Raw genomic sequence first — 70079 nt, forward strand, 5'->3', positions numbered from 1 at the left:
TCCAGTCAGACATTTCTTAACTGGGGCGACAACCTGAGTGGTTTAAAATACCAGTCAGACTTCATACATCACTGAATATTTTTTCATGATTATCAGCTTTCTCATTAGCCTAAAAACAAGAATAGAACACTACAACTCATCTGAAAAGTGGTATAAGGTAGAAAACTCCATATAAATGATATAAAGATGGGAGAGGATGCATTGATGTCCAAAGAGGGAATATATCACACTTTCATCAAATAAAGTACCTCGGACATGTATAGTATTAGCTCAAATCATTTTCAAAATTATGTTTTAGAAAGTGACAGCTACGCAGTGGTTAGCGTAGCTACCCTGCAGGGCTGGGCCCTGGGTTCAGTTTATGGGGTCTTGTCTGTGGTCAGTTCTTCCGGTGCAAATAGGAGTTTCCTCTCCTTGCTTCGCTTTCCACCCGCAGTTCAAAAACATATGATCTGCGATGGACTGGCATCCTGTCCGTGATGTACCTCATCTTTCGCCCATTTCTTGCCAGGATAGGCTCTGGCTTCCCTGTGATCCTGAACTGGAAGAATTGATGAAGAAGATGGATGAACAGAAGTTGTGAAACGAGCATGTGACATGTGAACTTGTGAAAAGAGCATGTGACATGTGACATGCAGACATGTCTGCTGTGGCTCAGCTCTCCAGAAAAGTGGGTTCTCAGGTGGTCCTGGGGATTGGGACAGGGAAGTATGTCCATTGGCAGGTTTGCAACACAGTTCTCACAGTATGAAAAAACTGACCATACTGTATGTTTTTGTGAAACAAAATCTCCTTTCATTTTCTAATTAATCGTCCCAAATAAGAAAAAAATGTTGTAAAAATTGTCATGCTCTTGGGGGTTTGCGGGATTTATAGGTGTCACTGTATTCCAAGGAGAATAGACTTACACTGACATGGTATCTCTCTCCTCACAAAGCTCTGGCTCAGAGAGCTAAAGGAACTCTTCACCATTCTCTCACACAAGCATCCACATGCTGTAGTACTACCAAGCCAACACTGGATAATTGTGGTGGTTCGAGCTGCAGTACTGTGTGACCTGTGAGACAGGAGACACATGGCTCACCTCACACTTCACAAGATTCACAGTTTCACCCAAAGTATCACTTTTGATGATCAACGACATCAACTGTAGGTCACACAGGAAGGATGACTAATCCTGTGCATGAAATGCTGAGGATGCTCTCTGAAGCAGTTATAAGGGTAACACATTCCTAGCCAAGGTGCTCGCTCAGAGTGCAGATTGAAGTCCTAGGTAACAGGATGTCACCTCTGTGATTGCCTATGCAGCAGTGCATGACTGGCAGACGGCTGTCAGGGTAAGGTAGACCTTAGTTGGCCAGGACCCAGCGAAACAAAAGTTCTAGTGTTTTACCAGGCACCTGCAGACTTGCAGGAACATCAGTGAGAAACAGGCATTCACTGTAAACCATACTAATGGAAAATGTGAATTTTGCTGACATGTGGACAAGTCAGAGGAGTACTGTATGTCTGCAGGTCCTGACAGCCCATGTGCAATAAAACAATTGTAGCCAGTAAGCCAGCTTTTTAAAAAATGTCAGTTAAGGAGGTATAAGTACAAAGTATAATATGTCCGACTAAGTGACCTGACTATTAATTCAAAGTTAAAAGTAGGATTTTTAATCCCAGTGTTTTGGCCTGCAAAGTTTTTCACATTAGGTCTTGCACAGTTTGACTCCTTAAAACTCCTTAATTCAGTTATTAAATATCTCACTTCACTCTTCCCTCTTGATCAGCACATTCAAACCATTGTCCCAGTATCATTACTAGAGACACTTTGCTGCAGGAGGTGCTGACCTTTGGATGAGATGTTAAAACAAGATCCTGACTACTTGTCATGTAAAATCCCATGGCACTTTTTCAAAACATTTGGGGTGTCCTGTTGAAAGTCCACACAAAGTTAGTACGACCTGGCTTATCGTAATATAATGGGTTTAGTTCACTACAAGTAGCTTAATTCAACTTCTTACTTCTCTGTCTGGTCTCTTGCTGGTGCGCAGTGCCTGCCATCAGCACCCAATCTAGGTGCTGCAGTTCAGTAGAGATGATGCAGATTCCCTACTGAAATTAAAGTATGTCAGATGAAAAATATGTTATTTGTTTACTTATTACTCATCTTACTATTGCGAATCAATAAATAAATTAGTAATAACCAATCCTGATCTTGTATAACTGAACCATTATATATAGATAATTTCAAGGTTAGAGACTTGGAAACAGGGGTAACTTGGGATCACTTTAGATATCTAACCAATTCTAACAAAAGCCAAAGTGTCCTTTGTCACTCAAGATGTGTCTACCAGTGAAATAAACAATAGTATTTCTGCACCCAGGCTAGGATAATATTTTTCAAAAATTTTGAAAATACTGTAAAAAGGACATGAAGCAGCTTTTCCATCAGTAGTGTTTACCCTGTTTGGCGTGTTCCGAGATTGACAAACCACAGAAATGTTCCTCTTTTTTCCTTATCTAGCATAAGAAGCTACTGAGTAATTTTCCCTCCTCATCTTTGGTTAATGAGTGTTCAAGCAATGAGGGGGTGTGAGAGAGCACGACCCATAGCGTGGTAGGAAAATGACGCAGAAAGTGGAGGCAGAAGATTAAAAAAATAAAAATAAAAAGCATGTTCCTTTATTTGCATTAATCCAATCTCCAAACTATAAAAGGGGTCGCAATCATGTCATGAATACTCATAAACAACCAGATATTACAGACACAGATCATTCTAATCAGCGAGACAGAGTTAAATTCAAGTTCTAGGCCTCGAGTTTGTCCCAATTTCTATTAGAGCTCAACAAGACTGGATGGGAAACCAGCTCACCTTGCCATTGCTGATACCGATCCGTACAGGATACCTAGTTACAGGACATAACAATAGTATCTGAAGGGAGGAAATGAACTTGAAAACGTATGGTTACGGATTCAAGCCTTTAACAGGTCATGTTTTCTCTATTTCAGGCATTTTTCACAGACAATTAGCAGAAAAGCTGTATAACATATTTTTAATTCCTTCAAATATGTGTGTCTGACTACAAAAAAGTAACCTGGTATATGTGAAGAAACGTCAAACAATAGAACATGATATTTTTCAAAGAAGGGGGTGGGGGTGTGCAGAATCTATAGTATCTGGCCTTCAAGGCATTGCTATCAGAGCTCTGCATGCCTTGTATATTATGACAAAGAAGCAACTCAAAACACTGGAGGCCAAACGTAGTGTGGTTAGACAAAAAGGGAATCATAACTATTCGTTATTTGTTAGCTGGCATGTCCAACAACAACAACGTCTGCTATTGCAATGTTCTAATCTATTGGAAAATTCCAGAATATGAGTCCAATTATACCAATGTCAGATGAGTCAATCTTTCAGGACCAAAAGATTTATTTCCAGGAAAGAATAAAAGCATTCCCAAAATGTACATCTCTGATGGAGAATGGGCAGGAAATTTCAAAGATCAGGGGGCAGAGAAGCAAGGAGAGAGTGTTGCAAAATAGAGTAGGTGTAAAAATGCCACCCCCTTTAAAAGACAGACACTTGTGCAAGCGTCTCTGTACTTTACTGAGAAATGTTTTCAGCTAGCTGCCTAGCGTTTGACAATGATTGCTTGGTGACTAAGTGGAATGGCAGCTGTCTGTTCATCCAGACCAGGCAGAGTGTTGCTACTTCATCAGTCCCCACAGCCTTTTCCTGTTTTAAAGGTTATTTCTTGAGAATGTGGCAATAAAAGTGAACTGCTTTCTCCCGATCAGGTATTGCACTTCAAAAAGCACACAGATTCTAACATTCAGCCTGCATCTCTGCAGCATGCATTCCTTCATTGTGTTTGTTTTTTCCTGATTTGCTGCTCGCTCACAGAACTACAGTTGACATACTGGGAGATCTCTATTTCAGCGAAGTGCTTGGAGCTCAAATGTGATATAGCTTCATAAGTGTCTGAACAAGAGGGTTTGTGATCATGTAATTAGCTGTAATTAATGAACAGAAAGTGAGGACTCGTTTGCACTTTAAATTATCCCATTAACTCTTGTCACCCTCTATATACACAAAACAGCATGAATTCAATTAGTTTTGTTGTGTTTTTTTTGCAAAAGCTATTATTTATGTTACCTGATGTTGCTCTCTTGTGGCAAGACCTTTTAGTATCCTGCTTGTTTTTACACTGCTGAGCTTTTTTAAGACACCGCACCAAGAACCGGTTTGGGCTTCTCCAGCTTCCTCCAGACTTATTTCAAAGTGGCCCCTACATGCATTTTATGATAGTGGAAAGATATTTAAATTGTTGTAATGCAGAAGATCCTAATGTACATCTTCTCATCTGCTAATTATGTAGAGTTGTAATAGGACTATGATATAATATTTGAGTAGAATATTTATATAATTATATGTAATTTTATTTTACATTGGGCTTGCTAAAACAGCCATATATACAAATTTCTTCTAAGTGCTTTAACAATCTCCTGCTGACATTTTATTCCAGTGTATGTGTGTTAGATCTTGTGCTTCTCCATTCCACTACTTTTTTCTCTTAAATTGAGTTTTATTGTTTAAAGCTGTGCATGTAATCAGTTTGAACAATGTAGATCTACATTTAGTAGGACGGCATCTGCGTAAACAGAAAGGTGTGAAAAGCTAATGTCATCGGAAAATCATAGCTGTGTAAATTGGTACTGAGCGGATACCTAGAGACAACCTTTTTTTTTCCTTTTTGCAGTCTTCCAGAATTCATACATACCTTATTTCAGTCCAAAAAGGAAAATATACATGATAAAAAACAATAAGCTCCAGGAGAATATGTTCAATAGGGAACATGGTTCAAGTTAATTATTGCTATCCTTTCCAAACAAAACAAATTTGCCCGTTATAGTTTAAGGGTATATTACACTCTTTTGCATTCTTCTTACATCCTATGCTTCAGCCATTGCAATATATTTAATACCTAAGGCTGGTTTTGCCAGTAATCACAAAGTAAACGCAAGATTGTATTATTGCTACAGTAAAATAGGAATTGCACCGTTAGACAAAATAATCCTATTTACATCATGATAAGTAACTTCTGGCAGGCTGTTTCTTTTAATTACTTTTCTATTTTATTTTATAATTCCTTTTAGAACTAATAAGAAAATATCATGTAGGATGCAGTGTATGTATCATACTGACTGACAAAGAAAATATAAAAAAGCATACATTTTCCTTATTAATGGTTCAAATGTCTTAATACTCTTATTAAAGGTATTTGCTATTATTATGCACAATAATAAGGTGATCTTAGCAGTCCTGGGTTCTATTCTTTAACAAATGGTCTTTGCTTTTAGGCAAATCTATGTAAAACAGAAGACCTTGTTTTTAATAAAATAGACTATTTCCCCCCTGAAGACTATTTAAGCTAAAACGCTTAAGAGACAAAAGTCGAAATGATAAAAAAGCACATTTTTCATTGCCCTCTGTGATATAAATTTGCATTCATACTCTCTGAGGGAATTAGAAGAGATTGCAGAGCAATATAGCAAACAGGCACTCTACGTGGATATCACAGGCTAGCTGCTATCAAAATTTAGCTTTGCTTTCTGGTGACTCATTAAAGCAATCTTTATGTTATTTAAAATAGGACAGTCCCAATAATGGTTTTTGAGTGCTGTATGAGCTTTAGATTTTCGAATTTTCAGATAACCCGGAATTTTCCAGCTGGATTGATAGTTGCAATGAATTGCTCTTACATTTTTAGGTTTATTGCCAAACATGCCATTAGGTTTTTCACACACACAGCATTGATTTCCACTTTGTAACCTAGAGTTGCTGAGCTAGTTTATTTTAGGAACTTGTTGTATTTGGATTTGATGGTCTGGGACTCTTTGGTCTCATTGTAATGATCGAGCTTCTAGAGAGAAGAAAGAGGTGCACTCACCCCTCTCGTGTTCTGTATTTCCCTCATTAAGAGTTAAAAGCACATATTTGCTATTTGTCCAGAAACCCATCCCACACCACAAGGAGGTGTATGCTTATCAGATTTGGTTTAAGGTGACTAAGCAATCCAACGCATTCCAAGTGAATGGCTGATTAAATGCTTATATATACAGTATATGACAGGTGGTTATGAACCATTGTATTCAACTCCAGGTTGAATATCCTTATAAATACGCATACAATTTAAGTTGTACAATACTGTAAAATTAAAGATGCACTATACGGCAAGACAGAATAAAAATAAACACTTGTATCCTGTAGTAATAGAAGGGTAACAGAACACCACATGGTAACCTACTTCCAAAAGCAATGAATGGGTAAGAGATGGCACAATGATCTGCAGCTGGTAAAGCTGTTTAAACAGAAACAATTAGTAAGGGAAATCTAGGGAAGTCGTAAGTCATACAACATGATATTAGATCACTGACAAGGCTGAAAAAATTTGATACCTTACAGGGTCACTGAGGCTTGCGAAAATCAACTCAGAGGTTAGGAAGATGTTGAGACTTGGGATTGGTTGAGCTTGTGGTTGGGTCCTATTGTGCTACTGTCAAAGTCAGATGGGACTTTCAGATTCTGTAGTGATTGTAACTCAAGAGCATCTCCACATTTGATGTTTGCTCTGTGTTTAAGACAGGTGAACTGCCAAGCTGACCGTTACCTATAGCACTACCCAAGGCTTAACAAAAGGGTTTAGGCAGGTTTCTCTAGGTCAAAAGAGAAGGCATTTTGTGCTACACCACAAAGGACAACACATTTCTTCTGGCAAAGTTAGAAAAGGCAAAGTTTAAGAACTTTTAAAAACCTTTATTTTAAATAATGCATAAAAGTGTTTCATTTTAGATTACTTCAGGATTGGAGTTAATTCAGAAAATACAATAAAAGTCATAAACTGTGAATAAAATGAAGATCGACATTTCACTCAGAAGCCTTGACCATCTCTGCGGTTATAAGTGTAATTAATCTGGGCGATAAAGCATTTTAAAGGCGATGTAATTAACAGTTAAGAATTTAACGCATTTTAAATTTTGTCATTTTATTATATACGTGAGCAATTAAGTGGTTATATAGGGGTAGCTGCCTACGTGCTTAAGCAAAAGTCTTCAACCAATGTGTGCTACCTGTTCTGAAAAACAGATGTGAAACTAGGACCTTGCATAATTAAAGAACTTAAAAAAAACCAAAAGCATGGAAGAAAATTTGCATAAAACACAACAAAGAAATTAACAGATTGGGTTACAAGTCTTCTTATAATTCACAAATAAGTGTATTCTTATGCGAATTTAAAAAGGCAAAGGGGAAGACAAAATACTGGAGCAGATGGCAAGAGACAAGACAGAACCACAAGAAGGTTCATTGAAGACTATTGGAGAGATCTTCAGTCAGCACTAAGCTGATACAGACTGATGATGATAGATACAAAGACGGATCACTTACACTCACCTTAACATCTAAATAATCTAGTCTAAAGATGATATCATTAAATACAAAAATGGATCAGAAATCTCTACAATTACACACAGCCGCTGTAACAGGATTTAGCCTCAGACTTCTGAAGCACAATATGGAGCGTGCCACCAACCAACAATATTGCCATACCTCTTTTATGCTTATATCCAACCCTTGTCCAGGGCTTTGATCTAATATAAAAACGAGGAAAAGAAAGACTTTTAATGAATCCAAAACCCCAATTCAGTCTAATCAAGCAAGCATTGAGATGAGTCATGCTTCAGTGATCTCTCTGACCACTGATGAATGTCAGGAGGAGAGGCTGAGGATGGAAAAAAGTGATGCAGTACAGTATAAATTCTAATTATTTTCCATGTAGGGGTCTGTGAAATTGGCAGTCCTTTCCATTGGCAGTCAATAGAGCCATTTAAGGAAGTAATGGTCGCAGTCACATCCACCCTGTAGCTGGAAGAAAAGAGAGATATATTCTATGGTTTATGAGATTCTTACAGAGGAGAGGATGAGATGTCGGGGGGGAAGGTGAGCACAAAATCTGAGAAATGATTTTATTAAGGTAATGCAGACGTAATTAATGAATCCTTGCAGTAATTGGGAAGGTGTGGGATGTTGTAATATCGTAATGATAGTCATCCTTTCCCCACACCCCTCCTGGCCGCCAAACCATCCCTCATCATCCCCCCTGATCTCAGGTGCTTAACCATGCAAATCCTCATGACAGCCTTCTATGTCTCTGTCTGCTTAATTGGGCAGTATAGAGTTGTTTATAGATATTGCAGACATTTAGGCCTCAGTCGGGGGCTGCTCAAAAATCATTAGCAAAGGCCTCAAAAACAGGGCTGTCAAGTGTCTTCCCGAATGTCGGGCGGGATAAAAAAATGTTGCTTCATCGTGTGCTGTATTCTTTTTGGCATCTGGACTAGAGAAGCTTCCTGTTAATAATCAAAATAATTATTTATTAAAAAAGGAGGGAGGGGAGAAAAGGGGTGGGAATGAGCCTGAGTAGAAGGAGATGAAGTATTCTTACTGGTAAGGGACTGCGATTGGTTTTATTCCATCTACTATCTGAAGGCAAAGAACGTAGCACTGAGGACCGATTACGCTGTTCAGAATCTGCTTATCCGATTCCTGCCCCCTCCACTTTTTTTTACCACAAGAAAATAAAATTTACCAGGATTTTCTTTAACTATTCTCATGTGTTCTTGACAGGGAAAACCCCAAATTCAGCCACTCTGAGTACTGTAAGGACCAAAAGCTATACTGTATAAGTATCTTTTTAGCTTTTAAATTCTCTGTATGCGTGAGTCCTGCTCATAGTTAACCTATAATGGAGCTCACGGAGAATCCTGCAGGATTCTGCCTCTCTAAACAGCGAAGGGCTCATAATCTGTGATTTAATGATGTTTCTCTCTCTCATGCTGAGCACCGTCCTTTGATTTTCGTTTTTGTAGACTAAGAAACAAAGCACAGCTTAGGTGTTTGAAATTCAAGGATTCTGAGATTACTGTGCAGGAAGAAACCTTCAGGACAGCCATAAACAGCACTGTGGGGTGCATGAGGCATCTCCATACCCCACTAGGAGCAAGAGGTTTTTTCAAATCCATGTTTCTAAGGCCCTCTCATCACATCTTCCAACATTCTGGGGGCTGAGACGTGAATGAAAGCTGCAGCAGATACTGCATTTGTGAGATTAATATTTTTATTAGTCTCCAGTTCATTAACCCCAAGGACTTTTTTTTCTGAAGGAAAGTTACACAAAGACAGTCAATTACCCTGGAGTCTAGATGTTACTGCTACTTCAAAAAACCTACTAGAAAATATTTAGAAGCTTTCATGAAAAAAAAAACAGTTTCCAATATGTTCTTACAGATAAAGTCTGTCGTTTTCTTCAGAGTCTCTCAAGTTAGTCTCAAACTGTGGAGATTGTATTGCATGCAAAATATTTTAATTTGCAACGTCATGCATAGAGGCTGCTGTCTCTGTGCCTTTTGACCTATAGACTTAAGCATTTTTATCACTCTCCTTTGAATAACACCATTAGATTGCAGACAAGGCAACTTTCTCTATTGCCCCAAGGACTTTGGAAAACATTCCCAAAACCCATTAGAAAGTACTTGGTTTCCTTAAAATTCATTTTAAAATACACTATAATGTTACCCTTCTACTTCTATTTTCTCTCATTCTGCCAGGTTTTGAAATGGCTTTAGTTGTTATTTGCCCTTCATTTAAATAATTTATTTTTCTCATCTCTCACGCTTAGTCTTTTATGAATGTCCCAGTATATTTAATTCCCCTTTTCTTAAGGAATTCAATTCTAGTACTCTGTATTCTACTATTAGTATTCTAGTATTATTATTAATTAGTACCAACATATTTGGTTGACAGTTTTATCCAAGGCAATTTACATTTGTACTCATTTATAAGGCTACATGTTTTACTGAAGCGATCAGAGTAGAGAGCCTTGCTCAAGGGTATAACAGCAGTGTTGCAGCTGAGATTGGAACCCACATTCTTATTCATGCATCGATTTTCTAAAAGCATTATCCAATTCATAACGGGGGGGGAGCCTGAGCCTATCTGGGCAAGCAGCAAGTGTAAGAGAAGGTACACCGTACATGGGACGCCAGTCCATCACAGGGCACACAGACAGACTGAAACGCAGACATGCACACATTCACACTGTAACGATGTGTTGGTCAGGACCCTATGCAGACGGTATAATCCAGAAGTAAGTGAAACGAACACGGGGAGGAGACGACGAGGAACTGGGCAGGTTGACAAACTGGGGGGCTTGACAACTGTGCACCGGTGCTCGGGGGGGGGGGCGGGGGCGTGGCCAGGGCGAACAAGTCCAGAGGAGTCCAGGGGGTAATCCAGGGAGAAGTGCAAAAGTCCAGAGCCGGGTGATCCATCCAAGACAAAGACAAGATTTTAAACACCATAACGGGATCCAGTGCAGGGACGGGGAATAAAAGTGGGTTAACGAGGCCAGGCGCTCCCAGCCCCGGACCCAGATGGTCAGGACGCCGTGGTGAAGCGGATGCCGTCGGGTCTCTCCTGGACCCGCTGGTAGCCGAGCTTCCGGGCGTCCATCTTCCAATGCTGAGCCAGGAATAGTAAGAGCGTCTGGCTTAAATAAGGAGGGGCAGGATAGGAGGCAGGTGCACATAATCAACTAAAATGTGAAAGAGCCGGAGCGCCCTTAAGACGAGGGATTACGATCATGGCACACACCAGGACCAATTTTCACAGAAGCCAATTAACCCACCACTATACCTTTGGAATGTGGGAGGAAATTGGAGCACCTAGAGGATTCCCATGCAAACAAGGGAGAACATACTAACTCCAACCAGCTAGGATTCCAATGAATCCAGGACACCAGCTCTGTGAGGCATCAGTACTAACCTCCATGCCATCCATTTTGCTATAAATATTGTATGACATCATTAAACAAGTTGGAGTACTTTTACTGTGATCCACAAAAAGACACATCAACAGAGTGCTTTGAGATGCTCAGGGTGAAGTTACTACAGAATGTCTAAGTCAGCGAACAGAGCCCAGTTGCACAAAACACTTTACTGTGTTCCCTGAAGCATTTCTTGGGTTTAAGATTGCTGCACAAATCAGTCAAACTTGAGGGTAGTAGCCGAGTTTAAAAAAATCTCAGATATTAGTATTAGTATTAGATTTAATATTAAGTATGTAATAACATTTCATACTAGTTAAAACAGATTTTATTCATGTTTATTTAGATTTTATAACATTCAACACTTTTAAGATACTCTATCCTCCTTGGGCTGTTTTTTTTATTTTCAAACTAGATGTCAGTCAAATTTTTGCCTGTATCTTCTCTTCTCGGTTGTCCACATTCTGCAGTGTCATTGCTCAATGAAAAAGCAGATGGGTGTACTCTGAGAATTTAGCTTTCGAAGCAATGCAACATCTACTTACCAGGGTTGGTTCACCCATCAGTAATCAATAGACTCCATACACTGCCTACTAAAATAAAGCACCAGTAGTTGAAACCTGTCCCTGTAAACTCCAGATAAAGAACCAATGACAGAATCACTGAATTCTGAGAAGCCAACTGGGGAATTGCTCAAGTATAGCTACAGCTATGGCTGCTGTTATAATTAGCATCATGATAGATCAATAGAAAAAAAACAATTACAGCCATCAGGTGCAGTATGTACATTATCAAGGATGATTACCCCTTGGATATTGGCAAAATGTGATGTTATCAGATGAGCCCTGTTCTGTGGCTCATTTGTCAAAACCAAAGCATATTATTTTTACAGAAGAAACCACACAAGGTTTAGTGAGGTTGAACTATAGGAATACCATTACTTTGGCTGCAGTAGGATAATGTTGAAGTGGCAGGAATTAATGTAGAGTCTGCTTCTTGTTTCCAGTTGTAAACTCACAGTACAGTGTTAAACTGACCAAATTTTGAGACCTGTGATCCACCTGTTGCTACAGCAACACCACTGTTAATGTAATGTCTTAATCATATACAGTATGAATAATGCTTTTTCACACACAAGAAAGGTCACCCAAGATTTTGTGCATCAATCTGGAATCAAGATTCACTCACTGGTTCATGGTATCATCAAGATTTTAACCCATTCAAACACTTCTGAGATGAACAGCAAAATAACTTGTCCTTTAAAATATACTACACACATGAGCAGAGATGTTATCTTAGTGTGAAAGCAGCTCAATGTGTCCTACTTTTCTATACAGCTGCAGAGGCTAGTGCTGGCCAATAAATCAATTTGTGGGGCTTGATGAGCACAATTACTTTTTTCTTGTCATTTTTTTTAGTTAAGGTTTGGAAATAATACTGCGTAAAAATGAGGATGATATAAATGTATTTTCCTAAAACATAGATATCTTTGTATGTCTTAACATCCAAATATCTGATCTTTAAAAATGTGTGACACCTTGATGAGGATGAGGAAATTGTCTCCAAAATTTGATGGAGAGCTGATATTGTCCTCTTTATCACAGCAATAAGTAGGCAGTGTTGTTGTGTGCTGGTTGATAAATCAAGCGAGAGCACTTATTTGAAACATAGCTCAGATATGAGAAAATAATAATAATAATAATAATAATAATAATAATAATAATAATAATTGCTTACACTTATATAGCGCTTTTCTGGACACTCCACTCAAAGCGCTTTACAGGTAATGGGGACTCCCCTCCACCACCACCAATGTGTAGCATCCACCTGGATGATGCAACGGCAGCCATAGTGCGCCAGATCGCTCACAGGTATAAGTATAAGTCTTAAAATGTCAATTTTAAGACTTATACATTAAAGAAAAGAAACAGACTGACCAGACAGTCAACATACTTAAAATGTAAATCACAAGGTGCTATACCAGGCAAGTCACACCTCCTCTCTTGTTATTCAGCTTTCCTAGCTAAACAAGTACTGGGTTTCCAACACACCTAGATATCAAAATCTATGGTACAATGCAAGAAATTAGACAATTATTTCCTGTTCAGGAAGACAGATATTAGTGAATGCTGTACACAGGGTTTAGAAAAATTTGAATGGAGCTGTACAGCATATGCAAGCAACAGAGAATAAAGTAAAATGAATCATTCACCAGACAGACTTCACAGGAAGGGATGTGTGCTGTATTTTTCATCATAGTCCTCATAGTCCACACGCCTCTGCCTCTGCTCACAAAGTGAAGGGCTGTATGATGATGTCTAGTCCAATAGCCTTTCCTGCCCCATCACCTGGGCGTCATTGTCAGTCCTGAAATTTCAAACATAAAGAGCTTCCTCTGCTGCTTGGCTGCTAGTGCAGGACATCTTCCTGCAGCCTGTCAATGTGTGACCACAAAACGAGGTCATCCATCGTTGGTGGACCTATCATTGGATGGACCATTGGATCCATCCATGTTGTGCTACAGATTGGTGGTGGTGGTGGGGAGTCTCCATTATCCGTAAAGCGCTTTGAGTGGAGAGTACAGAAAAGTGCTAGATACTGTAACTGTAAGGAATTATTATTATTATTATTATTATTATTATTATTATTATTATTATTATTATTATTATTATTATTATTATTATTAAGATGTCACTGTTTGCCCCACAGTCTGGATTGCGTATTGACATGATTTAAACTATTGGGCCCAATGAAGGACAGTGAGCATACTGAGTTATTTATGGAGTTTTAAAATTGTGGCTCTATTTTTGTCAGACAATACAAATACATGTGTATCATGTACTGTAAACTGCACACTATGCATTTGTATGTTCAGGAAAAACCCTTTTTAATCAGCAAACATCTGACTAAGAAAAAGCTAAGCATTTGACAAGTTATTTGATTTTTTTTTCTGTCAAAGTCAAATTAAAGACCACAAACTCCTATTGTCTGCTCTCTCATAAAAACACAGGTCTCATTACTGAAATGTTTCTTTCCATCAGTTCTTTCACATATCACTTTCCGAGTGACATTGAACTTCTCATGCCCTGGCCACAGACACACATCTCTGAACTTGCGCAATTACTCTTCATCCTCGCTAACAATTTAGTAATGAAGTATTGATTTCCAGATTCGTTCTTATGGACGATATTAGATTTTGTTTGATAAACTGTGCTGAGTGTCTAATCTCCACTGTCCCTTTTGCGCTGTCGGTAAAACAAAGTGCCACTGGAGAGATAATGACCAGGGAACATCGATGAACTCATTTCATCAATTTGTAACACTTGACAATGAAAAACAGGCACAATTTTTCAAGTGGTAATGTCCAAGTTTATTGCGCAGGGTACGGACTTATTGGAAGGCAAGCGTCCTGTGCAGCATTCATCTCTAATTTATAGCCCCCCAGTGCCAGTAAGTTTTAAAGGAAATGTTTGTATCCAGTGAAGATATTAGTGTTGCACCTGGGTTGTCTGATTTCACAGGACACTGGGGATCTATGTGTCATGCCAAAACGAAAAAAAGCAGAGCATCAGAGTGATTCCAAGTTGAGAAAGGCTTTGCCACACATTAATCTTGTACAGATGTAAACCACTAATCATGTGGATGTGAAGACATGGTTTCCTAAATAAACCCCATTTTCCTATTTATCATCGATGGGCCAAAAACCTTCCCTGTTCCCATCCATGAGATGCGTAGCAGCTCTCAAAACATTTGTGAACTCCTGCAGACACAGGCAGGGCCAACAGAACAGGGCCTGTCACCTGGCTGCTTGTTGAAGAGTCAAAGTGGCCAGCTTCTCCAATGCTGGAGTATATAATGCTTGCCGGTGATATATTAGGAGCTTTGGAAAAGTATAAAGGTCCAAAACCTGCATGATTTAAATGACTGAAAATGATTGAAAATCCTGCTTCATGTATACCCAGGGTTATTGAACTATCAATCTGACAAGCGGAATGTCTAAGTTTATATTGAAATCCAGTTCCATTCTATACAACACTGAAGTGCTGCGAATCTTGTTCAGTTAGTCAGGCAGCGAGAGGTTCATTAATTGCGTGTAGTCTATTAAGCCCATAAATGCAATGGGATAAAGACCTGAATCTTTCTGTTCCTGTGTGCACTGAAATTAAGTCCAGAAACCTGTAAACTACTGCCCTCTGACAGCTGAATTTTTCAGTATATGACTCCTTGCTCATTTCTTCTCACTAAATGCCATTTTTCAAGTTGGCTGTTATGTTGTAAGAGATGACTGGTGATTTATATGGATGTCTGTTTATTTGTCTGTTACCTTCTTTATCATCCTTCTCACTCTGGTGCATGGATGGTATAGTCTATCCTGGCTATGCATAACCATTTTATGATAGTTATTCACATTTTTTGTTACACTGAAGAATGTTCTTTTTTTGCTTGCCAAATATGGGTCATATGGGTATTAGGCAAGACTAACTAGGAAGAATAATGTGAAACATTATTAAGCTACAAGCACAGAGAAACGTAGCTACAGAAATGTAGATCTCAAATAAAATAATTGTTTATTCATCATTCGTCCTTATTTGCAATAGAAATCCCGTGCTGAGCAGCCTAGAAAGATGATCACATGATGTTAAGCCAATATGATTCCTTCAAAGACGCTTGAATCAATAGAATGTACAACAGTGAGATAATATTTTATGTACAATTTCTTCAGGTTAAGTGACTCAGTGGTCAACAAAGCAGCAGATGCTTATTGTCTTAAGTAGATAGATTGTTTTAATAGATTTTCTTTTGTCTAATTGATTTCTTTTGCTGTTATTGTGCCACTAAGACCCTGTGTTTCCATTTCTGTACTGTTCTTTTCCGTCATCGGACATTATACATAGTTTGATCATACGCAAGGACAAATACTATAATATTAACAAGGCAATGAGAAGACCATGTGAATACCCAAGTTCATGGTACAGCTTTCAGGAGGGGCCATAAAAATAATAAAAACATGTGTAGGAGCATTTCAAACCAACGGCTCAATAAGATGTGCAAACATATTTGATCTAAATAATCACGATAAATAATAAATACAGTAATAAAACATGTTTAAACTATTTTTTGTTTTCTTTTTATTTGTTTTCATAATAAAAGCATACATGGTACATGAGAACAAATTAACCATTAATCATTCGTCTAAGCAAATAAGTCTTTCAGGAATGTTTAACACTGCCAATCCAGAGAGCAACTCCTAAAAGCTGACTAAAAACTGTCTAATTGAGTTATGATCCGGAGTAGAAGTAGTTTGAATTTTTACATCAGATGTCCAAAGCTGGTATTTAAGAGCACATATCTGTCTCGTATCTTGGTGAGAAATGGGTGGATTTTAGGTGGAGCAGAAAGAGCCTTAAATGTTCAAAGAACGTTATAGACAGTTCAGTGTCTTTCCCTGAACTATTCATAAAATGGCCACGTTGACGATCTGTGATGTAATACTCCGATATCATTCAACAGAAAAAAAACAAGACATTGAAAGGCAATAAAGATCACTTTATATCACATACTGTATGTTAGAGGGCTGAACAACTGATTTTTTCAATCCCTCTCACTGGTGGGGATTCAGATATAATGTGCACCTCTGTGGTCTTTATTACTTAGCAGAAAGCAGAAAGAGACTGACAGCCACACAAACACCTTATCAACACTGATCCATACCACAGCCGTTTCCAAGATAGGATAATGTTACAAACAACTGTGGCTCCTTGACAGCCAAGATTCGCTTTGCAGCAGGTCTTTCCAGACCGCAGAAATTTCACAGGTGAATGCACACTTCGGGCTCTCGGAAGGCTTGGGTGAAAAAACGCAAGAGAAAAGGGTCTTATCAGCCCTTGTGTACGTGTGCAGATAGGTGATATCTCACTCAACACCACTGGTGTGATTTATCAGTGTTTGAAATTGGGAGTGATAAACGCTGTCTCTTACTCTAAACAGCAAAGGGAGAAACCTTCTCAATCCCATTCCCCACCTTCCTACATGATTTTTGTCTTTATCGGGGGAAAAAAAAGTACTGGGTGAACAATTAGAAGATTTTACATTTTTCAATGTCGCCTCAGTCATCACGAGAACAAACCCCAGTAGACTAAGCCAACTCTTTTTCTGTGATCTGTATGTCTGGTGGTTTTCAGCTATTTTGTGTTCCAGCCAGGGAAAACAAAACAACACAATCCAAAAACATTATTACGCTTCAAGTGGTGTCAAGTAACATGAGAGAAGGCAACTTATTACTTTCAAATGATGATCAAATGAACATTCCATTTACACAGGAATTTCTTTGGGATGAATGGTATTTCATGGTAAGGATTGTGGCAACCTGGAGCCTATCCTGGAAGCACAGGACACAAGACAGGACAACTCCCTGGACAGAATACCCTCGCAGGGCACACACAAATATATGCACATGTAGTCACACAGGGGCAATTTAGGGATACCTATTACTGCTTCAGTTCTGCATCTTTTTGAAGGTGGAGCACCCAATTGTGGTGTTAGATTAAAATGGGTGTCTGCTTCTTTATGGTTGAACTGTTGTTGTTAACCGGGGGTCAGAAAACATTCCTGTAAAAGCTTTAAATGAAAAGAAATGAAGCCACCCACTTTTAAATCAGTTGTACATTTCAGTTAAATAATAACTTGTATAGTGCTTTTCTGGACACTCCATTCAGTGCTTTACAGGTAATGGGGACTCCCCTCCAATATGGAGCCCCACCTGGATGATGCAATGACAGCCACATCAGCTGTTATTGGAGAGGAGAGCAGGGTGATGAAGCTGATTCATCGATGGGGATTATTAAGAGGACATGATTTTTAAAGGCCAGGGTGAAAGGGAGATCTTCCCAGGAGGCCTCACATCTAGGTACAGGCCAGGCTCACACTTGCTTTGCTTCAGGGGGGTTGCCAGCTTTGAGTTGCAGGGTGATATAGCCTATTTAACCCTTACAAACCGATAACATGATCTGGGGTTAGATTCTTCTGTGACCTTTGCCTCAGTATATGGAAACTGGTTTGTGGACTTAATATACTGTTAGTCTCAGGGACAAAAATAACGGACAGGACCGCAGTAGGAGGCGGGCACCAAACCGAACAGAGAGAAAACCATTTCGGGAATCAAACCCGGGGCTCAAGAGGCAGCGGAAGTGTTTTGAACAATCGTTGATGACCGACATTCATTTACTGCTGATCATTTTATAATGTAACAGCGGTGAGCCTACTAGTGAAAGAAAAAAAAAAACGAGCTCTAATTAGATAACCGCCCCCAACATGCAAATACAATTCTAAATTGGAAAGAGCAGCTGAAGTAAGGTTCTGTGAATGATTTCTACAGTGATGTGTAATTCTAGATTTCAGCTTCAGATTTTATATATATAAACACATAAAAGAGTCACATATACAATAATTTGAAGGCGTCAATGTAGAAATCAATTAATCAACATCAAAACATTGCTGGGGCAGAAACAGGTGTGCCCTGAACTAACGTGATTTGGAAAAGGCACAGAATCTCCCAAAAAGTGGTTTTAGATGTACATTTACTGGGTTACAAGCGATGTTCTGATTCAGTCTAATCCAATCAAACTAATGATTTGACACAAAGTTCATGCAGTCATACATACTTTTGCATTTGCTGGACTTTGACTGTTGCCTGTAGAGCTCTACAAACTTCAGGTTTTAGATACTGCTATGTAACTTTCATGTCATTTGGAACAAAAACCCAAGAACCAGGCATCCTCTGTAGACTGAAGATTCAGATGGCAGCTTAGAATGACCACACAAAAACCTTTCAGAAACGGCAAACTTCATGTATCCGTCAAAGACTGAGTTTTAAGAACGTTTCCCAAGGTGGCAATTTATCAAAGAAAAATTCTGCAGCATACAGACATAAATCCTGTAAAATGTGGGGACTTAAGTCCTGTTCCTGCAAATACCCTGCAGAATTTTTTTAGCAATCCTTCATAATTTGTAAGAAAGGGTTCTACAGGATCCTATGCAATGAGTTCCTTTTGAATCTATGAAAAAAGATTCCTGAAGGTCCCAAAGTCCTGCAGGACATTTACATGCATCCAAAGGGATTGTTAGTTTTTGTTGCATTAATTCTTTTTTTTTTCAGTTGAGAGTCTACCAAATACTTTAATAATAACAAATAAGACAAGCACACAGGGCCTTTATAGACTGTGCAAACCACTTCCAAACATTGTGATTTCTTCGAGTCATCATGACGGATTAAAGTGCAAGGGACTGGAAATGTCCCAAGAGTCAGTCTATTGTACATTGCAAGAGGAGCAGAAACTCCTTCTGCTACACAATTCACAGAGGACCTAAAATAACACTCCTTCAACCGACAGAAAACAGTACAAATCGATAGATCATCCTCACTGAGCTGCACATTGTTTCCATTCTCTTGCGCTTGCTGCTGTGTGGAATCTCATTCAGGCACTGACACTTATTATGTCGGACCTCGCAGTGATGCAGCCATTATGGATGGTCCCCCTCTTTCCTGTTGTTTCTTCACACAAGGAGTCAGCCCTACACAAATGAAAGCAAACAGCCCACAATGGTGATTAAAGATAAAGAATGACGCGTCTGCTGGGACTCTGGAGAAATGCAAGCATCTTCAGGCCCACCATTTTCGTTCACCATGGACTTAAAAAAATGATCTTCCTTCCTTTTTTGTAAAGCATTTCATTTCCTTTTCAACGAGAAAACTCAGCAAAAAGTCAAACCATTATGGAATGTAAGAGTTGATGTTTAAAATGCTCCCCCCCCCCCAGTCTCTATAAAGTAAAGAAAACGTCATTGTGTATTTCTTGCAAAACAGATCAACATTAAGGCCGGCCTTAACTTTCCAAAGTTAAGGAACTTTCCACCATAATCAGTTTGTTGCAAAAAACCGAGACAATCTAACTTCTACTACTCCTGATTACTAAAAATAACGTTTTCAGTTTTGCTTTGACGCAGGAAGAATTTTTGCATTTATTCACAAATGTGAGCTTACGTATGACATCTGGTAATAATAAAATGTTCTTGTATGAATTCACACCTAATAAAAAAAACTTACTGTATTAGAGTGAATGTGTGCCAAGTGTGAAGTCAGTGGTGAACCACCAAGTGTGATCTTGCACGCTGTTGTGTCCTTAATGATATGCAGTGGTACAAATGACATTCCAGTTAAGTAAAGTAAAGGGCAAAAGGCCACATACATTTAGAGGTATCTAGAAATGCAGGGGAAATGAAACAGTTTAATTATAATGTTAGGGTATCCATGCTTTGGAATGCTACATTGAAAAAAGCAATACTAAAAAAAGCATCTGGTTTATGATTAAGTGCTTGGTTTGAGAAAAACTCCAGCGCTAAAAATCATTGCATCTGGCTCATTTCTAATTTGCTGTTAAAATGGGGTTTATTTGTATGTTAATTACTTCTGCCCTCAAATTTGGTTGTGAAAAAGTACAAAATGGCATTTTTCCAAAAGCTGACCACTGTGGACCTGCAGGAAGCATTGACTGAAGCAAACATTTGTACACTACCACTACCACTGATCTTTCCTGTGCTTAAGAAGACTGCAAAGCAGCATTTTGTAACGATGTGTTGGTCAGGACCCTATGTAAAATCCAGAAGTGAAACGGACACGGGGAGGAGACGACGAGGAACTGGGCAGGTTGACAAACTGGGGGGCGTGACAACTGTGCACCGGTGCTCTGGGTGGGGGGGGCGTGGCCAGGGCGAGCAAGTCCAGAGGAGTCCAGGGGGTAATCCAGGGAGAAGTGCAAAAGTCCAGAGCCGAGTTGTCAATCCAAGACAAAGACAAGACAAGGTTTTAAACACCGGAACCGGATTCAGTGCAGGGACGGAGAATAAAAGTGGGTTAACGAGGCCAGGCGCTCCCAGCCCCGGACCCAGATGGTCAGGACGCCGTGGTGAAGCGGATGCCGTTGGGTCTCTCCTGGACCCGCTGGTAGCCGGGCTTCCGGGTGTCCATCTTCCAATGCTGAGCCAGGAATAGTAAGAGCGTCTGGCTTAAATAAGGAGGGGCAGGATAGGAGGCAGGTGCACAGATGTGAAAGAGCCGGAGCGCCCTTAAGAGGAGGGATTACGATCGTGACACATATGCTGGGATATTTTTGAATGACATGCACATGCAGTGTATTAGATAAACACTGGAGGGAAAGGAAAGCTGAGCTGTATTGACCTGCCTCTCCCACTTGCGGTAAGGCACCTTAAGAGATTGATTTTGTCCTGAGATCGACTAGTGTCCTCTTCTATTTAGTTTTTATGGGGCTACTTAATGGGTGGGCTAGAATAATGCAAACTGTATCAATCAACAGACTTTCTGTACTAAACGAGCATCACACCAATGATAGTGACAAAACAAAGGGCTGCCAAGACACTTGATTGGGGATGTAATATACAAAACAGGAATAAAATGCATTTTCAGTTTCATTGACAGTAGATGGTTTTGTGCACTTCAGGTGTAAGAGTTAGTTATGCGTAATTATTAAAGGGGGATCAACCAGGAAGATAGAAGCATCAATCAGACCACCAGAGAATATCTATAGTGCTTTCTGAGGAGCTGTGTCTGACATGTCACTCTCTGAGTGTAAGGAGGTTCCAATTGCACCTGAGGGGGAAGTATAATGGCTGTCATCTGGAAACGCCTCCTGTACAGTAAGTGCTGTACCATCTGTTCTGTATGCAAGCTTAAAAGCAGATTATTTATTTTAGAGGAAGCTTTCAAATTCCGGTCTCTAGGCCTGTGCTGTAACTAATACTAAGTATTTCTCAGGATACAAATGATGGTTTGGTTAATGTGCACCAGGAAAATCTGAACCTCACCAAACGCCAGGAATTGATCTCAGAAAACAAAAGTCCCATATGGGCACATTTTCAAGACCTGCCACCAAATCTGCAGATTAAACATTGCCCATTCCGGTTTTAAATTATGAATGGTGCCCAAGGGATCTCAGAACCAGTGCAAGTACAGAGAAAAAGGGGGAACAGAACAAAATGAGACATTACAATCTCGTGTCCTTTGCTGCAAAGCTTGTAAATAAGCCTGAAAAAAAAAAAGAACTTGGCCCACGAAACATTTTTTTCTCATTTTTTTTCTTTTTAAGCTGATCATTCGGGCTGGACAGATTTGACGAGAAATGGGTTCTTTTATAGCGTGTACAACATAACAGATCAGGGGGGTGCAGTGGTGGGGGGGAGTTTAGGAGTAGAAGGGAATGAAAGAAAAAAAAAGGTGCTTCAGGGAACGTGGTGTAAATGAACTTCCAGGAATGACACAGTGAAGCAATGAGGCGTGGATGGAAAATATACGCTGCACATCATCAGATAGAGATGCCAGTCGAAATAGCTTCATTGAAGTGTCAGTACTCATCCGTCAATCAATCATCCGGAGGAAACAATAAGGATGCAGAGATGGGGCAGCTTTTACGGGGCTTACTCATGGGTATCGGAAACAGCACTTAAACGTAGTTCTGACACGAAGGAGGAGGGGGGGGGGAAGGCAAAGTGCTGAGATTGTTTTCTATACCAAGGAGGCCGGAGAGAAAAACAGGGGGAAAAAAATGTAAAAGACAGCTGGGCCCTTTCAAAAAGATACTGAATAGTAATAATTACAAATATTCCTCTCACCAAAAGAGTTCTTGTCTTTCAATGATTTAGAGGACAAAAAGCACTGGCTGGCCTTACTATTGGAGGAAATAATGATACTGAAACAGAGCACTTCTGGTGCCTACTACAGCCTGAATGGGATGTGACCCAGAATGGTGCTTGTTGTCTGAAGGGTTTTTAACCTGCCTAATTATTAATATTTAAAGCAATTAGCACAGATGGACTAGCAGAGTATTGTGATGTGGAAGTTGCTGTTCATATGCAGCCTTGTAAAGACATAGTACTGTCATGGGCTGTACTATTGCAGATCTACCGTGATGGACAAACCCTGAGAAGCAGATTACTCACTGAGAGATCTGTACCTCTGATTTACTGTATGCCTGTTGAGACTCCAGTAACATCTGGGAACATAGTAAAATATTTGAGGGAAGTTGAAGTGTCTAAATTATACCCTGACACCAACAATCTTTTTAAAAAAATCTTCTTTTCAGGAAATACACCACCGCTGAGGCAACACTAGCTCTCTTTCTCAGGGTTGATGAGCAATATACTGCAACACTTGTTGATGCTAACCATTCTGTTTACTGCAACGTTTCTTTTGTTTGCTTTGTCATGTTGTGAAGCTCGGTTTGTAATCATTAAGAAATGTAAGAATATCTGAAATCTGGAGAAACTTGAAGTTTCCCAGATCATGGTTTTCCCATGTACTCATCTCCCTCAAGACACTGTGTAAAATAAACCGAAATAAACTGAAACTGAAACAAACACAACAGCTCATGCAAATAAGGTGAAACCAAAGTTAACAAACACACTCACACAATTGAAGTGCTACTGTTACACCTCTGAGTCACGACAGACCTCAGGGTTATAGTTATACTTTCTTGAAAACAGCACCATCCTTATTAAGGAAAACCTTTCTTGGCAGACAGCGGATTTTCATTTATTGTTGTCACACAGTGAGGCGAATGAAGCTACTAATTACAAATTTAAACTGCAATGAATAGTACGCTGTAGTACAATTGCAGTGCTGCAGTAGTCTTGCTGCTCATGGGAACAAAAGATACACATGTGATATTGCTCTCAAGTCGTCCTGCACAATGCATCACAAATTTATAAGAAAAGATGCGTGATATGTGAGAGCTGTTTTGCTTGTAGATTTGAAAGAATAAAGATGCTATGCGGAACACACTTTTGTTAATTCTGTCATTCTAATACTCAACTCTCCAAGTGGAAATAGCATAGCAACTGTTCATGTTCTCCCTTTTGTCAAAAGAGGCTTGTATTTTTTATAGCCTCTGCTGTTTTCTGCCTTAACCAGTTTCTTTCTCTCTGAGCTATCATTCCCTATTAGGAAAATAAAGTAATTTGCTTGCAATTCTCCTGTATTATCAGTAGTCATAGCAATATTTTTTCCCTCCACCCCAACATAAGAGGACATCTTTATTTGTAATACATTTTTCTTTTCCTTAATACACCTCGTTTTCATTTCCTTAATACACCTCTTTCTCTTCCTTTACTAAACCGTTTTCATTTCCTTCCACTCCATATATTCAACATAACACTCGATATTTACAACTCTGTGTGTTTTTTTTTCCACTGGAACAATAAATGACAAAAACTGCACAGAAGTGACAATTAAGCAATATCCTTTCTCTATCCTTTAGATCACTGATCTGTGTGTTTTAACAGGAAACAGATATATAGAGTGTAACAAGTAGTTGTAAGGACAAATAAACAATTTTCACGTTTTCTTATAGAACATCAAAGAATATACAAGAGAGATACATAGAGTCATAACAGTTAGTCATTGTCCATAGAGAGAGCAGATGAGAAAGGAAAGCAGTGACTTCCACGGAGGTCAGACAACTTGAGCAGCAGCCAGTTTACTGTTATCCTTCTTCCACGTCCTGCCACCTGACCCAATCTGCATTCCTCTCAACTGTCTATAAGGCTGAAGTCATAGCAATATTAGTATTATGATTATATGTCAATTGTAGTATGTGACCTGTAGAAAAAACAGGAGATCAGTGCTGGGTTCCTTGGCCAAGTAACCACCAGTCCAGAGGATGGGGTGAGACCACTTGGGAATGCATCTGTTTATAAACAGGCTGCTTTTAACAAAGATAACACCATCCCATCCTACAACCCCTCCTCCCCCTCAATTCAAGCCTTGGTCATATGGTTTGTCACTAACGTGTAATCCGCTAGGGCAGTCCTGACCCTTTTGAGCAATACCACAGGAACCAATTAATTCTACAGTGTGCTCCACTGAAAGCGCATAACCAATCTACCTCACTGAATTCTAACAGAGTAACTGGCACAAAATATTTCACATCATCACTGCAGCTGAAGGAGTCAGTGTTTTGAGCCAGGAAAGCATGTGGCATGTTTAGCAGTTCCATAGAGCTACTAACACTATTATCTCTATTTCAATGCATAACTCAAGCATTTAGGGAATAAGCAGACCATGGTGCCCCTGTCTGCATATTTAGTGTAAACACAATAACACCATCAAGCTGGGACTCCTGAGTGCACCAGTAATGGCTCTTATTTAGAGAGCAGGTTGAGCTCACGTATACTGTCAATGTCACCGGTCCAAGACTGGGCTACGTCATTTGCCAAATGCTACTGAGATTCCCCTAGCAGTAGAGCACAAAAGGGTTCCTACTGGAGTCAGGTGGACCTGAGTCTTCCAGGGTGTCCTTAACTTGCAACTGAATGACTCCCGGGACCTGTCAGGCACCTGTGAGCCTACAGTGATGTCACAGAGAAAGACTCTTCTGTTTGAATTGGTGCCAGGTTCTTGTCTAGTTTGCAGCAAATGAGGAAGAACTCTGAAGTCTGGGCATGTTAGAGCAATGCACTCGCAGGTCCTCATCCTCCCAGCATAGTATAAGGGTTGTAGCTGTAAGCAAAGCTGATATCTGGTGATAAATAAGTGGAAGAGTGGAAAATATAAAATAAAATACCAGCCTCCTAGACACTGCATAAAAACACTTGATGTGCTACATTAGCACAGCAAACCACTCAAGGCTGATTTGGGGTGAGTTTTTGGACAGACAGACAAACACACTTTATTAATCCTGTGAGGGAAATTGCAGTGCAGCAGCAGCTAGGCATAGTCAACACAGTACACTGTAACGTACAATACAGTAATACAACAATATAATACAATAAGCACAGTCAGTGAGAAGTACAATAAAAATGGATTGTAGAGAATTGCACATACTATAGAATATACAAAACCAAACCAGAATATACAGTACGCAAGAAGATGTATTGCACACCAGCTGTAAACAGAGAATTCATGTTTAGTCCCAAATAAGGTCAATGTTGCCCCTGTCCAGACACACAGTGTTGTAAAGTCACTGTTGACTGTTATAAAGTCTTATGGCTTTGATCCATCCATCCATTCTCTAAAGGCTTTACTCAATGCAGGGGCGCAAGAGAGGTGGAGCCTATCCTGGAAAGCAATGGGCACAAGGCAGGATACACCATGGTCGGATACACCACTCTATTGCAGGGCACACACAAGACACACTCACACTCAAACCAGGGCCAATTTTCCCAGAAGCCAATTAACCTACCAGTACATCCTTGGACTGTGGGACAACACCAAAGCACCTTGAGTTAACCCCTGCAAACATGAGGAAACATACAAACTCCATGTAGATAGCACCCCCGGGATTAATCCTGGGTGTTAGCAATACTAACCACAATACCAGCCTCATATTTGGATCCATAGGTCTTAATTGTAATAGAGTTGTTGTTATATATACATGTGAAGCTATAGTCTGCCTTAATTGCACTGCTCTTTTACGGACCATGGCTGCAACAAAAGTGCAGCGCTAAATGGCATTTTCCAATCCATTTCCCTTCTATCCAGTCTCTTTTCTTTTCTTTCCATAGCAAGGGGAGGTTGGATGTATTTGTTTTGCGACCACAAACCCCACACATCAGACAAACTACAATCTTCAGCTCTGCACATAAAGAATGGGACAAGAGTGGTGGCACGTGTTTGATGTAACATGTATTTATGTTTCCTTCCAGATTTGTGTTCGTTATTAACAGATTATTTCCAGTATGAGCCCTGAGGTTATGAAACACCAAACAGATGCACCAGCAGCTGAAGATGAGCCGGTCCCGTCCTGATGGGAAATGCTGAATAAAATCCCCTTAATTCAGCTACTAACAATCTGAAGAACGACAAAGAAAATTATATCCTGGGGTGTGCATTCCCTAAACTAGCTGTTACGTTCCCCCTAGCAGCTGTGCCAGGGGCTGAGTCAGCAGTGTTTCATCAGCCTATTACATCACTGTCTCCTGGCATCTCCACGACAGTTGCCCTGGAAACAGAGCACCTGGAATTGGTTAACAGGAGCTCCTCGGCCCATGTGTGGTGCACAATGAAGACTTGGATCCAACAGCGTTCAGGGCTCCATCATTGTGTTTTGGGGCTAAGCTCCTCGAGCCTGGTAGCTGTGTCTCCCTGCCTGTTCTGTCTGTCTGTTCCAATCTGCTCTGGGACCTGGTCTGGTTTGCTCTCTCTTGGAATCTTGTCTGCCTGGTATACCTGTCTCAGTCCCGACACCCTGGTATTCTTTCTCAGATCTCTGTCATCATGGAATGGATTCCCATCAGCTTAGAATGTTCTCTTGGATACCTGTCAGTTCAGGATGCTCTCCCAGACCCCTGTGAGCCTGGAACTCACTCTTCTGGATTCCTCTTCTGGACTCTTCCTACAGCTCAAACCTCCCTCTGTCTGCCTCGTTCTGAATTTGAATGGATCTCTTGATCTCGAACCCTTGATGCTTGCCGCTGGGTGCAGCCCAAGCTTCTGTGGTTCTCTGTGTTCAATTTGTTATAATAGACATGGGTGACAGTAGATAATGGCCAATACAAAAGTAAGTGTAGGGACAGGTGGACATTCTGTTTTATAACACAACCCCTAACACCGGAGAAGCCATTTTGTGCTGGAGCCAAGTCACTACCAACTGACCAAATAGTGACCAGATAGGATTCTGGGATCTGCATTACACAACCAAAACAAAGAAAATCGGTTGAATTGCCACCTCTTGATTGGATGGTTCTTAGTTTTCTTACAGGGAATCTTCCGTGGGACGGAGGGCCTAGTTGAAGATCACTAACTGAGAGAGTATCATGAGATCAAAGAATGGACAAATCCCACGCACACCCCTAATCACCACGGCAACAATAAAGAAAAACCACTAGTGAGGAGCTGGTTTCAAGTCAGAGGAAGAAAGTTAGAGCAGCTTATCCTGAAAACCTCCCTCACATTACCCAACACATTGGGGAGCAGAGCCAAAACTGTGGTTTTCTCTACGTCAAAGAGGTTTTTCATGCATCCTGCCTACATTGTGTAAGAGTGAGAGTTGCAAATACATTAACACAACATGTGGCTGAGATCACAAACATGGCTAGAGACTGTGAACACTGACTGATCATGAAGAAGGCTCAGCAGCGCCTTTATTTCTTGAGGTGCCTCAAGCGATGGGGGATGCCAGTACCTGTGTTGGTGAACTTCTACCGCTGCACCATCGAGAGCATAGAGATACAAGAGATACAAGAGCATACAGACACTGACCACTAGATTCTTCAATAGCTTCTATCCACAAGCAGTGCGATTAGCGAACACATTTAGCCATGCCCCTCGGACCACACCTACACCCTGTTCCTCATTATGATTTCTTATTTTTTGCATATCTCCAGTCATTGTTTACACATCTGCATTGTTTACATTTAAACTGTTTACTTGTACATTGTCTACTGTTTGTTTGTATATTGTTTTGATTCACTGTCTGCACTGTTTTTACACTTGTTTTAACAATCAAGAGACTTTCTGTAAGTAAGAATTCCATTGTACCAGTACATGTACCGGTTACATATGGCAATAAAGTTCAAGTTCAAGTTCAAGGGTTGCAGCTTTCTCAGGCACTAGAGACCTGTAATGGTGGATTATATCTGGAATGAGATAGACACTGTTTGGCAAGGACCTTCAGAGAAATTTAGACAAGAATGGAAGGTGGAAGATTATGAAGCAAATCCAAAAATTGGAAACATGAGATACACTGGAGAGTGGAGCCCAAAATAAAATGTTATAATGTCAAAGAACCAGGTAATTGTTTAAACCTAAATGCTAGGAGTATTAGAGAGAAAGTACAAGAACTAGAAGTAACGTGATTATTAGGTACAGTAGGTATATTATGAATCAGGGTGAGGACATTTATTTAAAGACTTGCACAGACAGGTGAAAAGAGATATTAAAAAGCCAAGAGAAGAAGGCCAACAGAGGCTAAAATAGTTTTTATTATTACTACAGCAACAGATCAGCAAAGAATTAAATTATGCATCCCTGAAACAATAATATATATAGGAAAGATTTAAATATTGAAAGGAAAATTGTGGTGCTTTTGTAACAAAGATGCCCCAAAACTCACTGGGGTAACAGTCACCCTCTACAATACCCCCGTACCCCATATGGAGGCAGACTTTCCTACAACAATAAAAGAGCAGTACGGTGTCTAAAAAAATCACACCCTTTTTGTGCACAAGTTCAAATATCAACCTTTTGTTTTAGGTTTAAAGTAAGGGTGTAATGTAAAAAAATAAGCCTAACATTTTGAAGGCAAAAAATGAACGAAAGGTGCCAGCAAACTCCTTGGAGTAACCTTAAAGCCCTTTTTGGCAAGGGAATTTCTGAGATATTCTATGCTGCAAAATATCACAAAAAAAATTAATCCCTCCTCAATAAAGTTGGGATTAAGTCCCCTAACACCCGGTGAGCGCTACCAACATATCCCTCACGGCGGGGCTATCAATTCACAGGTATTGTAAAATTTATCACGCGATTTTATGACACACGAAACAGTAAAAATAGTTGCATATACAGTAATATTTTCTTTGATCAAACACACCTTAGCATAAGAAAAATTGAGCTCTTTTAACCGAAATAAAAGCTGTGGGTCGTGACAAAATCCCCTACTTTATACTATGGTTCGGGCGGCAGTCTTAAAAAAAAAAGCCTAATTGGAACTCGCGCGAAATTTAAAAATAAGGTCAACAAAGATGGCTTCCCGGAAAGACGCAACTGACCACGCCGAAAGGTAAGAACATCACCGTTGCCGTGAGTTCACAAATGTAAAATTAATTTCTCAGGGTGGAATGTAATAAGGTGTGTCGAATTAACAGACACTCGTTTTATGGTAGTCATCGGGGTGAGCACACGCTCGTTACAGTATTAAAAATATATTCCAGTTTACAAAGGAAGAAAAATCAACATCGTGGTTGTGCCTCTATTAGCATCGAGTTGGTTCCAAGCACAAGGCACAAGAAGCGCCTGAACAAATCTCCAGGACTTGATACTGTTATAACGGAGAAATGAAAAATGTTGTTCATGGAGTGTTTACAGAACCTTTAGCAGTTTATCAATATGCTGATAATGCCTATTTAATGGAGAATCCAAAAATTCTCCCATCCAAACCCCATCCCAAAAAGGGGGTGACAACCACAGCAAACAATTTTAGGTCTTATTTAGAATCCTTATTTATTTTACATGTAAGGTAGTGGAATCAGCGCTAAACTAAATGATCCTCTTCCTGGCAGTAATAGACCTGGACTTACCAAAGTTGTTTTGCTTAACCAGTTTGTTAGAGTACCTTGAACACGAAACAGCATGGGATCCTCATGGAAGATTAATTCTTAAATTATAGGTGGTATTGCATTTAAAAATAAGAGCATGAGGCTCTAGTTTGTAAGCCGCAATTCTACGCAAAGAGTTGTGGAAGAATGGAACAAGCATCTCAACCATGTTGAAGGTGACACACTAGCTTCCTTCAGGAAACTGATGGATGAACTCTTTGAATCATTAAGCTGCAAATCACCCAATAAACTGAAGCTAAACCATTTTTATGTTTTCTCATTTTAATGTGTGCAATTTAAGAATTATTCAATAGGAAACAGTACAAATAAGGTGTGAATGCTCACATTTTTGATTCTGTAATGATTGCTGTACCACGTGGATCTGCATTAAGGGGCGAGCACAGATCTTTCTCATTGAAAGCTGATCTATATTCTGGTATGGTTGGTAATGTCTGTAAACTGGACTAGTTTCCCCAAACAGGAAGATTTAAAAACAAGGTAGAAGTGGTAAAGGCAATTAAAAAATGTCAACAAGAAAACTGGGCAACGACAGGTGGATGGCACAGTAGACAAAATATGCAAGTGGAATATCACGCAAAAATGTAAAAAATTGGAAATAGCTTAAAGTGTATAAAAAAGACTTGAAAGTTTTTTTTGTTTTTGTTGACAATGTGGGGGGGGAATTAAACAGTGTAGCATATAAATCAAGGCATGATCAAATTTTCTGTTAAACTAGTATTTCCCAATTAAAGTAGTGTAGTTTTGACAGTTACAAAAATATGAAGGCTCTGGAATCAGTCCAGAGAAGAGCAAATGGAAACATTCCCAGGCTCAAATGAATGTACTATTTTGACAGACAGAAAAGAATGAATCGTTTTAGTCCTACCAGAAGACGAGTAGGAAACCTGATTCGTGTATTCACAATCCCCATTAAAATCAACCCAACAGACCTCTTCAAAATCAGCACTGAAGTATGAACTAGAGGAGACAAGGAAACTAAGGGGAAGTCATTTAAAACTGAGAAAATGAGGCAGTTTTACAAGGGTTGTAGGAGTCTAGAACACGCTACCCATCCATGCTGTTGAAAGATTCCCTGGTTTCTCAAAAAAATGGGTAGATGAGATATGTGGATGAGCTAGCTATGAGCAACTCAAGACTTAAATGTGCAAAATGTTCTCCTCTTGTTTGTAACCTTCCACGTGTTCTGTTTTTATTACATACCTTTCGGGGTGCCAGCAGTTTCTTGAGATGTACAACATGGTTCTCCATGTTGCAGGTGCCACATTACCAGACAGAAGAGTTGAAGTTGATTGGAGGAGCAGCTTGTCTCTCATTAACATCTCTGCAGGATTCTCCATTTGCCTCACGGCTGGAACAGCTCTGACTGCCTGATCCCAGCTCTGCCTCGGTTATGTTTAGCTAATTTTGGACTGCTGCTTGGGGAGTCCTGGCCCATTGGCTTCTCAGTACTGACAGTCTTGTACTCTTCGTCTTCAAGTGTACCCTTTAAACGTCAAGGGAATAAAATCAATTTCAACAAACACAGCAATGTAAAGTCACATCGGTTTTATTTACAGTTTATTTTTATTCCCTAAGCTGAGCTTCTTGATTCCTTGACATCAAAATAAAACATGACACGTCATATATTATCTATGTATGAAAATCCATTCCATCCTGGTCCATATGGGCACTGTACTCTCCTGACACTTAAATCCCTTTGCTGAGCCTTAGCTGAGAGCGAAGGCTTTTTAAATAAACTACATCTTTCCTCTCTCCTAATGGGATAAAATGAATATGCCTGTGCACAATTATGTGCCTGCGTTTCATCATTTGACAGATTATGGACAAACCCATTATTTTAGTCTGATCTAAATTGCTCATCTATGCATTTTTTCTTTGTTGTGACCAGTATTTTCCATCATGAAAAATTCTTTACCAATTTAATGCACAACTTTTACTTACTTATTAATCTAAAAGTAAATCTTCCATGTGTGACTTTAGGATATCCCTGAACTTTTTCATTCAAAATCATTATATATCCACTCAGATAAGTTTGAAAGATATTTGCTATAATTATCATTGAGAACATCCTCCACACATGAACAACATGAATTTTAGTGCTCTCAGAACTTTGTCACTGTTAACTTAAATGTTAGCTTTCTTCAGAGTTTCAAAGTGTAAGGTAAGATGGACAGAGGTGAGCTGAAGAGCCAGCAGTGACCTGCTGTGGTAGAATTCTGCCTGTACAGAGCCTAAAGTAATTTGCGAGATGATGAATGCAAGCTAAGAACTATATTGTGTAATTGTGTTGTCAATTTTGTTCATCACGCTTTCATTGTAGTTTTTAAAGTTTCACTAAAGCAAAACAAAAATGTAGAAACAATTTTTAACAGGCTGTTTATGAAGCCTGTTATAAAATGGTTTTCTTCTTCCTGTATGAAGATTTGTGGCTTTTTCTGATGTGAAACGCACACACTGCACCACATGGTTCGGTTTTATTTCTACAGCTTAATTTAAATGCAACAGTTGATTTCTCTCACCTTTTCATTTCGGTAATCTCCCCAAATGTGAGGTTTTCTAAGTGCTCTAACAGGTACTTGTACATCATTTTGTTACATGGGAAGGCCCAGACACAGAGGTAAACAGCCAGCGACAAGCAGTTTAGTCTTCCTGCCGGTTGGCTGCTTAGGTGGAGTGAAAGGAAATCCAATTACATTTGGATAATTAATCAGTTCAGCTTTTGACATTTATGGTCATTTATTTTTTCCTTTTTGCTGTGCCTAACAGTTTGGGAATGGACAGAGGCTGGGCTTAGATAAAAAATGTACAGACAGACACAAGGGAGACAAAACTGGCAAATACCATTTGGATTGTTATAAAAAGACATTTACAGCTATTAGACTAAGAACAGAAAAGAGAGAAAGATTTTAAACATCAAGCATTATGATACCTAGCATTGCTTTAAGCTACTGTTTGGTAAAGCTAGCTGTGTAAACAAGGAGCATTTCATCCTGAACGAAAAAAACAGTATATTAGTAGAGGTGATTTTGAGCTTTGCAATTTAAAGGTCAGAAAGGTAAGACAAAATTCAATTTAAGGGGGGGTGGAGATGAAAGTTACTAAAATAATTCTACTTAGTTGCACAGCCTATACTTTCATTTTAATGGTATTAAATTTGCCCTTGTTATTAAATGCAAGAGTATCACTGTCCTATACGTTTTGCCTTGTCTTTGTGTGTTATCTGCAACACAGCAGTAAAATAGTCTGCAAGCGCAAAATGTCATAAACACTCAATTAAAGCACTACAACACTAGAAGCACTACAACAATGTGGAAATTGAATTAAATAGCTTGAGTGATCCTGTTATGCAGTAACCCAAGAAACCAAGCATGCAAAAGATTAAAGATATGAAAGAGTTAATGGGATCAAGAGTTCTGTTGCTGGTTGGAAGGGTGATGCAGAGCAAAGCAGAGGTTAGACCTGAATTCACAGAAACATGACCTGAGGGATTAAAATACTTTATACATGCCAAAAGTTAAAGCCCGTTAAACTGAGGCAAGCTCTTCTTGTTATACAACTGCTCATTCATTATGAAAGCAGGACATCCCTCCCCATGGATGAAAAAGGGTGCTAATCAGAATATTCCACATCTTAAGCTTATGACAACCACCTACACAACAGGCCAGATATACAACAATCAACAGGGTTAGAAGGCTGGCCCAACTTCAAACACTTGAGGGCTGAAGCTTGAGCACCTGAACTGGTAGTAATTTGACCAATTAATAATTGCTTACAGTTATATAGCACTTTTCTGGACACTACACTCAAAGTGCTTTTACAGGTAATAGGAACTCCCTCCGCCACCACCAATGTGCAGCATCCTCCTAAGCTTCGAAACACATCGGTCCACCCTGACCCGTAGCATATAAACGAAAGGTCATTAAGAACAAGGGTTAGCAAATCCAGTACCTGATATCAACAATCTTGCAGTTCTTCATTCCAGTACAGTTCTTAATCCAATTGAACTCATTATTGGTTCAATTTAAGTAGTTTAACAGATGGGGCCAACTTTTCAGGTGTTGCTGCTGCTTCAAAGAGACGTATAAAACCCGCAAGTCTGCAGCCCTCCAGGACTGGAGCTGGGAACCCCTGTTCTTAAAATATGGGGAGGGGCTCATCATTAACATTTATGGTTCTTGAAAGCCAATGATGTCTGTAGGTGTTCGTTCCACCCAGAACTGCAATGCTATTTTTATATTTCAGGGTTAGAAGGAAACAGCATTGATGAGTTCATTTCAAGGCACAATGAATGTAAAATGTACAATGTAACGTGTAATTCCTCTAATTTACATCACAAAATAGACTACATTTCCAGGTATGTGCAGCTCCATATTGCCATCACTGTCTGCGATCCAGAATGAGGCACCAGAACTTCCGGTGATGTGAACCAGCCCTATTACATTGTAAACAAGCAGGCTTTTATTGTGAACCAACGATTAATTTATTTTGTTTCAAAGATTTAATAACCAGTTTGAGAAATTGGGACTGCAGTTCCCCTTCAATGAGCAGTTTTTCCTTTTACAGAGAACCAATTGGTTCACCATTCACCCATCCGTGTTCCAACTGCTTCATGCAGCCTGGGGTCGTGGGGGAGCCGAAGTCTGTGTCCCCAAGCAACAGGAGCAAGGCAGGATACACTCTGGATAGGATGCCAACCCATCACAAGGCACACAGAGACACACACACACACACACACACTCACTCTCACACCAGGGCCAATTTTCCCAGATGCCAATTAACCCACCAGCATGACTTTGGACTGTGTGAGAGAACCAGAAGAAACCCACACAAACGCAGAATTGAAGCCAGGACCCCTGTGCTTCGAGGTATTAGTGCTTACCACTGTGCACCGGGCTATCCCCAGGTGGTCCTGAAACTCTGAAATTGGTACAGGATACTCATATAATCAGCCCATGATTTAGGTCTTAGCTGGAGCAAAAATCAGAACAGACCATGTTCCTCTAGTGCCTGCACTAGGAACCACTGCCTTTGAGATATCTCTGACCTGTCCAGTAATCCATTAACCAAGCTCTACATGACACCTAACTCTTCGCTGTGCAGGACAATTATAATTAGTTTGACTCTTTTCTCCCCAGTTTAGTTTAAAGTAATACTCAGTAAATTTGACCAGTTCTCAAGCCAATATTGAACTGATTTAGCTTAAGAGCTCAGTTGAAATGAAAAGCTGTAGACGAAGACCTGGATTGGATAGCTCTGCTCACAGAAGTACCGAACACCTCTGATTCCTCATTTTCCCAATGACACAAGTGTGTGAATGAATTTATTATTCAAAACCAATGGCAAAGCAAAAATAAGAAAAATAAATTGGGTATTCGTCATAGGCTGGGAAATAACCTATAAATCAGGCATGAATGACTCCAGTCCTGGAGTGCCAGAAGGTTTTCTTTCCACCTGAGCTCTTAATTACATAATTAAAGAGACAGCAGCCTTCAAGAGTTGACCACCCCTTCTGTAAAGCCTTGTCTATTCAAACAGTTATTACACACCTCGGAAATAAATGCAAGAATGCATTCAGAGTAATGTAAAAACAAAAACTTTTATTTATTTTATTATGTGGTATTAGTTCCACATTTCTCTGCTGAGAATGGTGCCCAGCTGTAATAAAAATGAACTCAAAGGCTCCATAGTAGTGGTGTAAATTCTAGCTTTTTGCCTGGATGTCACACAATCATGATTTGTTGTTTGAGAACTCTGCTGTGGTTGCTCGATTTTGTGCTCTGTGTTTTATTAGCATACTAATCATTTCCGTGTCACGACTATAAAAGAGACATTTGCTCTACTTGTGGTGTAGGGGATAAAACTGAAAAAAATGTCTCAGAGGGGTTACAAATGATTATGAAATTACATTTTGCAGCTTTCAGAGGCATTAACAAAATTATGTTTCAAATTATAAAAAACATAAAATTGGTTACAAATGAGAGGAAGCCATCTGGCCCACCTAGCTTGTATTTTTTTTTTGGTATCTGTACATTTGAGATATGAGGCCTTAGAATCATATTTCTGTCTGTACGTGATGATCTAGAACATGCAGGTCTTTGTGCTCCCTGTGTTTCCTAAAAACAGTGTTTTGGTTCACTCGTATGCAACATTGGAATGCAAAACTGAAGACACAGGAAAAAAGACATAGTATAGGATAGGAAGAAAGGATATAAAAAGTGCAAGGCGTAAATCCATGAACTCCAGAAAAAGCTGTTCTTGTGCCTTTAAAGGGTTTCATATAATCTGGATCACTCCTTTGAATGGTCAGTTTTGTTTGTGGTGTAGTTTGACCCCTGAGGACTTTACACTTCATAGTGGCTGAAGTCACGTTCCCTTCCAATTGACGAGTTAACGCAATCACAATCACAACTCTTTGTTGACAGCCATTTTATTGCTGCTCTCTGTGTAATGTTCATATTGACAATGAGCTGAAATAAAACTGGTTATGGGAAGCCATGTAGACACATTAGCTCTTCAAATGGTTTCATTTTATTTAATGTAGATTTTCAAATTAGTAATTTCATGGTAGCAAAAAAGAAAGAAACATCGAGCATAATTGGCCGTTAAAGAAAATTATTTTTACTGCAGGAATGGAAATGTATTTTCAGGAACAAGGAGCCAGTGCCTTTATATTAGGCCTAATAAAGTATTGATATTCCAACTGCTGCTGCCTTCGAGTTTGTCTTACTCTGTATTTCATTGACAATATAAATGACAAAATAATGGACAATGGGTTCTGAAAAGCAGTGTGGCTACTGCAGGGTTATTCTGAAGTGTGTTTCTATTCACTTTAACAGAGCACACTGCCTAGGTTGCCTAGCAATATAAGTTGCCGAGAACATGCAGGAGTTTGGTTTAAAAACAAGCTTTAATCCTAAGTCATTAAACTGGAATCCTTAGACAAAGTGCAGGTGGGCTTCTGTAGAGCCCAAGAAATGTTTTTTTAACTCGTGGCCAAATGTATCATGCACCTCACTCAGGAATTCAAATGCTTTAATCTTTTCTCAGGTTTAACAATATACCCTGTTCTCTGTTTAGTCATTTGGTTTTAGATTTGGGTTGTAGCTTTGTAGAAACCATATGATTTATACTTGTCCTTTTTAGCTTAAGAAATAATCTTAAAATTGGCTGAAACAAAGGTAACATACAGAAACAAATGACGTCCACGGACAGTATGAATAAGTCTCCTGCAGTATATTTTATTTTTACTTCTGTTCTCACAAACTGAATGTTTTTGTAGTTTCCACAGTCCCAGATAAAGGTCTGTCAAGTACTGTATCTGGATTCAACCTTCAGAGTTAGAAACCTTTTGTTATAGTAAATATAGATTATTCAGTGGAAAAGTGGCATTATTTGATAAGATTTGATAAGTAACACTTTTGATAAAGGACTGGATAAAATTTATTTGGCTGCATGTACTACTCAACTAGACTGAAGGTCACGACATGATGAGAGACTACTAGCACCTGTTGTCACAGTTCAGTGTTAATCCAGACGTTATTTTTCAGGTACAAGAGTGAGGGACAAGGGACTTATATTTTGCTAAGTCATCATGGGGTGTCATATGAAGTTACGTCACATGCCACCCTAAACTGTAACATACAAATAAGCCTTTCAGTCTCTCAAATTTTCAGGTGTTTCTGTTCAATCTCACAATTGTAAGACCTCCACAAACACTTTCTACTGAAGTGCCAGTGCCTATAGCCTGACCTCCAACACAGTCTGCCACATCTCAGTCAGGGAATTAACTAAGACTCACCTCAACTGAGGAGGTCTGCTTCTAGGACATCATGTAGTTAATGTTGTTAATAGGAAGGGACACTTTAGCAAGAATAAAGATTACAGTGATGAGTGCTCTGGGGAGGGGGACAAAACAGTGAGAAATCTTATATCACAGCATAAAACATCAAGATTTCAATGAACAGCTATGCAGGCCATTCTTGAATATGTACAATACATTAGAATTAATGTATACCTATAGGTATCACTGTTGGAAAAGAAATATAGACTAGAAATACAGAACTCTTATATTTTAGTGAGATATACAGTTTCTAGCTTAATTGGAAGTTACAATTAAGGGAGGTTTATATTAATTCATTACATAGAACACCTAAGGCAAATGGAAGAAGTATTCTATATAGTGTTTTACCCTAAAGCCACTGTTCGTGTGTTAACACACATTCTGATTTAGTCATTTCACCCCATCACTTGAATGATATAACAACATATATAGGCATGTATACAATGCCTATGCCTCGGCACAGTTCCTTTAACATTATGGTTCCTATTTCATCAGAAATGACCAGACTACCAATTACCATTATCAGAATGCAGCCTGTCCACACAAGGGCTTCAGCAATCTCAAAAGCACAGGGCATAAGGCAGGACTGAAATCACGCAACTGAGTTCTCCCTGCACGTTGGCCCCCCTTTTGCCGGTGGGAGGAAGCTGGAGTACCCAGAAAAGACCCATGAGCAGAACGTGCCAACTCCACACGAACGTGTGCCTCAGCCAGAACCAGGGCTAAGGAGCACTGAGGCACCATCATACTGTCAGCAGTAACCTTCTATTTGTGCACAGAAGAGTACATATCAGTGGTATCGACTAACAAGACCACGCAGGTTTACTTGCTTTGCATCTCCTCCTGGTGGCTAAAAATAGTATCTGTGGTTCCAACGATGTGTTTTTTTATTTCAAAGGTAAATATCACAATGCAATTAGACTCTGTTCAAATGTCTGTTTTTCACCAAGTTTGAAGCCTGGAGTTTTAAACCAAGGTATTGTGAGCTATTAAATATTTGTTTTTAATATCGAGCTTGCCGGCTGTACAGAGCAAAGAGACGTCAAGGCGTGAACAGTATCTAACCTTCACTATTTTCTTGAAGTGGCTGGTAAAACGTAGTGGGCACGCAGAGCGCACAAACATGGACAGAGACATGCAAAAAAGCTCCGAGCTAAAATGGAATGTCTTCCATTTTAATTTCTGAAATAAGTGAATTACAAGGTTAAAAAAAAATAAAATGTGCATTTTATTTCCTTTAGGGATTTAGAATTATACAGCAGAGAAAAATGAGGTTTGTGGGGGGGTTTTCTGCACTACATCTGCACCAAGTTTCTTAGAGTCTAGGGACCTGAAGATGATGCTAACTGAATGCTCATTTTGTGTTTGTGATTGTTCAAGCCCATGGGCTATATGCACTAATGTGAGCTAATGCAATAGATTACACAGCATAAGCCCCAAGGAAAAGACAGCAAACAGATGTGGTATACTTAAAAAAAAGTTGAAAGTCTTTAATGTGCTCAAGACTGTCCCTTGTCATTTGGTGTTGACAGAGAACAGCATTGTGATGTGTTTTGCATGTTGCTCCTTTTCAGGGTTTTGTACTATGGGCATTAACAATACAGCAAACCCACATGGGTGTTTCCTGTTGAGAGGGAGAGCAAGAGAGAGAGGAAAGAATATGGCAGGGTGTTTACAAGATTCAGGGGAATTCAAATTAAAAAGGAAAAACATTACAAGTTTTGAGAAAGGCCACTTTATACATTGTCCTATGACGATATAAACAGGCATTTTTTCAGCTGCCAACTTTTATAGAAAATCTTATATACCTGTAGTGATAAGAGAAACCATATCCCCAAACTTTCACTAAGCATCTTTTCACACCGATTTGAGATAAGGCTAAATTTGTTTTCAGCAGTGGAAATGTATCACAACCTCCCCTAGATCACGTATAAACCGATGGTTTAGTGGCCCGATACTACCAAAAAAAAATAATAAATGACCTAGTCATTTGACATATACAATCTTCCTCGCATGAAAGTGGAATAGCTCATTTTAAAACCGGATTTTTAAAAACAAAAGGTAACCAGCACTGTTTTAGCATCCTGAGTTTAAACGGGAATTGTTGTAAACACTGCCCTCTAGTGATGAAACGTCATCTGCTCATTTGAAATCAAAGTGCACCACATTTTTGCATGTAGTTTTGAACATATTTAGGAAGACCAACTTCTTTAATATAAATGTGTTTAATGTAAATAAATTCCATTGAATGTTGCTCAAACAAGCTCTTGAGCCCGAGAAACATCACTTGACCTTGACCATTGAACAAATATTCAATTTACGCTTTAAGAGCATATAGAGCAAAATTAGTCTACTTAAATCTTCAAACATCAGGAAAAACAGCTGCATAACTGCAATCCTCTTCACAAAGGTCCCCTACCGTTATTCTCGTTCTGACAGACAGTTATACCTTTATCATATCAGCACTGCTATTTCAAACAAAACTAACTCGGTACGCAAAAAGTTTCTTCTGCTTAATAAATGAAAAAGGGAAGTAAAAATTCTAGTTTGCAGAAGCCAAACCCCAAGTTTGGGATCATAAATTTTTGCCTAGGTTAGGCTTCTAAATGATGAAAATACTCTAGGACGCTTTTGCTGTGGAATCATTACCTCTTAGACCTTTGTTGGTTTTCAGCTGCCTTTTAGTTCTTTGTTGGCCATATGATAAGCAACATGTTTTTTACATTTTTACTATTAAGTGTCATGAATTGAATTTGGTGCCACCAAACAAGGAAATGTAAGTGTTCTATTTGTATGATGAGAAACGTAGATTTGTACAAAAATCAAAAGAATGACACACACCCAAATTGCAAAACACTAGATCTATATTTACAAGTGAATGCAGTGACAGGTTTCATCTGAAGTACAGCAGACAAATTAAGTATACTGCTTACACCCAAGTTACTTCAGGTTTCACACATCATGAAATAAATAAAATAACAAATGGTACCTTAATATTCAAACTGTATATTACACTGTAAGAAGACTACATTTATCCCAGTGCATAATACTGATGGATTCATGTCATTTCATCACTTTAGGTAGGCTGACTTTTTCAGCAACTACAATGTTTATAAAAACTAGGATTTGCACTCTAGTTTTAATTACTTTTCCTGCAAAAAGTAACAGGATTTATCCTACAAACACCCTAGTTTTTAACTTTACGTTTTAGACACTTCTATTATTTCAAAAAAAAAGAAAAAATGGAATATATTCAAACATACCAAATGTTAAATATTTTAAATAGAAACGCATAAAAAGCAATTTTAAAAAAAGGTAGAAATGCATTTCTTGTATTGAATTTTAATTTTGCGTTTCCAATAGCTAGATTGACCCCCATTTAAAGTCAGTTCATAACTCATTAGCTGTAACAAACGACAGCTGAACACTGCTCATGTTGTTAAAGTGGCCAAAAAACCTTGAAGCGAGAGGGGAAAAAGCAGCAACAGGTTCACAATAAATATTGGTAACTGAACAATTTTATATCAAAACGGTATAAACTAGCAAAATATTCCATGAAAGTGCAAAATTAAAAAATATATATATTGGATATGTACATATGGCTCAGCTCAGGAACAAGACCTAACTAGATTTAAACAAATCCAGTAATACAATCATGTATTGACAGATTCCATTATGAAGAGAACCATTTAAGTAATGTTACTGAGGCAATTCAACATTCTGATTTTGTTCTGCAAAGTCTAAAAACAACTATGCATTATATTCAGATAGAGCAACAGGTATATAACAGGTCTTTGGGTTCATTTAGCACAATCTTAATGATCGATCTGGAGTTGCACACACATTTGAACATGGTGCTATTGTGCGAAATCATAAGACAACAATGCAATTGATTAAAATACAGCATTCAGGAGAAATTCACATTTCCTATCCACATCCTATTGTAAGAAACAGACATATAACAACGTACCAATATGAAACTGTACACTGAGCAATGTTTCAAGTTTAGACCAGGACAGATAGGGGAAAAAATCTTATTTTTGTATAAACACTAACACCACTTTTTCCAACAACAAAAAAATCAATTTACTTTCCTAAGGGTGCTAATCTATCAAACTCAAGGGAAAGGATTCAAATGGTGCTTCATGTTAAATCATATGAATACAAATTTAGACAAAATGTACCTGAAGGCCAATACAGATTTCTTTCACTGCAAGGGATGTTAATCCAATCTTCCCAGTAATTCATAATCTCCATTGCTCAACTGCATATCCAGCAATGCTTATTAAAAAAAAACTAATACAGGAATACAGTTGTAACAGTAGTATTGTGGAAGTAACAAGAGTCACATCCAGAAACATAAAAGGCAGAGGACTATTTTAAAAGCAGTGAAGAAAAGCATTTATCAGTGCCTGCTATTCCTTGAAAACATACCTACTTTTTCATTGTTTCTGCACAACTGATAGTCTGGTCTGAATCTAAACCTGAGTGTGGTTTTAACCAAGTAATTGTTCAACATGAAGGATGCAAAGGAAGGTTATTTCCACATTGAAGAGCAGAATTCAAAGTTTCCCCAGACTAGGCAAGTAAATATTACAGATCTATCCAAAATCTCAGTGTCGCTGCAGATAATGAATTCAATCTCACTTCAAGGAGAAATAGATCCCAGGTACAAATAACTGTTTTAGGACATTGTGTGGAAAGAGCACAATGCAAGGTTTAGTGTAAAGCATTACCTAACACTTTGTGCCAAAAAAATATGGCTGAAGAGTACACTACATTATTGAATTTCACTGTTTATTTGTCCAAAAGGATCTGTAATTAAATTGTGTAACTTCAAAATAATAGTGCATTAAACTGATGGTGTATATTATTTGGGGGGGGGGTTTGGTCCATGTCTTCAATATAAGGTTTTTTCATGTAATACAGTGAGGAAGAGCAAGAGTAGTGTTTTAAATCACAGATTAACCCTGTGAGTCTGTAAAGGCAGGTTCACCTGTAATTCTGCTGTTTCACCAACACTTTATGTGATGAACTACATGGCGACTTCTACACTCCTCATTGTAAACGGCCATTTAGAGAACTAGGGTAGAAAGGGGTGTGTGCAACAGTATTTAAGAAAATCGCTGGTCTTTAGTACAACAGGCCCCCCATACCTGGCATGTTCTTGATCTTTGCTCAAACCAATGGGAGACATGGCTCCATTAGCAAAGTTGAAATGAATCCTTCTGAAAGAGCTCAGTAACAATGTGCCCACGAAGCCTCTGAAAGCAACTCTAGGAAGTCATTCCTGGCACTAAAAGGCGAGTGAGAGCCAGCACAAGCAGCTAACAGGCATGTCTGTCAGCTCCAGCAGAGAATAACCAACATTCAGAACTATTCACGGAAGCAAAAACCGAACCAGGAGAACCTGCCTAGGGGTGCAAAGTGTTCCATCATAGCCTGGCCAAACGGTCCTTTTACATCATCGAGCACTTAGAATACAGTACTTCTATACAACCAAGTGTTTAGAACACTGACTTCCTCAACAGAATGTATTTTTAAACTTTATTAACATTATAATTACTATTAGAAATTCTTTGCAGAAATCACTGCACAGTGCCTCTTATCTGTTTCTGCACCACTGCAGGCCAGCTTCAAGCCCATTTAATTCTAAAGCACTTAAAAAGTGGAAGAAAAAAAAAGATTTACCCTTTATAACTAAAGGATGACTAAGTCCTACTGGACCTGGAAATGGTTTTAAGTTTATACATCGTATTTATCGTGACCTGAATTCCACAGATATAACTCAAGACCGCTATTATGTCCCCACTCCTCAAATCTCTCTAGGCACAAACTATTTTTTTTTATTTGAGTTCTTAATATAGTGAAGCTTTAACTGATTTGAAAGTTAAGTTGTGTATGCAAAGATACATTTACACATGTTTTTGTAATGGCACTGCCAACACTATAACAGTAGTGTTTCCGATATGTACAGGTCACAGCTTATTCCAGTGGGTTGAATCTCTCTTTTCCTCTAGGCTTCCATGTTGTGAACGAAATGGAAGTCATGGAGTCTTCAGCATTCAAACCTAAAAAAAAATACAGAAATTAGAGGGCATTTTTCCCCAGTCGCATACTAATTTCAAGCAATTTGCAGCAAGTACAGGGAGGTTAATCAAGAAATTTACCATCATCTGTCACATCATATTTTAAGCATTCTTATCAGCAGGTCCACAGCGTGCATTACTCATAGGGCTGGGATTGTTTCTCCTTTGTAGTACACTTGAGTAATGCTGATAGAGTGATGGTCTGTTCCCTGAAAGGAAAAAAAGACAGCTTAATTAAACTGTCATCAAGAGCATTATGAAAGGCTTTCACTCGCATAAAAACAGTGGTAGTGATGCTTACAGAAATCATAGGTGGAGAAGATAAATCAATTCAATTGAAAAAAAGTCGATAACCTTTGCGCAATAAGGAAATGTTTAGAGAAATGCAATCTTAAATGATTAAATGATCTCAGTAGGTCTTAATACAAAAGGGTGATCAAACAAATTCCATTTTGAATAAGGAAAAAGCACGTCCATGAACCTAAATGATTATTTCCTTCTTTGGAAGTGTTTATTAGAAGGTTAATTTAAAAGTATCCTAAGCAGTTCTGCTGCGAGGACACTAGTTCCACATGGAGAGTTCAGAGCTTTTTTTCATGACTCTGTCAACAAGGTCCATCAGGCAGCAAGTCAGGCAGACTAACACAACAGCAGAGTGCCAGAGAGCCGATGTGAGGATAACACAGGATGAGGGATTCCAGAGCACTTGTGTCTCCTCTGGGCAACAACAACTGGCACGGTGAACAAGCCATAATGGAGGTCTCATAGCTTAATTAAGTTCACCAAGTGGAACGCATCTCCTCATGTAACACTCGAAACAGGCTTTTAAACCGAGTCTCCAGTCAGTTTGAGAGCAAGGCTTCATTTACAGTAAACTATGTTGCCAGAAAAACCACATCCTTACTCTTCAATTACTATTTTATAGTTTTTGCTTTGCTTTTTTTTCTTTAACCACAAAACCTGACTAAGGATTATATTCTTTAAATAGGAGGTCAAAAAGGGGTATGTGATTTACAGTAGTCAGAAAAAGTAATATTAAGATGCTTGATATATCAAAGAGGAACCTACTGATTTTCAATGTTTCATTTGCATTTTCCAAAAAAACATTCCAAGTCACCACCCTGTGTTCTGTGCAGTGTTGCATGGCCTGATAATCACAATTCTACTATACCTAAAATGACAGTTATAAAGGATAATCTAAATGCCATCAACAGTAGTAACAAAGACCAGAGACTTATAACCAATAACTTAGAAAGTGGTGCTTGTATGGGTTTTTAAAATTTAAAAATGTAATAAAATGATAAAATTCTTTAAAGGACAATATTAGCTCTAAGAACAGGAAATACCAGCCTGCACAGTGAAGACATTTATCCAATGCTGACATTAAGCCCTTGATCTCTGTAAAGTTATTATTTTAAACAGAACAAGGTCTGTTACAGGCAGAGCACTAAACTAATTTTTACGGAGCCAAATTTAAAACCACTCCATTTAAAAAAGGGTGATGAGGATAATGTGCAAAACCTCTCCTTTTATTACTTAGACAACCAATGGTAAAACCCAGATAATCTACTTGTTTAGTTCTGTTAGTCACATTCCGTGTGACATGAGCTAATACAATGAACCGAAATTAATCTCATCCATCACTGAAAAGTGCTTTAGCAAGACGTCGTATAAACTAATAATCCTGCATTTACACGATAATACGGTACACGCGCGATTTTTGTTAAATGCCGGGCCAGACGCCTTTATCCACGACGGCCTACTTACACATTTAGAAATACACGTTTTTAAGTAAAGGACAGGTGCATAACCCTTTGGAGCTCAATTTTAAGGACAGACGCATACCTTCTGATGCAGCAGATGCAGTTCCCTGGCTAGCACTAGACACTCCTGTGTTGTACAGCGAAGCGAGGTCACTCGGGCTGTATGACCGCAGGATATTTATTACTTTCCAATCTGGATCCATTCCATTGGCCGACGTTGAAGAGACCGGCTTGACTGGCGAAAAGGCATGAGGCATTTTGGAGGGCGGGCTTGCCTGTGATGAGGATTTCACACCCCGTCCCACAGACAGCAGCCTGCCATAGCTATCCCCTTTCCTCAGCCCGGCTGTCTCCGAGGTTTCGCAGACCGCCGCCCCGGAGAACTTGATCCTCTTGCTGGAGGGCTCGCCAAAGTCTACGGGCGGTGGGTTTCCAAACCGGCTGGAGAGGCACGTTCTCGCCGCGTCGCTGGGCCACACGATGCCATTCCGCCCCTGCTGGCTCTGGGGCCCGGGCCCTTCTCTGTCCGCAAGGGTCTGCCTTATGGAGACCACAAAATTGCCCCTCTTGCCGTGGGCTTCGGGATCTCTGGGTTTTTCCGAGAATCTCGACTGGCCTTGCCGGACATCGGTCACCCCGTGGCGAAGGCTGCTGCCGTGAGCCTCTCCCATCCAGTAGCGCTGTGCGTCGTGATGGGCCGCCTTGCCGCAGTCGGCCTCGGGGGCGCGCGCGGCTGCCTGAGAAGGCCGGGCTGGCTGCGTTTTCTCCGCTGGCTTGGCTGCCTGGCGAGGCGGGGATTTGGTCCGGCGAGGATATTTCCTGGAAAACGGCGGCAAGGGTTGAACGTCATTTCCCTCAAGAGCAGGCGGGCAGCCGGTGTGCCGTTTCTGTTTGAGGGCAGCTATGGAGCTTCTTAAGCCATTTTTCTTCGGAGCATCAAGCTTTTCTTTATGTACCAATTTCTGGTGCATTAGAAGGATCTCTGGGTATAGAGTTTTGTAAGTACACAAAGGACAGGTATTGGTGAGTAATGTGCTCTTGGGCACCGAGGTAGCAGAAACCGAAAGGGACATCTTAAAGGACAAATCTAATGGCACCTCAAATGACTCTTCTTTCATTTCTTTGTCTTCCATCTTTGAGTCGAGAGATAAGGCATGCTTTTTAAGCGCTTCGTCACTCGAGCCTGACGGATGACCAGCTGCAACAGCTGAATTCTCACAATCTGTTTTAACTGCACTGCTCTGTGTAAGTTGGCAGGAATTCTTGATAACACTCTTGCTTGAGCCCAGATCGCTCTGAATCCCGACATGAGATGCGTTTTCGGACCCCGCAGTGGACAAAGGCCACGATTTAGACTGCTTTGCATTATGGTTGTCAGCTGCAATTTTGGCGATCTCTTGAGACGATTTCTCCTTGGCAGGCGCAGACCCGTCGGGTGCTGGTGACGCTGGAATTGGCTTACTAGAGGGCTCAGCAACAGGCTGTTTGTCTTTATGACGCCTCTCCAAGTGGTATCTCAGTGAGGTCTTCTGAGCTGCAGCATAATCGCAGAATTCACATTTATATGGTTTTTCCCCTGTGAAGAGAGGAGAAAAACATCAGTGTGGAGGCCACAATGACACTTGCATTGGCCTAACAGCAAGGGGATTATCACACTCACGGAATGAAACGTCTGATATTTTCGTCACAAGTAGCATCATCCAATGAAAATTCTTCACCGATGTAACTGGTTAAGATGGTTGTTGGTTTTGTGTTCATGCTGAGCTCCTAATCATCAGCATTCTTGTCTTTAACTGATCTGCTTGTAGTTATAGTGCTATGATGTTGTTATACTCACTTCCCAATTGCGTTTTTTTACTTCATCTTGCAGCTACAAGTGTGGATGAGATCATTGGACTAATCAAAGATGCGCCAAATGGCCTCCGTTCATTTATAACTTCTCTCATGTTCCTAAAACGTGCTCTTCTGAAACATATTTCTTAAATATTCAAGATTCAATGGTGCAAAACACCAAAATTAAAATAATTGTTCATAAAAACCACAGGTTACCTGTATGTGTCCTGAGATGAATATTGAGGTAATAGTTTGAACGGAAACTCTTTCCACAGTAGCTGCATTCTTTTGAGGATGCAAGAATTTTCATCTTTCCCTTTTCTGAACCATCTTCACTTTTATCTGTATAGAAGACAAAATTATATTCAGATTAAACTGTGCACAACACATGCTGACAAAACGTCATTTAGCTCCCAACTGAAATAACCCCAAACACTGTTTTGCAACAATTTTGCTATTTATATACAAAGACCTATTCGGGCTAATTTAAGATGCACTGCTGTTGTGCTTTGAAAAGAGTGGAATTTTTAAATGTGCATCACACTAAATACCACTACTAGGATTCTGCAGATCTGGGCATTGTGCAAATTTTCCAGAGGTTAAAATCAGGTCACTACAAAGAAGTTTATCCCGCTGATACAAGCCAATACAGGTTGGGCAGCTGCCCAATGTGGGCAGGCAACAACCTGTGAGATAAAAGCTTAAATCAGGAACTCTCAAGGAAAAAAACGTGCTGATGGTGATTAAAAAACCTAAGGAGTTTGTTTTTCTTGCTTGTAATGTGTCTACACCAGCAACTAACACCAGAGGGGGCTGAAACCAAGACAAAGGAATAAGTATAATACTGTGCAATGGAATGAAGAATGAACCCAACTTTAAAAAAACAATTTAACTTCTTTGTTCTTAAGTTTTTCTATTTCATGCATAAGCAATTTAAAGTATTGAACTTCCATACTGTATTTGACTTTCATCTGCATCTTAACCCCCTTCAAATATATACTTATAACATCATTTTTGTAGTAAATCCTACTGGGGGAAAAACAGTGGAGAACATGTATAGACAGCTCATTTCATTTCATTCCAAAACTTGCATACCTCAGAAATATGAAAAGTAGGAAAAAAAACTACCACACTGTATAACATGAATGCAGCTTTCTCAATTCCTGCTAGTTCACAAAAACCGTTTTCATTTGCAAGTGTTGTGGTTTGTTCTGTAGGTAGTGGTGTATCATGTGATGCAATATGTTTGAGATAGATTACATTTATGTCAGACACAAGGTGAAGCTTAATGTTTGAGTTTATCACTGTACTTTATTAGAAAGGGGGTTGTGTGTCAGTACATACAGCTGCCATTTTGATATGGGTCAGTGTGTGTTGTCTATGCACTTTCATTGTATAGCAGCTAACAGACTGTCCAGAGTTATCAGCTAAAAAATTACATCAGCAATCAGCTTTCCCACGGATTTGCATCTCTATTTCCCCTGCTCCCAGATACTTCCTCTTGAATCACAGAACACCAATTCATGATTGTCCTAATTAGTAGAAAACCCACTCATTCCTGGTAAGGACTGTGGTAACTCCAAGTCAGTCTAGGAAACAGAGGGCACAGGCAAGACACCAATCCAACACGGGGCACAGCAACACTTCATAGACTAACCTAGGCAGCATGTAATTGGAAGGCAGGAGGAAAACACAGCACCTAGCAAAACATGAAGACTGTGCAAACTCCAAGCAGCAGGCACCCATGGCCAGACGCAAGCCCAGAATCCAATAGGTGTAAGGTGGAAACACCAAGAGTAATTCATAAAGCCCCCCCAACTGCTTTTCTTTTTTTGATTTTCTCTTATTCTCTTATTTCCACTTACTTATTTTTTTTTAAATTCTGCTTCAAAATACAAATATGCATGGGTTTTCCCTTTGCTTTCACTGTGCCTCTTAAATTTAGGAATTTACTTAACTCTGAAATGGGGTGAAATTCTTCGGTCTGAAAATGTCAATGTGATTAAATACGTTTGCCCGTAGCAACATTAAACACATCCTGATATAATGGTTAAAAGCATACCTGACTGAAAGGCATCGCCATGCAGTCCTTCTTCTGAGCCATCTTCAGAGCACTCTTCAGTTCTGTCTAACATCCCATTGTCACTGGAGCTTGTGCTTAACTGCTTGCCATCTATCGAGGCTGTTGGACTCTCAGACCCACCCCTATCCTTCTTGTGTATCCTTGAGTGAAGCACCAGCTGGTGGTAGGTCCTGAAGGTCTTCCCGCAGTCTCCGCACTGAGTGGGCTTGTCTTTGCTGCTTGCGGACTTCTGATCCAGCTCTGGTGAAGGGGTTTCCCTTCCTGCATGCTTTGATCTCTGCTCATGTCCAAAGCCCTCTTTCACCGCCTTTTCGCTCTTGCTTGTGGACCAGATTTCATTCAGTTCCTCTTTGTCCGAACAGGAGTCCTCATTATCCGTGCTGACATCCGGGCCAAGATCTTTGGTCTGTCCTGGGCCAACAGCTATTTTACCCTTGGTAGCAAGCTGCCAGGCTTGGTAGGTGTTAAAAGGGTCAAGCTGGGCAATCCATTTCGCAGACTTTTCAGATTTTGCATCCGTTTCCGAGGATCGGGAACGCAGACCAACAAATTGCAAGAAGGATTCTTTGGATGCTGGAGCAACACTTGCGCGCTGCCTGTCCGTTTCCTGTACTCCTTCATCAGGCTCAGATTCCCGGATGTGAATTTTGCTGTGCTCCATCAAGATCTCTTTATTGTGGAAGAGGAACCCACAAACCATGCACATCTTGTATGGAGAAATCACACTGACCGATGTCTGTTCTTGGACAACATCGTTGATGGTTACGGGAGTTTCCAGGTCTTGCTGCGCCTTGTTCTTTGACCCAGGCTTCCCATGTGTCCTCATGTGGTTTTTCAAGAACCAGGGCTCCTTAAAACGCCTCCCACAAACGTTGCAGCTGTAAGTGAAAGAGTCTTTGTGCTTCTTCATGTGACACTCCAGCTCCGCTGCGTCTTTCACGGGCTGTCCACACACCTCGCAGCTGACGCCCTCCTCCTTGTCACTGGGAGGAGTTGGCTTGGCCCTGCCTTTCTCGCTCCGAGTCAGAAACTCCGCTTCCACGCGCAGAACCGCCGGCCCAAACAGGGTGGTCGGGTGCTGGGTCAGGACATGGGGGCTGAGCTCGTCCTGGTGTTTAAAAGTCTTCTCACAGAACATACAGTCCAAGGGCGTGCACCCTTCCACCTGAGCCAGAGCTTTCTCTGGAATGCTGGTGTGCGGGGTCATGCTCGAGCCTGTGCCTGGCATGCTGGCATTGGTATTCGCTGTATCTTGACCCAGTCCATCGGGACTTTCCATGTATGATATTAAAGGATGAGTAGGCATGTCTCTGACAATAACAAAAACACCTTTATAAAGAAGTACAAGGCTGTGCCAACTATCTCTCAGAAATATAAACTACAAAAGCCTTTGAAACAGGGATGTTTCACAGCTTTTAGATTGAGCACATGAGTTTGAGGTTTGCAAAATATCAGGCACTTCCAAGGAATCTTGTCTTCTTCCTGCACTTCTGCATGTTAGAATTGTGTAAACTGGGTTTCTTTGTTCTTCAGTCAATGTTCATTTATTCAGTATGTGATCCTGCAGGTCTGCTCCTACATGAGCCATCCTTTATACTGGTGCTGTGGTAAAGCATAATGAGTTACATGAAAGACTTTCCAATAAAGGATATTAGTATGATTACGTTGCGTCTCTTTGTTCTGACACATTCAGCAGTAACCGGTCTTGACAAGTTATGGACCAATCAGCACCTGTAATTTAGAAAGAAAAATAAAACCATTAGATGTGACACCTGTATATCTATTGTCGAAATACATATGAGTGAATACCATGAACCAGCCCCTTACGTAACATGATTAACTCAGTTTATAAACAGAATGTTAAACTGCAAAGACACTTATATCTCAAACACTTGAAGAGTAAAAATTAAAGGAGGCTTCAGCTAATACTAGAAACTTTGTGTTACAAAACAAAACAGGAAATACATCCTTTACCAGTATTTTACACAAGCATTTCCTCAACTGTTAGAAGCATGTGGCAAAATGAGTACAATCACAACAACTTTTGTTTCTTTGAACACATCCTCACATCTCATCCAATGTCACAGACTTAACCTTACACATAAAGGTTCTGGCATTCTCTACTGCAAATATTGCATTAAACAGACTATTTTGTTCTATAACAGACACAAAAGAAGAGTTTACAAATGTATGCTTCCCCAGGGTGACAATGAACCATAAACCACAGTACAGCTACTACTGACTCAAAAAGAACTCTCAATCTGGCAATGAAATTATTCAGAGCTATCCTTCCTCAGGCTGCAGCTGTGAAAAGGTAAGGAGGTTGTGCAATCTTTAAACTTTCCTCCAAATGTGATGTTGCTAAGTACAACGCCATTTTCTAACAGTTCAGATCAAATCTAGAGCACACCTGGAACAACGATAACATGATTTGGAAGATCAGCAAGGCTTTGGGAAGTCTTTATGAGCTAAAGGCATACGTTAAAGGCAATGCAAGGAATTTCCAATCTGAAATCCTGTGCTGGTGCTGGCAGCAAGTCAAGACTAAACGAAGGTTCTTGAAAGTTTCACTTTCTACAAAGTTAAAGAACCATATAATGCTGAAAAATCTGCAATAAAAATTCTTGACATTAACACTGCACAGCAGTATATAAGTCACAAGCAGAGCTTTCATGTGCCACATTTAGGCCAGAAACATACAGAAAGTAAAAGCAGGAAGTTACAAGCAAAGAAAAACACTCACAGGCAAACAACAAATATACCATTTCATATCAGTAACTCTGGATAAAATATTCTGAACAATGACCAAACTGATTATTTTCCATTAGCTTCACTCTTGAATGATGAGAAAACTATAAAATGGCTCAGCTGCGACAGAACAATTATGCATATATAAAATACATGACCTAAAAATGTTTAACCCGTCTTTCATGTATAACCAAAATTAAAATTCGGTTTTCCGCCACACCAAGACAATGTCAAAACATAATTAATTTGGTTTAGCTTTTGCAGCTTGAACCTTAAGACAGACAAAATAATTAGAAAGGAATAGTGTCATTAATTCACCATCTTCCTGTACTTCTTTTGCAACAAAGTCAAAACTTCTACCATGTATCAAACCTTGGGCAATCTGAGGAACTCCAGCCACCCACACAAACTCTCTCAAAGAGATCTAGTGCTCTTAAGTTGGGGGGAGGTGGGGGGCTGGAGCTAAAAGATCACATAAACGTGCAGGAATAAGAAGTGTAAAAAATGTAAATATTCCCCACGCACATAATCAAATGTACTGAACTCAAGCAAAAGGCATGGGTAGTGTCAGGGTAAGGTTATTACAATCTACTATGTTATGGTAGAGTTTACTCCATTTTTTGACAAGTGATGTTTTTGATCGATGTATTACATTATACATTCACAATGATTCTTTTTACATGTGAGCTGATTCTCAATGTTAAAGCAAATATAGCCGTTTCCTCTCAAAGACATTATGGACTCAAATAACTCAAATTAAATATTTGCAATGTGCCTTAATCACACCATCCTAGTTTGATAACTTTATCCACCAGCACTGAATGTCAATAAGTGCAGTAGCACATGAAAACAGTGCTGCACAAAGTGGAAAGCAGGGAATCCAGAACATTGCAGCAAATTACAATTCCTCAGATGTACATCTTATCAAAATACACAATGACAAAGTCACCGACAACATTTTAGATAACTGTATTGTGCTGCCCTACACACTCAATAGCAACACAAACAAAAATGACCCAGCAGTTTTTCTTACAATATGCGTACTACAATAAGCATTTACACAATGCTCTGTTTTTAGTTCTGGATGCAAGCAAATCACTTAAGGGTTTTTCAGTTCAGTTCCCCTGTGTTATCAAGTGACTTTGCCTAGGAGAGCTGCAACCCAGAGAAACCCAAGCGACACATATCATCTTATCTTGGTCGAGGGGCCTAACAAGGTAGCAGAAAGCAGCTTCTTTTCAAGTCGACACTATATTAAGAAAAACATCTTCCCTTTGAACTCAAAGTTGAAACTTGTTCTGCAATTTACTGATTTTATTTCTATAAATCAAAGTTGAACACCACTTCTTGGGCTGTATAGAAAACTAAACTGGCCCAAATGTTGTTCCATGCATTTAGAAACTGTACTTTTCAGCTTATAATGAGTCAGAATACACTCATGTAGAGATAATCATTAGCAAAATACAGTCTTGTGACCCCAGAGCTAAGTCAAGGTCAGTCTGTTAATGGATATCTGTTATGGAGAGGGGAGAAATACTGCTATTTGATACCAGGTAGTGTTTTTTTTTTTTGCTTTTTAAAATTTCATTTTTTGGTGCTATAAGTGAAGGCTTTAATCACTCAGTAAAAAATGCCTGCAAGATTTCTGGAATAGCTTTCAGGCCTTTTGAATGAAAACATCCTCTCTACGGTGAATTTGTGAACAAATGAGAGGGAAAAAAAAACAACCTCAGCTTACCTCACTTGACATATTAATAGACAGAACTTGGCCTGTGAGGAAATGGCAAATTCATATACAAAAAGTGGATGTTAAAATGTTAATCTGTATTATTCCATCTAGAGACCTATAGCAGTGTTTACATGTCATTGGCATGTAAAAAAAGTTATTTTTAAATCTGTATTCTACACTAAACATTGTGTGAATATACGTATAACAGTTGCTAAGCAAAGTTGCTTATTTTGTCAATTTAATCATGCAATTAAGAGTATGAATGGATTGAAATGCTGCATTTACAATACAGTATGCTAACTTATAACAGGTTATTAAATAAATGTGTCTGTCCTAAACATTTTTAGCTGTGTAAAAATGAGTTAATCTAAAACAATGCAGTTTATATGAAAAACCAGAACAGTTGTTGTCATATGTTGTTTACCATTCTTATGTTAATTATTGACAGCAATAAACAGACAAGAAAGGCCCCCCAAAAAAAGAGCATGAAAGTCTTCATTCTCATGATTCACTATTTCCTATACTGACTGTTGTTGCAGTAACTGGTAAATCCTAGCCTTCACACAAGTGTTAGAATACTGATGACCTTTCAGAGTAACAATCCAAAATCACTACAATCAGTTCTGGGTGTGTTTTAGATTTTTTTAAAAATTATAGACTTAAATGACAGAAAGAAAAACACACCTTCACGGAACTTGTTCAAACCAGAGCTTAGAAAACGTCTGCAAGTAAGTCTGATATTTGAAAACAAACGCTATGATCTGCCCTGTAGCTTGACTAATAAATGTTTCCAGCTGGCCTCTGATGCCAGAGATTTTTCCCTGTTGATCAATGTAGTGCTCCAGCTGTACGAGCCTATATACCAGTTCCCAGTTGGACAGGAGTAGCACCTTTTATCCACCACACAATTCTCCTAAGCACTGATCCTAAGCAACGCCATCCGGGGAAAACCGTTTTCCAGCACGTAAAGCACAATACCACAAGTTGCACAAGACCTAGACATGTGTGGACAGTGAAGGTGACTGTCCCAAAGAAAGGTGCTTTAAATGTGAAAGAGCAAGCCCATCATCGCAAATGACTCATGCCATGGCTACCAACACCAAGGGACAGCAGGTGCTTCCCTCTGTAACTAAAGGACTTTCCCAACAAGAAGTTACCTTCTAGTTTATGAAACAGGCCCAACACGAACAATACGTATTCCCACTGCTGTACAAGAACACCACAACTCCCTCCGTTACGCCATTTCCACAGAGCTGCTCCGGGTGTTGGGCAATGAGAAGTATACTTGTTAAGAAATCAAGAGTCATTCTGGCTCCTCTCCTGTATACAACCATAAAGATGTACCAACAAGAAAGGCTACAACACCTCTTCACACAGGCAGGATTTTAAATACAACTAAAGCTCTAAACCGTGTGGCGATATGGTTCAATTAAATGCTGCTTCTTATAAGAAATTAAACCAGCAATCTTCAAAATTAGTATAAGGAGGTAGAAGAAGAAGGAAAAATAGTTTGGTCTGAATTTGTTGTAGACTTATTTGTTTTGTTGTTCTGCTTTGCAGACTGCTACTGCAATTATCAGTTCACTTGTCAGTACAAGATAACTTGATATCAGCAAACATCTTTCTCTGCAGCTGTAATGAATAAGCCCAACAGTCTTTGACAACACCTCTAAACTCCCTGGTTAGATTACATTCTTGATTTTTAATCCACTTGGCAAGAAGAGAGTAAACGTCCTAATCAACCATCTGCCTTTTGTCACCAAGCCTGAAAATGCAGAGACTAGAATCTTTTTTTTACACAAAGCCACAGGTAATGTCATAGAAATAGAACAAGAAAATAACTGGGTAATTAACTTGGATTTTAACATATAACTACTTCGTCCACATTACATATCAAATCCTCATTTGACAAATGTCTTTCTATTCTATTTGTAAAGGTTCACTGTAATTCAGTAACAGTGCTGTTTGAAATATATAAAACCATCACACACAAGGATAACTAATACCAAGAATACCATAACTTCTCAGTCATACAAAATGCTTTTAACTACATTTTGTATAGTGTGCCCTTCCCTAAAAAGCAAAAATTCAATCTATAACATAACTGAAATTTCTTTGTTTTCTCTTCCTGAAAAAAAACTGTAAAATATTTTTCTATGACTAGTTTGAGTAGGCTGTACCCTATTTTCCAAACAAATGTTAATGTTTGCAGCGCTCTCTGTCGATTGTCTACCCTGTGATCAAGTATAACAAGTTTTGTGGAAACTAAAATTCTTCCAGTTCTGCTCTGCTCAGTGTGGCAACAGGCCAACAAAGCTCTTCAAAAACACTCCTGGCTTCACCAACACTTCCTAGTTTCTTTAGAAAAGTCAGTGGTAAAATAATTTGACAACTGATCCAGCAGACTTGCCACTTATTCAAAACTCACAAACTAAGGTGGTTTATCTCTCACAGTTCCAGTTCTCCTTTTCATACCATCACAAATCAACCTGCATTCAAAAAGTGATGGCATTTTCAAAATTTTCCAACGTTTTAAAGAAATAATATCCGTTTCAGTTAAAAGTATACAACAGTCAACGAACTGTGCATTATTCTTGGTCATGTATGCTAACTATTCACATTTTTGTAAAAAAAAAAGTCTCTACGTCATGATTAAAATAATTTGCAGCAGAGTATGTCAATCTGTAGTACACTTTAACTGGGTCTACAACCTCTCACCGACCATAGATAAAACACATGGCAATCTGCTTGTGGGGTCACAAATTGCACTTCTGAAATGTTCTGAAGTCTAAGAAAAACTCCAGAAACGCATCAGACCATCTTTACAGCAACCCCCCCTAACTACAACACACAACTGCCACATTTTAAATCGGGATATGAGCTTTTACTAACGCAGCTTGGCGGTATTGTACTCTCGTGGACTCGACAATATTTCACGATCCACCACCTTTCCTTTCAGATGCCCCGTCTTAACGACCGCAGCTTATTGTACAGGCAAGACATTCCCTCTCCAGCCAAGAGCAGGCCAGCTGTTGCTTTTCCATGACTTAATTCCTTTGTTGTGGGGCTGCGCTTGCAAACCCATTCAGCAATCGCACACACACACAAAAAAAAAAACACAACAACCTCCGCCAACACGGTACACTCTAGAAACCCACATAACGCCAGGGTTTGTTGGTTGTTGTTGTTTTTTTTCCAAATTAACGTTTCGGGGGGCCACGGCTAAACCCACCGCGGGGGTTTTAAAGCGCTACAGCTCCTCGGTCCCCCCACAACGGCTACTGCAGCCTTGCAAAACGACGGTTGTGACATCACCGCTCGAATGAATGGATCTTCGAAAGCGAGGAAACGAGAAGTTCAGCATAATGTTCAACAGCGACGTATAACCCCCCCCCCCCCCAGCACATAATATGGGCAGGATTGGCAACACCTCGTTTCGGGTTTTGTTGTGCCCCCTGTAGAATGCACACCCCGAGGATAAGCACCAGAGAGAGACGACCCCACACCCTGGCGATCATAAACTATTCCTACCGCGGGTAATTTCATCGGCTCGCAGGGGCTTCAGCGCGACCGAGGATCCCGACCTGCTGTTTCCCCCCACCGGGCACCTCCAGCCCGCCGCACGACTCGGCGGCGTGAAAAGTTTCAGCGGGGGCTATTGTCGCGTTATCCGAGCTTTCGCTACCTATTCAGACGCACCAACCCCCCACCAGCCCAGCAACACGCAATCACTCATTAGTCAGCAAACCGCTGCCTGCTATTCAAACCTGCACTCCAGTTACTTCACCCGTGGGCTTTGCCCAACTGCCCACCGGTACGACTCTAATACGTGTATGCAATCCGCGGAAACTCTCAACTTGTCCGAACCCCTCATCTTTTGTTTTTTTTCCGGGTAGAGATCTTCACCCACCAGGTATGAAAAATCCAATACGAGCTCCCCCCCCCCCCCCCCCCAAAAAATAAAAAAAATCGTCGAGTGCTCCAATAAATCAGCCTCTCTAAACACCTCGGACCTTTGGCACCAGCTGGAACGAGCTCCCGACTACCAGATTTGTCTGAAACTAAAAATGGGAAGCAGCACACTTCCGATTTCGTTCTGAGGCGAACTATTTCATATTCATTACGAGTTTGCCGAACATCTTCCCTGACACGTGTTTATTTTTTTCCCCTCTCTCCACACTTTCAGTCCGAAACGATTGTAGCTGCGATAAGCCACGCTATTTTGTTTTGTTTTTTTTTGTATTGAGGCAATCGAGATGTAGGCGTTAGTATATCAACATCCAGGCAAACATCCACACGTCTGTAGAGAAAAATAAAGTATCTGCTTTCTATTCGTAGCTTGAGTATAGATTTTGAAGTCGACACAATGGCGAGAACTGTATACACACATTCATATAAATATATACGCAAAAGTATGGATCCTCGCGATTTAAGCTTCTACTACCTTAAAGTCCGATAAATAACCTTGAAGTCTTCCAAATGTCTCCTTCTATTAGTTCCCTGCCTCTGCTCACAAAGCAAATCTGTTCTTCATGATCCTACACAAACACTGGGCGAGTTGCACTGTTAATCGACTTTTTTTGTGGAGGGGGGGGGTGGATAGGAGAGAGAGGGGGGGGTAGTGACGTTTTCTTTTGTCCTGTAATTAAAATGAGGCAACTACTGTTTATCAATTTTGCACTCAAGAGACCGTAGGGACAAAAGACACACACACCAAAAAAAAAAAAAAATCACCCAGATGAAGCAAAAACAACCTGACAACCGATCAATTAACTTTCAGGCTGCCTTTCGTCAAAAACCGCACCGAGTTGTTTTCTTGCTCAAGCGCGTTTCGGGGGGACGTTGCGCGTTGAAAGTCTCGTACAATAATCAGAAATAAAATGAAAGTTGTGGGGACTTCCTGAAATACAATGTAGAGAGACATGAATGGCTATTCTGTATTCTTCGGGTGCTTCAACAGTTGGAGAGCCACGCTTCAGCTTTAGAAGGGGATATTCCAGCCTGCCCGCTTCCGACAGTATTTCGTTGAATTATTTCTGACCCAGTGATTATTGATAAAGCTGCCTCCAACAGTCACGACACAGTCAGATGAAATGCGAATAACTTTATTTGGGAGAGGAGGGGGGAGGGGGGGGCTATTATTTCTATACCCACTCGTGCAAAATGTCCGAAATTGAGTCTACAGCCCTCCGTGGCGAAGTAGATCACAGTCTCGACCTATTTGTGATTCCTCAGCCAAACCCTTTGTTTAATATCCCGTCTTGAGAGGGAAGATAGAGCGACGGTTTAAGACACACGGACAGTATTTCCTGCTTTGTGTGTGTGTGTGTGCGCTCAGTGGAGCGTGTGGTTCGCTAACATTAGGATGATTGAATTGCTCAAAACTCCAAAATCAACTAAGGAAAAAAGAACACATTCTAGGAAATTTTGAAAAAAAAAAACAAACAACGATCTCACCGATACCTACCCAGGACTTCACATTCTCGGCAGCCTTCCCCTGAGTTGCCCGTGTCAGGTGCTGGCTTTTCTCTCCTCCGTGTGGGAGATGAAGAAAGTTGCTGTGTCTCCTCTGTTTGTAAATCTGCAGCTGTTGCGCTCGGCGCGCGCTCTCTCCCCCACTCAACGTATTGTTGAACGTCACTGCGCGTGCACGAGTCAGGCCGCCGCCGCGCGAGGTTGCGGGGGGGGGCAGGTCACGTGACACCAACTTATCTATTCGTTCTTACTTTATTGGATGCGTTTATCCCCGGTGACTTATACATGATTTACATTCCGACACACTCAACTCTACAAAAAAAAATGTGAACATTGATTGATTTAGATAGGTAACAAGCAGAACTAGGCTAATTGGAAGGTTTCTTCTTCCGCGGAGGGGTGGCGACACAATATTAAGTGGATCATACTTACAAGTACCAGTTAATGCACCTACCACACCCCGCGTGTATATCACTGTTTAAAAACGTAGTCCCTTAAAACACCTAAACAAGGTTGTTTTGCGTGGCACCAATCGAATGAATTTTGTACCGCATATGTTGAGACTTTTTTGTTTCCTGAAAATATTGATGTATCAAGTATTGGTTGAAGTAATTTATGTATTGTGAAAAAAATAATTCCAGTTGGTATTTGAGCAAATGTTGGCAATTTGCGGCTGTCGTTTATCCTACAATTAACTGGGTGCTTGCACTCTTTTAAAGATCCTAAGTTACTTTTCTAAGTACGTGTGTATATATAGGTTTGTGAATAGAACGGAAACATAGATGTATACCATACATTTCTGATGGAACCATCACCTTTTCCCTCAGAGAACAGCGGGGAAGCTAGGTTTTGTTTGAGAAAGGGCAGCTGATGTGTTTTACATACCCCCAGCACTGATTCCCATAGCGTGCCATGGGCTGGGGGAGGGGCGGTGACACAGGGCAGAGTACATGTACAGCTCTCATCCACATGTGGATCCTTCTTCCTACCTCTCCTCCACCTGGCTGTGGCAGCTGGCTGAAGCCAGCATACAGCGAATTATTATTAATCGTTTTCAAACGTTTTAGTTTTGCATGTCCTACAGGTCTGAGACGGAAAACAGGAACAAACTAGACCCAAAGCTTACCTCACATATTTGACTCCTATTTCCTGAAGAACATGCAGTCTTCACCATTTAGCAGAAGGTTCTGAACCTGCATTGATCTTTCTCTCTTTTCTACACATTTTAAAGCAAGTTAAAAAACAGCATTGTATAGGGCCTCAATATCAGCTACACATTACTACTGTTAACTGCAATCAAATGCACTGTAAAAACAATTAATTCATTTTCAATTCATACTGAAGGGTTACATCATTTATTGTGGAAAGTTAAAGTTAAAGGACTTTTTCTCCGTTCAGGTCCCTTGCAGCTGTTTAATCTTATTATTTAATGTCCATAAATGTGGTTTCCGGACACAGGAGAGTTGCTTTGGCGAACGATATTTGAGATTATTGCCAGTGTTTAACAAAAAAAAAATTTGCATTAACTGATAGCCTGCTTCTAAAATCGTAAATGCAAACTGAAAGAAACGAGAGGACTGGAAAGAGGCAGACGAGCATGTGAAATCCGTGCAACCTGTAACATTGTATTTAAAGCCTACACATATATGAGAGAGAGATGGTTGAAGATAGCACAATAAAAGCACGAGAGAGAACGACCGTAAAGAGAGAGTGAGGAAAAACATCTCCATCGATGCCCCCCTCCATGGACAGAACCTCAGCTGTCCGTCTCCTTCGTGAAACACACCCCAAAATACGCAAACTACGAAGTGCTTTCTATGCAGACCAGGGTGTTACACTCAGGTATATGGACAGTTGAAGAAAACTTTCTTTAGCCCTCTTTGCCCAAAGAAACAAGGGAATGTATGTTTTTTTTATTTGGTCCACCACAACAAGGTCCATAATCAAATGTCCAGCAGCGGTTTTTATTCCACCTCCTTCAAGAGGGAGAGTGCTGAAAGTGGTCAGCTATCATCCCCCTGGGAGTTCCCCTGAAAATCGCTGTTTGCAGGAGGCAGCAGGAGGAAGTGATACAATGAGAGTTATGCTAGTTACACTAGCTGCTAGCCCCCTTTGACACAGGAGACTGTGAAAATGTGTTCCTTCCTGCCCACATTGAATGGTAGAACAGTATCAACAGGTGAAGAAGGCTCCACGGCCGAAACGTTGTGTTTTCTTTCTTCTTTTTTTCAGCATGGAATAAACCTATTACTTGTTCCTAATTAGTATATAGCATTATAGTTTTTCATTTTTATTAAATATGCAGAAACAAGGAACATCCACACCATCTGAGTCCACTGTGTTATTCCATATAAAATCAAACTGACTGAGAAAAAAATAACATTTTTTTAAATAATTCTAAGCTTCCACCAGCTCTCTTTCCAATTTCAGAATGATTTTGTCTAAGGTGGGTTTGCACAACATAACCCCTTTCTCTGGTAAATTATTTGTGTGCGTGTGCTCCAGCTCAATAACATAGCTTACCTTGTGGTTTTCAGATTAACCTGCACATTGCAATGTACTGAGTTTTCATTGTAAATGAGCAAAGACAAATAAAAGCAGCCAACAGAAAAGACACTCATCCATTTAGGATCTCATCCAGAGAAATGTCCATTGTGATGTACAAGTAAAAAGAAAAACATTTATTTCAAAATAAACTTTTTAACTTTTCATCTTTATTTTCAACATGAACATAGGGTAGATAAAAATCTGTGCAAAAAAATCGAAACTTTTATTCTTTATTTATTTAGGGATTGGTAGTAGAATGCAAATTTTATTCTGGTGTATCTAATCCAAGTATATTTCAGTATAAACTCTATAGAGCAGATATGATTAAATATTCAATGTTGTTGAAACATCTGATTTTACCTCCTTACACATGCTGTATATTCATATAGATAGAAAACCTCAAAGGGATTTTTTTTTAAATTTGTAATAGGTCTGCATTTTGTCTAAATAATGTATATTGTACAGGAATAAATTCCACAATTATGTTAACATAAACATTAATGTAAAACAGCCACACCCTCCCTCATTTGACCCATCTGCTCCAATGCTCAGGCATTGGCGTTTACCTTCTAACATAAATGCCATCATTTAATTAGGATAATTAAGATTAATAAATTAGAACATAAATCATGAGTTTGCCGAGTTCTAGTTTCTAAATCAATTACATGCATTCACAGAAAACAAATACACATATAAATGTGAAGAGATGATCTGATGCAAATTGTTTTTTAAATAATTTTAACGGTGTATCTAATGTAAACCTTTTTTCTTAATATATTATTTTTACATTGCATTTCCAAAAACTAGATATGGTTGATGTACTTGGTACCCAGCAAGATGTGTTATTTTGACATCTACAGCCCCTCTCTCTTTGACCCTTTGCTACTACAAATAAAAGCATTTCCTATTTCTGCAAAAAGGGTCTCAAGTCACAGTTGTCTCACAAGCTTAACAGATCCACATCATTTTGCTTTTTCCATCTCATCTGAGATGAGAAATCGACTGTATAGTGCCAGAGAAAAAACCCACTTTACGTACGAGCTCAGGAAATAGCTGGGTATCTCAGAAGAAAAAAAGAAGCATTTCCTCTTTGAAAGCGTAAAAAAAAAAGAAAGAACAGACTGCAGCATAAATGTAGTACAATCCACCTCCAGCTAAAAGAGAATAACTATTCTTTACGGCAGTGGCTTAGTTCCTTATTTTACCTTGTGACCTTCAGAAATGGGACTGTAATGTTTAAACTGACAACTTTACTAATTGCAGTTAAGAAATTTTGAATAAATGGAGAAAAGAAATGAACATGAATGATAAAACTGAAGTAAAGGAATCACATTTGACTTAGTGCTGCTATTCTGGGAGAGCTCATTGGCATCTTTGAAAACCCATCAAAACGAAATTGTTGCTCCCCACTTAGAACAATTTTTACTTATATCTCAGAAAAGTAAAGGCAAAGTTTTAAAAAAGGAATATCTATGTAACAAATCTTTTGTACAGTAGGTATCACTTGAATTCTCTGCCTGCAGAATAGTGGTGGTTGAAATACTTCTGCCATAGGGACACCATTATTTAACTGGGCAAATTTTACATTTACATTTACAATTTTAAGTCAGAGAGAGGTGTCATTAACTGGAGCCTGCATTTGCAGTATGTCATGTCTCTGATACCTATGTCCATAAATGGCATTTAATGTGTTAAGCCACTCTGGTGTGATGCAAGAGATGTGTCTTGAATAAGGATAAAACATCATTTTTATTGAACAACAACAACACAATGGATTTCTAAGACAATACTTTTGACAATGTAGCGTGTAACAGAACTCTAATGTCAAATGGGATTGACAAATGACTGTGAAATAAAACACCCTGCGAGTTTTATTGATTATTTATTTGTTTTGATTAAGCATCAGCGAAGTTAATCTAAAGATAATTAAAGAACCGTTTATCAGTTCCTACTTCCTGTTTGAAAATAGTGCAGGTGATCTAAAGAGAGAAAAGTAAAAGTTTTAAACTTCTATTTTAAAAATGCATTAAAATAAAGAAGTAAAACCCATGTATTTTTGTCTACTCTATCTATCTTTTCAGGACAATCAAACAAGTGACCATGACAGAAGAAAATGCATTCTTGAAATAGCGTTCTCCTGCAAACCAAATTAATGAGTTTTTGAAAAATCATTTTCAATTTATGCAGGACTGTGTTCGAGATTCTGTGGGAAGCAAATTGTGCTTGTAACTGCTTCCTGCATTTTTTATTACAACCATAAAATTAGCACAACACAGTTCCTCAAAAATATATCTTTTGTCTTGTGTCTGCAGTCTCGAAACTTAATCTCTCAGCCGTTAAAACACAAGGACATTATGCTTACCACAGGCGTCAAGATTAATGTTTACATTAAAAATTGTCACATTCATTCCATACCTGCATATGTTCAATATTGTTTAAGTATGATTTCAAACATAAAACCTCAGATTGTCTCATATTTAAGGTGCAGTATATGCAAAAAAAAAACAATTATAAACTACATGTTAAAAAACTATTGCATCGTAAAATTACAATGGGAAAAACTTAAATGCAAAATGTTCAGATGAAACCTTGGAAAAAATATTTAAAATGATATGGCTTTGGACATATATGATTTAATGTACTGTAAATGGTGACACATAAATAACAGAAAAGAGTGAATAGGTGATTACTTTCAGGATTATAAATATACATTGATTAATGCATTTATAATAATATGTTACTAATCTGCTTAAAAGGTATTGTATTTATGAAAATTACAGATAAGAACCTACATACTTATTTAAGAAATTGTCCTTTAATGGAATAAATTATAGTTTGGTGGCGTTTGCTGCTGTTTAGATAGGATGTTCTTGCAAAAGTGCTTCAGCTGTCTACATAAAACCTATCCAACCCTTACAGTTAATCACCTAGACTGCTGTGCTCGAGTATCATGCATGTCAAAGTACTCCACGCCCCTCCCCCACCCCCCTACCCTAATTGTCAGAGTGCAGCTTCTTCTCCTCAAGCTAACTGTGGTACAAGTGGCCTGCAACTTTGTCTGCAGACAGATCCTGAAAAGTTTCACCATTACTCATCTCGCCTTAAGAATGTACATAAACCTGTACCAAACCAGATTAAACATACGCTTATTCCATCCCTGTAGTGACAGAAAAAGGCCATCTTGGGAAGATTCACTCAGAGATGTAGAAACCAGACAAGCTCACGCTCGAAATGGCCTTCGCATAGCTCGGCTCTCCCACCTCCCCTCTTGTGAGGCAGCTCTCGTCCTGGCCTAGCGAAGGCGCAGAAGCCCTGCTAGGACTGACAGGCCTGTTCTTTGGAGGGTGTTTGAATTAGGAGCAGGTCACACTGAGCCTAGACAAACAACAGGATGCTGACAAAAAAAGGTAAAGAAGGGCTGAAACACACCCACATTTGGCATGTAAATGCAACTTGGAAAAGTGAGCTTTTTGCGTTTCTGTAAAGCTTGGTTTCTGTGCTGTTTTTCGGTGCACAAGTGAACAAGGCGTGCACTCTAAAGTCCTTAGGGCATGGACAATGACAGCAGCAAAGACCCCATTTTGTATTGATCAGCTCTGGAAAGGGCCAATGAGAAGGAGAACAGCAACAGTGTAACTAATACTTCCCAATAGGTGACACAGTAAGGAAGGCTCCTGTCTACCACCACTGACCTGGAAAGGTTTGCATGAAGTTGCTTTTTTGGGAAATCAGGACTTGTCCGATGTGATAAAACGGGTCTCAGCTTTCCACAACAGTGTTGTGATCAGCTGTATCGCCAAAGCATTTTTTTCCCTATTGTTATTAAACTGCCTGTCCATCTCCCCGTGAAAAGACATTTATTTCACATCATGATTTAGAAAATTGCTGATTGCACCACAAAGCAGAAACCAAGAAAAGCCTGTATCTTTCTGTTTCCTGTTTTATTTTTATTCCCCTCTTCAAAACCCTTTCTGTATAAAACTGAAGCAAATTCTGCAGAATAATTTTGTATGATACTGGCATGCAGTGTTATATGTCCTAGGAAAGGAAAACACATTTACTGATGAGTTATTCATTTACAGGAACAATCTATGTTTTCATTAAAAAATAATGAAGTGAATCTTTAAAGCAGAACTCTAATTCATATGCACAGTATGGTACTCTTGAAACTAAATGTGTCATATTTTATCCCTCTCAAGCCTTCTAAGTAGCATTAAAAATGAAATGTAGAACTATTAGTACAAAATGAAATAGGATTTTGTAGTATAACTAGAAAATCAGAAGCAAAATATAATGTTGTGATATATTAATGATAGAGCTGTTTATAAATATTGGAATAATACCTGATACATCCTGGCATACACTAAACTCTTTTGTTTATAGCATTTGAAAACTGTCACTGCAGTTGGCAGGGGAATGTATCTGTTTATTACACAGCAATCCTAATCCTCCTGTTCCCTCAGGACTACTCTCCCCCCACTTATTTTACTGCATAGAGGAAATGATTTAAAGATGTAACCATTTCAGTCCCTGTCTCCAATTTTTTTTTTCCTGTGACACATGCATGGTCCCAGATTTTGCTAATTATTCCATCAGTTATCATAGCCTCTTATTCTCAGCAAGAGCCATGGGAACTCATAGCCAATCCAAATAGTCACGTCTGGAACCTATTTTTGTTGCAAAATAAATCTCTTCTCTAATCAAATAACTTGCTGGAATACAGTTCTGAACAATAGCCGCCATCGATTATGTGACTTTGATTTGAGGTTGTATTGACGTTTCCATTTGAACTCCTTTTATTAAAACCTTTATTACACTATTTTATGCTTAAATCTTTGATTTTTACATGTACTTACGCATGCAGTATAAATAATATTTTACCGGAATTCAACATTTTCTAGCTATCCTAGTATCCCTGGAATTAAAACTGTCTTCTCTTTGACACTCACTAATGAGAAAATATAGACATGTTTCTAAAATATCAAGTAACCCATTTACCAATGTATTATTTTCTAAATAGTTATGACTTTTTATTGTGCAGTCTTCAAGGGTCAAAATATTCTAAGCTGCACAATGGAAGCAGAAGATGAACTGTTTTACCCACCAAGTAAGCAGTGGAATACTAAGTGTATTTGGTGTCCACAGAACCGTTTTCTTGGCAATTATTTTTCAAAGTAACATTTTGAACAAATGTTATAATAATTTTACTACACCATGCAGTTTGATTTGATTTGATTTGATTTGATTTGAGTATCGTGTTCTGCTATTAATTGAACTGGACACATTGCTCATGAAAACATTTACAAAAGCTCTAAAAATAAATATATTTATTTTAAAAAATATAAATCTATATATAAATCTATTTATAAAATAAATAGATAGAAGAATCCTAACTTGCTATTTCAGCTAAAACACATTTGTTCAGTTCTATGGCTGTCCTTATAATCAACGATACATTGAGTATCCATCATGAGACAACTTCCTTTTCAATATCTATGGTTTTACTATGGCATATGTTCTTTTTATTATTAAAATGGAGACAAATGTCGGTTCAGAAATTTAACTATCTTAGTAATCTAGGAAATAGAGCAAAGAAGGAAAAACAATATTCTGCTTAATCAGACACTTACCTGCATTTTAACTTTATCTTTTCAGATCTAAGAAGATAAGCAAGGCAAGGCCTGGACACCTGGGTGGAAGATGTCCAAAGCAGGTGTTTTTGGACCAGTAGATGACATTTTTTCCACTGGACCAAACTTTCCAAACCATTGCCAAGGTATGATGACCGGAGACAATATGGGTTTACAAATCCAATTAAATTCCAGGCCAGAAACCAGCAGGTTTACTATGTCTCTTTAGTAATCAACATCACCGTTGTGAATGTCTTGTTATTTCAGGTAACACCCATTTAAACATGGACATATTGCCTATCCATCATGAGACAACCTCCTTGTCAATAACAATTTTATTATGGTATGGATTTTTATTGTGGTATACATTATCTCAAAAATGAGAATGTACATTCATCCTAGAACTGTAGACTTTCTGGTGAATTAACTGATTTTTCACACACATCACTAATACTAATTCAGTATGTCTTTGCATTACAGAATGCAAGACAGAGCCTTATTGTGTTAACACAAACCCACCTACATAAAGAAGATGCACTATGTCTGCACCCTGGAGTGTAACTTTCTGGCTAACACTGTAAAGCTCTAATGCTACAATAAGACAAACAGGGCTGTTGTTTTGCAGAAAGTGTATTATTTATAAATGTCTTGTTACAATATATAATACCTGGACTGTGTAAACTGAGACAGCAAAAGTAAATTTCTTTGAAAGAATAATATATACAGTATATATAGGGCAGCTTGTTCTGGGTGGATTAGAGATTGTCTATCTTTGGCCACGGCATTTATGGATCTTTTATATTCTTGCATACCTTTCGCTTGGTAGGTTGTTGCTCAAATATAATGATGAGATGAAGGGAGCTCACACATGGAATACATATCCAGACATGAAAATAGAGAACCTGCATTGATTGGAAGTTAACCAGCTGCTCGACGTCTCAGAGTACATAGGAAACACAAATTACGTTTAAATCCGTTAAATTCAATAGACCCGATGCTTAATCAAGCCAATACATTACTCTCCAGTGTAACACTGCTGCAAGCAAATGCTCTTACATGCTGTATTGATCTCAGCAGCAGAATCCTATGTATTTCACCCTCCTACTCTTCAAAAATAAAGACCCTGATAGTGGAAATGGCAACTTGACAAATAATGCTCATTAAAGTTCTTTTAAAAATAATATGCAGATTTCATAAGACATAAATAATACAAAGGCCCTGACATACTTTTTGGCAAGTTCCTTCTGCATGGCAGTTTGAATTCCTATTCCACAGTGTTTACTAGTTTTCTATTGATTTCTGAATTTGTAAATAATTATGCTGTGTCCTTTATTACATAAAATATATTTAGGTTTTAATAGAAAATTAGCCTTATATTTAAAATAAGTAAATAAATAGCTTGTATAATGAGCTAAACTGTTGTCAAACTACAAGTTATTTTTCTGCTACAAATGCTGAATAGTGTTTCTGTGTAGGTGACAGCCAACTTCAAATGCAAATTGAATCAGAAGCTTGTGGGTGAGGGGCAATGCTAAACTTTGTATTATTGCTCCAGAGACCAAATACAGAGGCTTACACTGGAAAAAAAACAAACCGCAGGGGCTGTAGGTAACTGCAGTACATTTATAACACACAACGTATGTAAACCCAGTTTTGACTACATTAGCCAAACCACCTGTAATTAATTACCTTATATTCTATGAAGACCAATGTAAAGAACAATGCACATTAATTCTTTTTCTTGTTTTTAATGTTCGGTCAGGTATTTATTGTTACTTTCACATCATGTTGCACTTTTATGTACTGTATTTTGAAAAGAAAGGCAATACACATATCTGATTTTTAAAGAACATGACAAATATCAGAACAACTTTCTCGGCAGAGAATTCTGCAGAAATTAACAGAACCCACGCAGTCTAGTCACTTGATTCAACTTAATTTACACTTTCTGTAGGAAATGTATTTTTAGAAAGAAAAAGAACAGTGTGTGTAGAAAAGATCATCAGAATTTCAAGTGTACTTAAAGCAAGTAGCAGTAATGTTTTACTTTTTTAAAGAAAACATATCATCTTAAAAATGAAAAGCACATGGATTGTCATCAAAAGACATACATTACACATTCATACAACA

The 70079-nt window shown here is 39.2% G+C and overlaps 1 protein-coding gene and 1 long non-coding RNA gene across 5 annotated transcripts; one reads left to right on the forward strand and one right to left on the reverse strand.

Annotated features, from left to right (window-relative positions):
* Positions 1-29473: 29473 nt before the first annotated feature.
* LOC148648096 (uncharacterized) lies at positions 29474-31736 on the forward strand. The gene is made up of 2 exons (XR_015926803.1): positions 29474-29656; positions 31468-31736. It is a non-coding gene; the product is annotated as an uncharacterized LOC148648096 (long non-coding RNA).
* Positions 31737-40898: 9162 nt separating this feature from the next.
* Positions 40899-59910, reverse strand: znf217 (zinc finger protein 217). Of its 4 annotated transcripts, none has more exons than XM_088607743.1 (6): positions 59765-59910; positions 49800-51551; positions 47954-48079; positions 45987-47480; positions 44223-44350; positions 40899-44123 (listed from the first exon to the last, which is right to left on the reverse strand). In XM_088607743.1, exons 2-5 carry the CDS (start codon positions 51124-51126, stop codon positions 44244-44246), a joined length of 3054 nt encoding a protein of 1017 aa, XP_088463869.1. In that variant the 5' UTR covers positions 51127-51551; positions 59765-59910; the 3' UTR covers positions 40899-44123; positions 44223-44243. The 4 variants fall into 4 exon arrangements, with proteins under 4 accessions (XP_088463869.1, XP_088463870.1, XP_088463872.1 ...); XM_088607744.1 differs by lacking the exon at positions 59765-59910 and adding an exon at positions 58742-58886; XM_088607746.1 differs by lacking the exon at positions 59765-59910 and adding an exon at positions 58208-58479.
* Positions 59911-70079: the final 10169 nt, after the last annotated feature.

The sequence above is a fragment of the Lepisosteus platostomus genome, chromosome 15, assembly GCF_059453375.1.
Source record: "Lepisosteus platostomus isolate fLepPlt1 chromosome 15, fLepPlt1.hap1, whole genome shotgun sequence".
In the NCBI taxonomy this organism is placed as follows: Eukaryota; Metazoa; Chordata; class Actinopteri; order Semionotiformes; family Lepisosteidae; genus Lepisosteus; species Lepisosteus platostomus.

Bases quoted from the DNA above. Each gene is read 5' to 3' on its own strand.
- znf217 (XM_088607743.1), bottom strand. From the start codon at position 51,126: ATGCCTACTCATCCTTTAATATCATACATGGAAAGTCCCGATGGACTG. The intron at 48,080-49,799 runs GTATGCTTTTAA...TCTTCTATACAG, and splicing joins TGGCGATGCCTTTCAGTCAG to ATAAAAGTGAAGATGGTTCA. The intron at 47,481-47,953 runs GTAACCTGTGGT...CTCTCTTCACAG, and splicing joins TCATCTCAGGACACATACAG to GGGAAAAACCATATAAATGT.